General features: G+C 48.8%; 4 protein-coding genes and 3 non-coding genes across 13 annotated transcripts in view; 3 read left to right on the top strand and 4 right to left on the bottom strand.

The window, feature by feature from the left end:
- Positions 1-239: 239 nt before the first annotated feature.
- zbtb8a (zinc finger and BTB domain containing 8A) lies at positions 240-9,257 on the top strand. The gene is made up of 5 exons (XM_064323967.1): positions 240-646; positions 4,251-4,610; positions 5,693-6,189; positions 6,688-6,857; positions 7,295-9,257. Exons 1-5 carry the CDS (start codon positions 582-584, stop codon positions 7,643-7,645), a joined length of 1,443 nt encoding a protein of 480 aa, XP_064180037.1. The 5' UTR covers positions 240-581; the 3' UTR covers positions 7,646-9,257.
- Positions 9,258-11,471: 2,214 nt separating this feature from the next.
- Positions 11,472-11,543, bottom strand: trnad-guc (transfer RNA aspartic acid (anticodon GUC)). Its single transcript has one exon. It is a non-coding gene; the product is annotated as a tRNA-Asp (tRNA).
- A 3,689-nt stretch (positions 11,544-15,232) lies between these two features.
- trnad-guc (transfer RNA aspartic acid (anticodon GUC)) lies at positions 15,233-15,304 on the bottom strand. The gene has a single exon. It is a non-coding gene; the product is annotated as a tRNA-Asp (tRNA).
- A 1,326-nt stretch (positions 15,305-16,630) lies between these two features.
- trnad-guc (transfer RNA aspartic acid (anticodon GUC)) lies at positions 16,631-16,702 on the bottom strand. Its single transcript has one exon. It is a non-coding gene; the product is annotated as a tRNA-Asp (tRNA).
- Positions 16,703-17,709: 1,007 nt separating this feature from the next.
- hmgcl (3-hydroxy-3-methylglutaryl-CoA lyase) lies at positions 17,710-24,938 on the top strand. Its single transcript, XM_064312006.1, has 9 exons — positions 17,710-17,867; positions 19,684-19,767; positions 20,333-20,440; positions 20,896-20,991; positions 21,313-21,461; positions 22,308-22,371; positions 22,542-22,730; positions 22,867-22,995; positions 23,617-24,938. Exons 1-9 carry the CDS (start codon positions 17,721-17,723, stop codon positions 23,716-23,718), a joined length of 1,068 nt encoding a protein of 355 aa, XP_064168076.1. The 5' UTR covers positions 17,710-17,720; the 3' UTR covers positions 23,719-24,938.
- A 254-nt stretch (positions 24,939-25,192) lies between these two features.
- Positions 25,193-36,086, top strand: gale (UDP-galactose-4-epimerase). Of its 3 annotated transcripts, none has more exons than XM_064311462.1 (11): positions 25,193-25,346; positions 28,235-28,364; positions 28,668-28,783; positions 29,172-29,285; positions 30,071-30,247; positions 30,689-30,802; positions 32,124-32,190; positions 32,860-32,945; positions 33,774-33,851; positions 34,306-34,420; positions 34,898-36,086. In XM_064311462.1, exons 1-11 carry the CDS (start codon positions 25,260-25,262, stop codon positions 34,960-34,962), a joined length of 1,149 nt encoding a protein of 382 aa, XP_064167532.1. In that variant the 5' UTR covers positions 25,193-25,259; the 3' UTR covers positions 34,963-36,086. The 3 variants fall into 3 exon arrangements, with proteins under 3 accessions (XP_064167532.1, XP_064167526.1, XP_064167519.1); XM_064311456.1 differs by having other exon boundaries at positions 25,274-25,436; positions 28,671-28,783; XM_064311449.1 differs by having other exon boundaries at positions 25,275-25,436.
- Positions 36,087-40,352: 4,266 nt separating this feature from the next.
- Positions 40,353-69,649, bottom strand: part of LOC135241066 (disks large-associated protein 3-like) — a 69,340-nt gene continuing 40,043 nt past the window's right edge. For 2 of the 5 annotated variants that reach the window (XM_064311183.1, XM_064311174.1), the window contains exons 3-12: positions 59,562-60,613; positions 57,917-58,197; positions 56,688-56,766; positions 55,899-56,097; positions 50,971-51,491; positions 50,135-50,226; positions 49,022-49,614; positions 45,615-45,706; positions 45,175-45,315; positions 42,905-44,755 (exon numbers count right to left, since the gene is read on the bottom strand). In XM_064311183.1, coding sequence (XP_064167253.1) covers positions 44,486-44,755; positions 45,175-45,315; positions 45,615-45,706; positions 49,022-49,614; positions 50,135-50,226; positions 50,971-51,491; positions 55,899-56,097; positions 56,688-56,766; positions 57,917-58,197; positions 59,562-60,542 — 3,249 coding nt within the window. In that variant the 5' untranslated portion in view covers positions 60,543-60,613 and the 3' untranslated portion in view covers positions 42,905-44,485. Of the gene's footprint in view, positions 41,093-42,904; positions 44,756-45,037; positions 45,316-45,614; positions 45,707-49,021; positions 49,615-50,134; positions 50,227-50,970; positions 51,492-55,898; positions 56,098-56,687; positions 56,767-57,916; positions 58,198-59,561; positions 60,614-69,649 lie in introns of those variants that run through there. The other 3 variants (XR_010325880.1, XM_064311208.1, XM_064311191.1) reach the window with 3 other exon arrangements.

A 69,649-nucleotide genomic window follows, 5' to 3' on the forward strand; every position in this document is an offset into this window, starting at 1 on the left:
AATATTTTATATATGGTATAACATTTCACCGGTCCACTCCACTGATAACGGTTGTGGTCAGTTATATCAATTAAAAACACAGGCTGATGCTTTAAAAAAAATTTTTTACCACTTTTTAAACTGCACACACTGGACCAATAGTATGCACTGAGAGTCACGGAGTCGTAAGTCTCCCTTATATATTGCAGCACGCTGACATTTTTACAGAAGTCGCGCGCACAGGTTTGGAGAATCGTTTAAAATCGCAATTTAGAGAGCAACCTGGCATCTGCTACACAACGGTACAAATCGCCTAGACTACGGCACTTTTGGGCGTTGGTGTTCCCTCGCGGGCGTTCGGGCGGGTACCACGGGACAGGTTCGCTTGTTGTAAAAAGGGACACTGGGACTTTAAGTGGTTCCCCGGCCCTCGGGCGCTCAGCTAAACACCCACGTCAGCACAGCTCCTTTTGTCCAATAACCGGGTTTCGGTCTTTAGGGCTGAGCAGGAACTAAACGAATGTGTACCCTGCGCGAGAGAGCAGGAGAGAGGCAGCCAGCTAACGTTGGACCAACTACATTTTTTTTTTTTTTTTCAAAAAATGGAAATGGTCACTGAAATTAGGACTAAGGGATCCTCGCGGACACCCGGAGAACCAGGGCAACAGTAAGTATCGATAGGTAGGCTGTTACTGGCAGGGTCAGGGGGGTGGCGCGGAGGCTGGGTGTAACGTTAGGGCGTCAGCGGGTCCTGCGAATAAGGAACGCCTGCGAAGTGCGTGTCTCTCTCCGCAACACACGAATCCCCTCTCCCGCTGACCGTGGTGCTCCCGAACGGACGGAGGGGGTGAGGGGGGTTAGTCGTCATATGGCGAACAAAACCGGGTGTGCGCGAGATCTTTGCCCACAAACTCTTTGGACCGGGCAGATGTTTCGTGATCCTTTTGAAAAAAGGAAGAAAGTAATTTTTATCCCTCTCTATACGGTGGTACTGTGGCAAGATATCTTTCTATTGTTGGTACACAAGTGGGCGTCATTCCCGACACATTGGGGCTTCGTAGCGCGAGGACCGAAATTAATGCCCGCTTCTCATGTATTTTAACAGCGCACACCTTGCCGTAATGTAATGCTAAAATGCAGGCTTACATGCCTATCTGTGTGCCCGGGAGCGGCAGGATCTCGTTTTATTTCCTGCGATGGGCAATCTTTCGCTTGGCACCAAACGGGCGTCGATACCCCGGGCGCTTCTACGCCGTCACGTTGGTTTAAATTTGGAATTATTTTCTGTAAATCAGGCAATAGCACAATAATACTCAGAATAATACTCCTTTTTGGCAAAGCACATGTCGATTTTTACATAATAAGCACGACCAGATAATCATGTATAAACGCAATTTGTATTTAATTTTTTTTTTCTCAATGAACGTTTCGTTTGCTGTTTAAGGATGTGGGCAGTTTTAATTCTAGTGTGCTGTAGGTCTCTTCAGAACCGTTGTCTTGGGTCGCTGTCGTCGCCCAGTTGGATTTTCGGCACAGCGCGGACGGAGCCTCGAGCGCTCGCGGTTGGAGTCCCTTGTTGCCCGATGCGGAGAGTCGGGTGTAGCTTCCCTCGCCGAAAGCGCGCCGTTGATTGACAGCATTTTCCACCACTCACAGTGCGGAGAGTGCGCTGGGCGGAGTCCCAGAGGAGTACTCCGTGTGTTGTACAAAACAAAAGGCTCTCGAGCACGTAGCTGAGACAAAAGATAAGGGTGTTTAGGCAGTGGCGTCACTAGAGTTGGTGACACCTGGTGCGGTCGACCGTTGGTGTCACCCGATGTTGTCGACCGGCGGGGGTGGGGGTGCTGTGGGATGTTGTCGACCGGGGTTATGCATTCAAACGACAAAGCACATTAATGTTAAACATTAATACCGCTAATTAAATCAACCGGCAGTAAACTGCATCGGAGAAATTAGCTGTTTCAGCCCGTCGCTACACAAAACACTGTATAAAAAAATGTATTGCCAGTCATTTCGGTGTCACCCCCCTCTGATGCTGTCACCCGGTGCGGTCCGCACCCCCCGCACGCCCCTAGTGACGCCTCTGTGTTGAGGTGCGCTCCTAACGGGACAGTCGGGCGGCGCTCGCTTGCCTACATTCACTTATCAATCTAAACAAAAAAGAAATAATGCAATAATTGAGGTCTTATAATATGTAGGTATAATAGATGCTTGTGGAATAACTGTGTCAAACATACAAAGTGGAGCAAAACATTTTTTTGTTCGTTTTGCCATTCCAATGCCTTGAGGCCAAGAACACAGCATATGGTACCAATCAATTATTACTCACAGAGTCCGTTCCCGCTTCTCTTTGTTATTACTCACAGAGTCCGTTCCTGCTTCTCTTGGTTTTTTCCCTACTAAACAACCAAAGATGCGCGCGCATGGAAAGGCTGATCGGAGAGCAACTGAGAGCAGGAGCGCGGGAGAGATGTGCCAATAATAACGCTTTCAACATCCCGAGCGCTGCTTGTGGCTGCTCCACTTTCCGTCTGATTGACAGATGGAAAGAGCCGGTCCTGCATTCACAGCGCAGGCTCCCCGAGGCAGGCGGGCATCGCGCTGCTGCTAGCACAGAGGCGCACATGCTCTGTGAGGTCATCATGTGTGGCAGGGTCTGTGCTAAATTAAACTGCCTTTGGGCAATGCTGTCCAACTGTGCACTCCCTGTGCTTCTGGGCTCCCTGTGCTTTATGGCTCCCTGTGCTTCTGAACTCCCTGTTCTTTAGGGCTCCCTGTGCTTCTGAACTCCCTGTGCTTCTGGGCTCCCTGTGCTTTATGGCTCCCTGTGCTTCTGGGCTCCCTGTGCTTTATGGCCTCCTGTGCTTCTGAACTCCCTGTTCTTTAGGGCTCCCTGTGCTTCTGGGCTCCCTGTGCTTTAGGGCTCCCTGTGCTTCTGAACACCCTGTGCTTCTGCACTTCCTGTGCTTCTGGGCTCCCTGTGCCTTAGGGCTCCCTGTGCTTCTGAACTCCCTGTTCTTTAGGGCTCCCTGTGCTTCTGGGCTCCCTGTGCTTTAGGGCTCCCTGTGCTTCTGAACACCCTGTGCTTCTGCACTTCCTGTGCTTCTGGGCTCCCTGTGCCTTAGGGCTCCCTGTGCTTCTGGGCTCCCTGTGCTTCTGAACTCCCTGTTCTTTAGGGCTCCCTGTGCTTCTGGGCTCCCTGTGCTTCTGAACTCCCTGTGCTTCTGGGCTCCCTGTGCTTCTGAACTCCCTGTGCTTCTGGGCTCCCTGTGCTTCTGAACTCCCTGTGCTTCTGGGCTCCCTGTGCTTCTGGGCTCCCTGTGCTTCTGAACTCCCTGTGCTTCTGGGCTCCCTGTGCTTCTGAACTCCCTGTGCTTTAGGGCTCCCTGTGCTTCTGAACTCCCTGTGCTTTAGGGCTCCCTGTGCTTCTGAACTCCCTGTGCTTCTGGGCTCCCTGTGCTTCTGGGCTCTAACGCAGATCATGGGCTCTGCGCAGCTTTAGATTCATATTCTCAGAGCCGCACCTCTGATGACTGAACACAGACGTGTGACGGTGCTATTTATAAATCCCCTTTCTGCTGAGAAATGCTAGCAGAACTGAGGACCCCAGTGCAAGCTGACATTATATTATCTCAGTGTTATTCTTATGTACGGGGGGGGGGGGGGGGGGGGGGGGGGGCACTGGACAATGACAATGATGGATGGATAGATGGATGGATGGGTGTTTCTGTGGGTATCTTCAGATAGAGATTAAAGTTGTCCCGCAGAAGGATTTATTTCCTGTGGTTGCTGTCTGAATCACCACTGAGCAGAAATGTATTAATCTTTTTTTAGTTGAATATCACAATTATCCTGCAAGGGATATATAACTGAGACAACAACTAGTTATCATCACACTAGAGTGGAACTGCAGCCACTTTATCCAGTGTGTGGTGTATGTGTGGAGTATGTATGACCTATGTGTAGTGTGTGTGTATAACCTATGTGTGGTGTGTGTTTATCCTGTGTGTGGTGTATGTGTGGTGTGTGTTTATCCTGTGTGTGGTGTATGTGTGGTGTGTGTGTAACTTGTGTATGTTGTTGTGTAAGTCGCTCTGGATAAGGGCATCTGCTAAATGCCTGTAATGTATGTATGTGTGGTGTGTGTTTAACCTGTGTGTGGTGTGTGTTTAACCAGTGTGTGGTGTGTGTGTAACCTATGTGTATGTACGGCATCCGTGCTGATGCGGTGTGTGTAACACGCTCTCTTGTCGTTGCCGTGGTTTCCGCAGACAGGCGGCGGGGCTGAGCAGCGCGGAGATGTCCGTCAGCCACCAGCGCCGCCTCCTCCAGCAGCTGGACGAGCAGCGGCAGCAGGAACTCTTCTGCGATTGCGACGTGCTGGTGGAGGGACGGCTTTTTCGGGCGCACCGCAACGTGCTGTCCGGCAGCAGCGGCTACTTCCGCATGCTCCTGCAGCAGGGCGCGCGCGGCTGCGCCCGGCCCGCCAGCGCCTCCTTCGACGTCTTCAGCCCCGACGTCTTCGCCGTCATCCTGGACTTCGTCTACTCCGGCCGGCTGGGCCTCACCAGCGACAACGTCATCGAGGTCATGTCAGCCGCCAGCTACCTGCAGATGAACGACGTCATCAGGTGAGCCCGCGAGCCTGGGCGTCGCCCCATTACCCCCTGATGGGGCCTGCTGGCTGGGTCTGGTCCCATTAGCCCCTGATGGGGCCTGCTGGCTGGGTCTGGTCCCATTAGTCCCTGATGGGGCCTGCTGGCTGGGCCTGGTCCCATTAGCCCCTGATGGGGCCTGCTGGCTGGGTCTGGTCCCATTACCCCCCTGATGGGGCCTGCTGGCTGGGCCTGGTCCCATTACCCCCCTGATGGGGCCTGCTGGCTGGGCCTGGTCCCATTAGGCCCTGATGGGGCCTGCTGGCTGGGTATGGTCCCATTACCCCCCTGATGGGGCCTGCTGGCTGGGCCTGGTCCCGTGACCCCCTGATGGGGCCTGCTGGCTGGGTATGGTCCCATTACCCCCCTGATGGGGCCTGCTGGCTGGGTCTGGTCCCATTAGCCCCTGATGGGGCCTGCTGGCTGGGCCTGGTCCCGTGACCCCCTGATGGGACCTGCTGTCTGGGTCTGATCCCATACCCCCTGATGGGGCCTGCTGTCTGGGCCTGATCCCATACCCCCTGATGGGACCTGCTGTCTGGGTCTGATCCCATTACCCCCTGATGGGACCTGCTGTCTGGGTCTGGTCCCATTAGCCCCTGATGATCGATCTCAGATCAGACCCTTAAGACCAGGAGCTCTGCTGCCAGGGCCACTTTTGGGGTTCACATTAAGCTGGGCTCCCCAGCCCTGGTCCCGTAGGCCCCGGGGTCTGCTGGGTTAGGTTGTCTTTCAGGGCTTAATTGATCGTTGAAAGCGGTTCTGATTCTGATCACCGTTAGCTCAGCTCAGCTGGTTTCTGCGTCTGAACTGGCTGTGGAATTGGAGGTGAAAGCAGAACCGTCTGTATGTTCTCCTACGCCCTGTTTTTGGTCTGTTTTTCCCCTGCTGTGAAACACTTTGGGCTGCTGCTCCTCGTATGAAAGCTACAAAGTTTATTATTCATTACTGGAGAGCCGGGGTGCTAAGGCGACCTGGTAAGATGTGAAATGAATAATGATTTATAACCATGATGTAATAATTTGTTCTTCTCCTTATTTATTTATTACTGTTATCAGCTTCTGCAAGGGCTTCATCAAGTCATCCCTGGACATCAGCGCCAAGGAGGATGATGACGCTGACCGCCAGCTGGTGGTGCTTGGCAACGACGGTGGAGGGAGTGAGCATGATGCAAATGCAAGTCCCGTCCACCCCACCTCCCAACACAAGGACCCCGGCAGCCCCCCGGGCTCCCCCCAGGACTCTCCCTGGCCAGCCTACTGTGACAGCCCCGAGGTGAAGTACTACCCAGAGCCCAAGCCTCCCTCCCCGAAACGCAGCACCCCCCCTGTGCGGGGCGGGCGCAGGGCCCAGCAGCGCCCCCCGGAGGCCGAGGGGGGGTACCAGCTGGCGCCCGTCAGCACGGAGGCGGAGGGCACGGAAGAGAAGAGATCACGGCGCCGGCCGACGCAGGGTCTCCGCGACTCAGGGGAGCCCTCACTCAACATGCAGAAAGCTGACGAGCTCTACGCCACCCTGCCCACCATCGTAGGGGTGGTGGGCTTCTTCAACAAAGGTGAGGGGGCAGGGGAAGTGAGGGGGCAGTACAGGGATCCCACTCTGCATACGAGTCCCACACTGCACATGAATCCCCCACTGCATACAAATCCCACACTGCATATGAATCCCACTCTGCACATGAATCCCCCACTGCACATGAATCCCACAAATCTGATGGGGTTCCTCTCTTCTGCCCTCTGTCCTGTGTGCCCCACCCCCTCCCATATCCCACACCCACTAATATTTCCACTCCCCATCTCCATATGTGCCACCCCTTATGTGTGCCCCCTCCCTTTGTGCCACACCCCTTCCCCCTGTCTGCCCCTCCCCTCTCATGTGTGCCCGCCCCTTGCTCCTGTGTGCCCCGCCCCTCCCTCCTGTGTGCTCCGCCCCTTCCTCCTGTGTGCCCCGCCCCTCCCTCATGTGTGCTCCGCCCCTCCCTCCTGTGTGCCCCGCCCCTTCCTCCTGTGTGCCCGCCCTTCCTTGTTGCCCCGCCCCTTCCTCCTGTGAGCAGACTCCAGCCCCTCCATGCGCTTTAAGTGCCCGTTCTGCACGCACACGGTGAAGAGGAAGGCTGATCTGAAGAGACACCTGCGCTGCCACACGGGCGAGCGGCCGTACCCCTGCGAAGCCTGCAGCAAGCGCTTCACCCGCCTGGAGCACCTGCGCAGCCACTTCGAAACGGTGAGTTGCGCATGCGCTGCGACTGCGACTGCGCAGCCTCTAACAACTGTGACTGCGCAGCCGCTGCGAAACGGTGAGTCGCGCATGCGCTGCGACTGCGACTGCGCAGCCTCTAACAACTGTGACTGCGCAGCCGCTGCGAAGCGGTGAGTCGCTGCGATCGCCATGGATCGACTTGGCGACTGCGCAGCCTCTAACAACTGTGACTGCGCAGCCGCTGCGAAACGGTGAGTCGCGCATGCGCTACGACTGCGTCTGCGCAGCCTCTAACAACTGTGACTGCGCAGCCGCTGCGAAACGGTGAGTCGCGCATGCGCTACGACTGCGTCTGCGCAGCCTCTAACCACTGCCACTGCGCAACGTCTAACCACTGCGACTGCGCGACCACTTCGAAGCAGTGCCATGCAGTACACTCTAACACCCCCCCCCCCCCACAGATCCACCAGGCGCGGAAGCTGGTGTGCAGGAAGTGCAAGCGTCACGTGACAGAGGAGACGGGGCGGGTGGTGAGCGAGGGCACGCGGCGGTACCGCCTCTGCAGCGACTGCCTCCAGGGGAGCGGCTGCGAGGGCGTGGTCCTGGATGGCCCCGACGCCGCCGACAGCCAAACGGGGCTCTTCCTGGCCGTGGATGCTGAGGACGACGGGGGCGACAGGGAGTGGCTCCTAGCCGACGATGACGACGATGACCTGGCCGAGGACTCCGGCGCTGACCTCATCATCCAGGAAGTGGACGACAGCGAGGAGGAGCTGGACCTGCAGGATGAAAACAAACCCGTCTTCACCTAGAACACCACCCTCTCCTGGTGTGGAGGAGGAATGATGTCAAACATCGCTGTACATCATATAGAACTTATTACCGGCGACGACTCATCAGTTTGCTGAGCAACAGACACATTTCCAGCATTCAGTGAGCAAAACCTCCTGAGCAATGACTCAATTATCAGCTCATGAGAAAATTTCATCTTCTATTTTACTCATTTTTTTTACATCATTTGTCTCGTTTATGTTTGGACAAAACGTAAAACAAACGTGAACACAAACACACTTCAGGAGGGTTTGTTCAAATTCCCAGGCAAGAAAAAGAAGGTCAGTAGACCTCCAAACACCGTGATTTGAGGCCATGATACCTTTACCTCTCTGTCGTAGTTTCCTGTGCAGCTGAGCAGACGCCATCTTACGGATGTTCCTGTAATTCGCTTCACATAAAGAAGTCAAGTATAAAAACAAACAGACCTTCATTAAATGATAAACTGGCTTGGAGACATGAACACATAAAATCTTCCCTCAGTGTCCGTAACAGAAATCCTCTAAACCTCAGACTGGTTCTTCCCAAACCGGGCAAGCTAATGGTCTTGCAAGCTTAGCAGCTTCACTCACCCCATCCAGTCATGATGGCATTGAATTTGGCCTCCGCTTTTCTTCTTCTGTTGTGTTCTCTTTAGGTGAGAGAAGCCAAGTTCGTTCCTTAGTGTGGGCACTGCGTCTGGTTGCTGAGTAACCCTGGAGCATTTGTCTCTCAAACTGACACAGAGGAGGTGGGAGTGTGGGAGATGTGCGTAACCCTGCTCCCAACAAAGGGTTAATTCACTGCTTCTTTCTGCCTGATGTGTTTATAAACACTTCAACCCGCCATCCAGAATGCGGCTCGGAATTAACTGGTTTAAATTTTGATTTGGGTTTATTGTTTTCAAAATGTTTAAACATAATCAAACACATATATGCAGGCATTTCATGATGTTGTGTTCTGTAAATAAAAAGAATATATTCGTTTGTTAATTTGGAACCACTTTTATAATCGATTAGATGCATGCTGGCACTGTTTTGCTGTTGGTTTTAATCAGCAAAATAATCTGCTATTGATCTGTAGGGGGACAGGATGGAACATGCCCGTCCGGACTTTGAGCCGGATGGTGATGCGATGAAGACTGTCGCGCCATAGGGCAAGATAAATGAGGTGAAAAGGGAACTCGAGAATGCACCTAAAAACACACCTGGATTTGTGGTGTCTGACACTCAAGCAGAAGCCATTGGAGCCCACTGTGGCTTGGTCCCCTCTCTGCCTGTGCTATGCTCCGCAAAGCAGGAATTATTTATTTTTATTTACATCATTAAGCTTTTTAAATTATTAATACTTGGCCAAATGCAAGGCTGGGATTTAGCCACTGGTGCCCTGAACCCTATACACACGGCTGTAACCTTGCAGTCTGGCCGTTCAAGTGTTCAGTGGGCAAGTGTTTGGGTGGTGCCCTGTTTTTATGAATGACCAATTTTATATTTTAAATATTTGTAAATATTGTTATTGTTCATGTATTACAATTATTGTGGCTGACATGCTTTATTTATGACTTTTTTTTACTTATAATTTTTCTATACAATAAAGATATTTTTATACACATTACCTGATGTGGTACCTATGTGTGATGTTTAGGGTTAGAACTGTGAGATGTGTTGAGTACAGAGGGGGTGTGTGCGTGTGTGCGTGGTGTGTGTGTGTGTACATGTATGTACTTATGCAGTACTTTATAAGAAGCAAAAACATTTAACATATAGGCCTGTACAATCTGCAACAAAAAGCAGAAGCATTTTAAATCAATACAGTGTACGGGGGACTGTATATAAAGAGCTGCAGTTCCTACACAGATCACCCCATATGGGTGTAAAGGCCCTCAAATTAGACCCGACAGTCTGCACTACACAGTACACTTTTGCATTTAACTCCTGGGTCGTATAAAAGGGGAGAGGCCCAAAGTACTTCCCGTCAGCTAAATGAAAGAGGACTAAATAGGTGCTGAACAGCCGGGACAGTCAAAGTATGGAAACTCCTTACCCAGACAACTTCACGGGGACTAGTCGGAAATAAGGAATTCTGGAGCACACAGAGCACAGATCAAAAAAACTGTAATGTACCAGGGGAAACTAGACGGACGTTTCGATGTCCAGTACGTCTTCCTCAGAGTCAAATAGCAAATACAAGGACTGTACGGGCATGTGAATTTTTTAATAGTGGGCGTATTAAAAGTGAAGAAGTGTGTTCGTAGTGTTATGAAATTGTCAGAATAGGGGACGTTATATTGGTTTTAAGGGTTGAGTGTGTTTTCAGAATAGTGGGGATATGGCGTTATGTGAAGAGTTTGCATGTTCTTAGGAAATAGATAGTGGGACGTTATGTGAAGAGTTGGTGTGTTTAGAATAGTTGGGGAGAAAGCGTTATGCAATGTGTAGAAGAGCTATGTGAAATTGGTGTGTTTTGGAATAGTGGGGACGTTATGTGAAGAGTTGGGGTGTTTAGAATAGGTTATGTGAAGAGTTGTGTGTTTGATAGTGGGGCGTATGTGAGAGTTGGTGTTTGGGATATGGGACGTATGTAAGTTGGTGTGTTTTAGAATAGTGGGGACGTTATGTGAAGAGTTGGTGTGTTTTAGAATAGCGGAATTATTTAGATTGGGTGTTAGATAGTGGCGTTATGAGGGTGTGTTTTGATAGTGGGTATGAAGAGTTGTTGTGTTTAGAATAGTGGGATGTTATGAAGATTGGTGGTTTGGAAATGGGGACGTTATGTGAAGATTGTGTGTTTTAGAATGTGACATTATTAGGAGATATGCATTATGGGGAATCGTTATGTGAAGAGTTGGTGTGTTTGATATTGGATTAGTAAAGTTGTGGTTTTAGAATAGTGCATAGTTTGTTAGATAGTGGAGTTATTGAAGAATTGGTGTGTTTTAGAATATGGAGTTATGTGAGAGTTGGTGTTTTGGAATAGTGGGACATTATGTTGTAATGGATCCTTTAATTATTATGGCTGTAGTTTGTATCCCATAGAGGCATGTTTTCTTTTGTCGCCATCAGCATTAGGCTACGACTATGAGATTAATAAAAATATTTTTATAACCCTTGCACAAATAAAGTCACTCAAGGTGTTCCCAGTTGATTTGTGTCTCTCCTGCATAGTGGTTAAAGTGGCTTTCTCTACACACACCGCAATGAGCAACACTGGATTATGACGTGCTTCTCCACGTAGTAGTTGTGGTGTGACATCACAATGGAAAATGATGTAATGCCGGATTCCATTGCCACAGTGACAATGTTTCACAACATTCCCAGAAAGTTGCATGGCAACATTGCAACAATGTTTTCAGTAAATCCAAATGTGAAAGAGCTTGTGAGGGATTCAGCAGTGTTGTTAAAATGCAGCCATACCTTGAATCTATTATGTACAAAATATGCCATTTCCTAATTGTCTAAAAAGACTATAAGAGTAAGAAAGGTCAGTGTTAACCCAGTGACTGCATTAATGAGTGTCTGCACAAACTGTCTCACGGTTTCCTCTCGTAGTATGTGCACATTCATACTTAATCAATTGAGCTGAACACAGCTAAAAGAAAGACAGTAAGACTCTGTCTTAGTGACCTTGGCAGTGGTTTTCTCCAGTAACACTTATTTGGCCCTTTCCTGGCTCTGTCATCAGTGGTAGTAGCCACAATTCCCACTGTAGGGAATTGCAGTTTTGTATAATATTGATAGTGATTCATACACTGCTGGATTTGAGTTTAATTTTCTTGTCAAGGACCTTCAAGTTATTTCACAATGGGTGGAGATAAAAAGAAAAGAAGGCCTCCCCGTCGGGGAATCGAACCCCGGTCTTCCGCGTGACAGGCGGAGATACTGTCCACTATACTAACGAGGAACAACCATACTCCTTTCATCTCAGGCAGCATTAAGATAGGTATACTCCAGTATACTCTCTCAGTCATTACTTATTCTGATTTAGATTTACGTACATTCTGTGATTCCCAGCTACATTTTTCAATCTGCAGCAGGGATGGAAAACAGGCAGAAATTGGACAGTGCTGCTTACAGGCTGAAGCTGTAATGTTTGGGTCTGAAATAGACAGACAGCAGATGAGACGAGACAGAGGAAATAAGGCAGTGAGAAATGTCAAAAATATCCTCAGTTGCACTCCGGAACTTACACTGAAAATGTACACTAAAAAACACACGAAATCACACTAAAACAATACACACTGAATAAACAAATCACACACTGAAATCGTACACTAAAACAAATCACACACTGGAATCGTACACTAAAACAAATCACACACTGAAAACATACACTAAAACAAATCACACACTGGAAACGTACACTAAAACAAATCACACACTGGAAATGTACGCTAAAACAAATCACACACTGAGAACATACACTAAAACAAATCACACAATGAAAGCGTACACCAAAACAAATCACACACCGAAAGAAAAGAAGGATGTGTAGTGGATATATCCCTCCGCGATAACAATGGGTGAAGAGAATAAAAGAAAAGAAGGCCTCCCCGTCGGGGAATCGGACCCGTGGATAGTTAAGCTTAACTTCCCTTAACTTTTCCCGTTCATTCTCAACGGTAGTTCTTAACACTACGGATGTAATATGTTTTCGGCCGCACGTTGATTTCGCGGCGCTGTTCCGTCCCGGATGAAGGAACGACATTTCCGTCTCTGCCCTTAACTTTCCCCATTCATACTCAAAGGTAGTTCTTAACGTTGCGGGTGTAATATACTTTTGGCCACACGCTGCCGTGGCGCTGTTCCGTCCTGAATGAATGAATGACGCCGTATAAACAAAATAAATTCAAATATTAAATACACGCGAGGCGTTTTGCGGTTATTTTGTGGTACCTACGATTCGGTAAGTCTTAATAATTTTATTACAAACAGGTTCCTATTTTATATTGATGTCATCGAGGTATTCTGTCTTTATTTCAGCTGAAAGATCAGTAGTTTCATTTTTCCGATTTGACTTCATTATTGGTTTTCACGTCCCGTTTGTTGGCTTGTCCGTACATAACAACACTTCTAAGTGAGAGTATTGCAGGTAAATGGGACATGTGTATATGTGCACGTGTGTGTCTCAATACATCAGCTATTATTAACATGGCCCTGCATTCATATTAGGGTTTAGTTTACAATATGTTTCATTTCCCCCTCACTATATTATTGCTGGTATCATCATCGTTATTGGTATTGCAGCCCTTTACATGTGCCTTGTGTAACACGTCACGGTCTAGACATACATCTTTTAAATTATTATTACTTATTACACTATTGCTGTCAAGGCAATAAGTAATGCCATCTCTAATTGTTCATTGTCAGTACTGTCATCTTAACAAACGCTTTCCTATCTATATGTTTCTATACTCACCATCATTATTATTATTATTATTATTAGTCAGTTTAACTATTCAATATAGAACAGGACACAGTACACATATTGCTGCCTCCGCCTTCAGACAATACAGAATGTGTGTAATGCAATTCATATTAACTACCCCTCCCACCCTATCCCCTGGATTGACAGCACACAAAAAAGGGAGATCAGTGGAAAATCATTATAATAACAATAATAATTTTCATGTTGAGAATTTGATAATACTGGGTGATAGAGCTACACAAGGTTGTGTATCAAAATGGCAAAACATAAGGTCAAGGGCATAAAGAACCTACCATTTATATAGCATCATGATGTACAGTTCACATGAAAATATAAACCCTCCCCAAATTTTACTGTCCAGGTCTCTGTTTTAGAGTTAATGTTATTTCATTATAGCAAGAATTCTTTGGTCATCAATTCTTTGGTCATCAAAGCTTAAGGTTTGGCCTATGTCTCTGACTGTTTTTTCATATATCCCAGCCTCATAATGGCTTCCTTCCATTGGCATACCTTATAATTGTACTGAAGAAGCAATTGAACACACCTGACTAATCAGAAACACATGTGAAACCATTTGTCCTGAACATTATGGCACCCTGAAAATATGTACGTACATCCCCAATTCTAAAAAAGTTGAGACGGTTAATGAAATGCAAATAAAACAGAAAGCAGTAATTTTTAAATTTGCTTTGACTTGAAAAATATTGCCCAAATTTAATAAGCGTTATTAAAAGAAATGGTGATGTTACACAGTGGTAAACACTCGACTGTCCCAACTTTTTTGGAGCGTGTTGCAGTCAACAGATTTGAAATGAGTGTATATTTTCAAAAAACAATTAGATTCACAAGGTAAAACGTCAAATAATGTGCTGTTTTAGTGTTTTAAATATAGTACAGGGTGAATAAAATGTACAATATTTAACATTATCACTCCTTTTTGTTTTTATTAGCATTTTCCATACTGTCTCGGCTTTTTTGGAATTGGGGTTGTATGTATGTATAGAGAGTGCTGTCATTTCTACAGGGTGAAATCAAAATGTATTAAAATAACCTTTCATAAGAGCTGAGAGCTGATAGCTGCACTTTAACCACATGTGAATTGTTTGATTACAAATCTAAAATTATGAAGTACAGAACCAAGTAAAGAAAATACGGCTTTGTCCCTAACGTTATGGAGCTCACTGTATATAAAAATATAATTTCTGCTTCAGAAGTGGCCCATGAAGTACTTGGCAAAAGCAGACCAATGCCAGTACTTCTCTTAACACCCAAGCTCCGAGGAGCTTCAGGAGACCCAGCAGCCGCGGCAGCATGCGACTGCAGGGAGTCCGACTGCATGTGTGCCAGTTGTCACCTTGCAGCCTTGGTAAATCCACCTGCTCCAGTCCCAGCCCCAATCCCATTTCATGCTTGTGCATATCAACCCTGCTAATACTGTTGTGAACGAAAATACAAATATAGCTTTACATTTATACTTGGCTGTTGTTGTGTTTATATGTTTATTAAGAATTGTAATATGTAATGTTGTAATCCTATTTGTACTGTTGCAATAATTGATCTGATGTAAATACTTTGATAACTTTATATGTATTGATTTGGCAGAAAAGATTTCCTGATCCTCTCCATAATAAAATGGATAAAATAAAATTATATCTGCAGCAGGGATGGAAAACAGGCAGAAATTGGACAGTGCTGCTTACAGGCTGAAGCTGTAATGTTTGGGTCTGAAATAGACAGACAGCAGATGAGACGAGACAGAGGAAATAAGGCAGTGAGAAATGTCAAAAATATCCTTAGTTGCACTCCGGAACTTACACTGAAAATGTACACTAAAACAAATCACACACTGGAAATAGTACACTAAAACAAATCACACACTGAAATCGTACACTAAAACAAATCACACACTGAAAACGTACATTAAAACAAATCACACACTGGAAATGTACGCTAAAACAAATCACACACTGGAAATGTACACTAAAACAAATCACACACTGGAAATGTACACTAAAACAAATCACACACTGAGAACATGCACTAAAACAAATCACACAATGAAAGTGTACACCAAAACAAATCACACACCGAAAGAAAAGAAGGATGTGTAGTGGATATATCCCTCCGCGATAACAATGGGTGAAGAGAATAAAAGAAAAGAAGGTCTCCCCGTCGGGGAATCGAACCCCGGTCTTCCGCGTGACAGGCGGAGATACTGTCCACTATACTAACGAGGAACAACCATACTCCATTTACCTTGGGCAGCTTTAAGATAGGTATACTCCAGTATACTCTCTACGTCGTCACTTATTCTGATTTAGATTTAAGCACATTCTGTGATTCCCAGCCCCATTTATATCTGCAGCAGGGGCTGGAAAACAGGCAGAAATTGGACAATGCTGCATACAGGCTGAAGCTGTAATGTTTGGGTCTGAAACAGGCAGACAGCAGATGAGACAAGACAGAGGAATAAGGCAGTGAGAAATGTCCTCAGTCACACACCGAAACTTACACTGAAAACGTACACTAAAACAAATCACACACTGGAAATGTACACTAAAACAAATCACACACTGGAAATGTACACTAAAACAAATCACACACTGAAATCGTACACTAAAACAAATCACACAATGAAAGCGTACACCAAAACAAATTGCACACTGAGAACATACACTAAAACAAATCATCAAATCACACACTGAAAACGTAGACTAAAACAAATCACAACTGAGAACATACACTAAAACAAATCACACACTGGAAACGTACAATAAAACAAATCACACACTGAAAACGTACATTAAAACAAATCATCAAATCACACACTGAAAACATAGACTAAAGCAAATCACAACTGAGAACATACACTAAAACAAATCACACACTGGAAACGTACAATAAAACAAATCACACACTGAAAACGTACACTAAAACAAATCATCAAATCACACTCTGAGAACATACACTAAAACAAATCACACACTGGAAACGTACAATAAAACAAATCACACAATGAAAGCGTACACTAAAACAAATCACACTCTGAGAACATACACTAAAACAAATCACACACTGGAAAAAATATCAAAAACTTCAGAAAATTATGTGTCCCATTAAGTTGCTTGAAAGAGCTGCTTGAGATGGAGAGAGTAGGTGTTCATGGGGAATGATGAGTGTCAGTTATTTCAGTGAAGAAATGCACCTTTAAGACCTATTTGTATTAAAGCATGCACTTGAAAATATTCCCTAATATCGAGAAGTTGAGTATAGGCTATTGTTAATTTTTTTGTTTCACTTATGAGTTAGGCTACAGCAGGCTAATATGTAGGGCCTCACATTGTTTGGGAGGAGTTGAGTGGGGAGGTGGGGAGGTGGGGAGGTGAGCCACTCTCAACCACGCACATACAATCCTGATGTTTTTTCAATACGGATATTATGCCTGATTTTAAATGTGTGCTATTATAGTTATTGACAATACTTTGAATATATATTTGGTGGATGTGTAGTGGATATATCCCTCCGCGATAACAATGGGTGAAGAGAATAAAAGAAAAGAAGGTCTCCCCGTCGGGGAATCGAACCCCGGTCTTCCGCGTGACAGGCGGAGATACTGTCCACTATACTAACGAGGACGAACGCGGGGAGTATAGATTACGTCACTGTTTTCAAACATCTCTAGGAAACATCCATTCTGGATTTCGTTGCCGCGTTTTCCAACTGTGCGCACAACCCTGGAAACCGGACACAGTGGGGAAGTTTTCGCCAAACGAACATTTTCTTTTCGATATGTTATTGCCTTGCAGGATAAATATTCATCTGGCATGATGGTTTCAGGAGAATGGGAGCAATTTGTACGCAGGTAAGTGTACCGGCGAGTTGGCCAGATACAATAGATGGGCTGTAGCCGGTCTGTATGATGGCTACGTTCAGCCATTTAGCTCGATTGACTCGAATAATTAGTTTGCTGTTCGCTTGCCGTCTTCAGCTAGCAAGCGTTAGTTAGTTCACCCTCTAACATCCTAATATTCTAATATTAATAGTTCTCTATCTGTAACGTTATTTCATAAATGACATTAGTCTATCACTCTTACTTTATAGGTAGCAGGCACATAGCAAAATATAGTTGATAGGAAGACGACAGCGATGGATCTATAGCTATAATTATGTAATAATTATAATATGTAGTCTGACTGTCAAGTCAGAATTGGTATGAAGACGTCGCCGGCCAACTAGCTAGTCCATTTTTTAATGGTGGACAGGATGGAGTAAAAAAATTGGTCTGTATAAACATTTAAGGGCGCATCGTGGATCCAGCTAGCTGTCAAATTATGTAACATTATTATATTCTACAGAAATCTCTCCTGTTCAATGTGTAGCCTACTCAAAGTTGCTCATTTTAGTGGGAGCGGGGCTGTTGAAGCTTACCGAACTACGCTGAGTTAGGGTTAGGGTAACATTATCCACTCATTTTAAAAGTTAACTGTTATTACGGTACATTGTGTACACTCCGATCGCCACCCATCATATTTTTCAAGAATCACCCTAAAATACTCCAAATACCGAAAGGATTACCCAGTGATGTTTGACTGCACGTTTAGGCAGGCGTACTTTGATTGGTTAGTTCAACCTTTCAACGAAGACGCATGAAGCATGACGCACGACGCACAGCGTTTTTATCACGGAGTACTTCTGAACATGGCGACGTTAGTGATGCGATTGCATAGGGGTGTTTTCTTGGCTTCGGCCTTTAGTCCTCGAAACATCGCCTGGAGATCATCATCCTCGGCAGCGAGAGCTGTGAGTTAGCCAGTGTGTTAGCGGTGCTTTTAAAATTGGCCTGCGTCTCTATCTGCGTGTTAGGGACGCGTGGTTTTTGGAAGGACATTACAAGCTAGCTGGCTAGCTGCAGTCCAGCTAACTTCCTGCTGATTTATGTATCTGGATGCTACCTTGCTTGGAACAAGCCTGCATAGACTAACCTGATTTGGTTTGAAATACCCATTAGTCTTTATAGGTGGAAAACGGACTGCGGCTCTATATTTTGAAACATAATGACATAGACATGTAAAACTGTATTGTGAAATAACGCGTCTGTTTCACAGTGAGCTCTGTATTACCATTGTTTGCACGCAGTGGGTTAGTTTAGAGATCTTAAAAAGATGAGTTAAGTTTAAAGGGAAGAGAGGTGACGCTGATTGGAATGTGGTTAGTAATTTGTAAACAGTATCCATGGGAACCGCAGTGTGGGTGTCTTTTAAGGACATATTTAGGTGTATTTGGGCAAAAAATGGGGGTAGGGAATTTTATGTCTTCTGTTAATATGTAACCTGATGAAAAGGAAATAAACCTGTAGCGCCCCTGTCGGGGAATCAAACCCTATCCCAGCCTGACAGGCGGGGATACTCACCACTATACTAACGAGGACGAGCTTGAATAATATAGGCCTAGATGACCTCATTGTTTTGAAACTCCACGCAGGGTGTAGATAACTCAATTTAAGACACAGTAGGCCATTCTGTTGGTCTTTTGTGTCAACGGAATCACTTACTGTGATTATATTTTTGAAAATACACTCCAGAATGTGCCACTATATTTGTGGGATGATGCCGCGTTTAATCTGACTGTATTTCACGCCTTTTTGCTGAACTGCTAATCTGTTTTCTTTACCCATGCTGACATGTGACTGAGATTACATGCTAAGACCTGTGTCTGCACTGAGAACGTCATTCTAGACGCATGTAGGAAGATAAATCTCACGACAAAGATCGGCGACGAGCCGGATTTGGACTGTACTTACTAACTGCAGCCCGGAGGTGCGGTGCCCGTTAGAGAGTGTGGAGGTTGGACAGAATAATGGGAACACCTCACAGCGTACGGATATCGAGTATCTAATACGGTGTGAGGCAGCCCTTTGCCTTCAGCACAGCTTCAGTCCTCCTTGGAATTCTGGAGTTGGGAATTCTGACCTGTGTTGCGGGATACCGGACCGTTCTTCGGGAAGGACCGCCTCCGGTTCTTTGCGGGATGAAGGAGTTTGAAATCTACTTTGCATTCTGTGCTCCAGGACATTCCATGAAGGTTAAACGATGTTTCGATCTGGTGATTGTGGGGGCCGTGGAAGGCGTTTGACTTCGCCCTGTTGTTCTGGAAGAGGCTCTTCAGTTTGTTTGGCAGTGTGTATGGTGGTGTTTTCTTATCTTGGAAGAAGGGGACGTGTGAGAACAGTGTTTACATTGTAAGGTGCACCGGGCATTGCAAAAGGGCTTGATACTGCTCGGCTGTTATACGACCATGCGGTGCAATCATCGGACCCAGTGCTACTGCTGCCCTTGTAACTGTCATTTAGTTAGTCCCTTTTCATATGGTGTTTCTGTCATTTCCTGACAGCTGCATGTGTGTGTGTGAGTGATTGTGCTTGTGCGTTTGTGTTTCTACGTGTATGTGGGTCTTTGGTGTGTGTGTGTGTGTTTTGGTGTGTGTGTGTGTGTGTGTGAGTGATTGTGCTTGTGCGTTTGTGTTTCTGCGTGTATGTGTGTGTGTGTGTGTGTGAGTGAGAGAGTGAGTTTCTGCATGGGTGTCGAGGTCTCGATGCTCATGTTGGTGTCTTTGGCAGGTGGGCGTGTCCTCAGTGAAGCCTCTACCTGATAGGGTGAAAATCGTGGAGGTGGGGCCGAGGGATGGCCTGCAGAATGAGAAGGTGAGGAAAGACGTAAGAAGTGGAACTGGATTTAGGATGTTGAGGATCTGAACTCCATTTTATTCACCTCCTTTCTCACTCTGCATTCCCAATTGAATCTGTTACACAGTACTGTAGCCGTAAGGTTAACTGCTTCAAAATGGGCACTAGGGCTGCTTCCTAATTGAACAATCATGGTGAGTTAAAGGTGATATTTACGCATGAAGCTTTATTTGATTGAAAGAGAGCCCTTGTGGAGATTTATCTGATGCCCACAGAGTTTAAATCTAACTTGTACTATTCTATCTGTTTGTTTGATTTTATGTCTCACTATATAATATTGTATGTATTGTATGTATTTTATGTTCGGACCCCAGGAAGATTAGCTGCACACTGTGTGTTGCTAATGGGGATCCTAAATAAATAAATAAATAAATGAATGAATGCCCTGTTTTAGCTTAGCATAGAGCTTAAATCCCTGTCCTGTTTTAGCTTAGCATAGATCTTAATTCCCTGCCCTGTTTAGCTTAGCATGTTTATTTCATTAAGGTGCGGTTGTCATGGCCGCTGCTGTTGCCTCTTTCAGACCATCGTCCCGGCGGAAGTAAAGATACGGCTGATCGACATGCTTTCAGAAGCGGGACTTCCTGTCATCGAGGCAACGAGCTTTGTCTCTCCAAAGTGGGTACCTCAGGTGAGAACCCCCACCCCAGGATTTAATCAGCAATCCCACACTATAATCCCACACTGTAATCCCACACTGTAATCCCACACTATAATCCCACACTGTAATCCCACACTGTAATCCCACACTGTAATCCCACACTATAATCCCACACTGTAATCCCACACTGTAATCCCACACTGTAATCCCACACTGTAATCCCACACCGTAATCCCACACCGTAATCCCACACTATAATCCCACACTGTAATCCCACACTGTAATCCCACACTAATCCCACACTGTAATCCCACACTGTAATCCCCACTAATCCCACACTGTAATCCCAGACTAGGAAAATGTGAAACCTGATTATTTAAAAAAAGGTGTTGGAGCATAATGAAGGTTTCTGCGTGAATGAGCTCTGGCTCATTTTCATGCGGCTCTGCAGGTAAGGCTGTGGTTGTCTTTCTGTTGATTGACAGATGGCAGACCAGGTGGAGGTGATGCAGGGCATACACAGACGGCCGGGAGTGATCTACCCTGTCCTCACGCCAAACCTGCAGGGCTTCCAGGCCGCGGTGAGTGACCCCACGCGTGCGTCTGTGAATGTGCGTCTGAGAGTGTGGGTCTGTGTGTGTGAGTCTGTGAGTGCGGGTTTGTGAGTATGGGTCTGAGTGTGGGTGTGTGAGTGTATGTCTCTGTGTGTGAGTCTGTGTGTGTGCGTCTGTGAGCGTGTCTCTTCTGTAGCTGTGCAGAGCACTCAGCCCTGGTCAGTGAGTCTGCAGCAGCTGCACATTAAGTGGTACTCCTTTGCGCAGACTGTGCAGCTGAGCTCTTTCTCCCCGCCCCTCCCCTCCTCTCTCTCTCTCCCCTCCCCTCCCCTCCCTTCCCCTCCCCAGGTGAAGGCCGGTGCAGGTGAGGTGGCCATATTCGGCGCCGCCTCAGAGCTCTTCAGTAAGAAGAACATTAACTGCTCCGTGGAGGAGAGCCTGCAGCGCTTTGAGGAGGTCACCAGGGCGGCGAGAGAGGCCGGTGTACCCGTGCGAGGGTGAGGGGAAGGGGCTGGCTCATCTGGGGGGTGGGAGGGGCTGGCTCAGTCTGGGGGTGGAGGGGCTAGCTCAGTCTGGGGGTGGGAGGGCTAGCTCAGTCTGGGGTGGGAGGGGCTGGCTCAGTCTGGGGGTGGGAGGGGCTAGCTCAGTCTGGGGGTGGGAGGGCTGGCTCAGTCTGGGGGTGGGAGGGGCTGGCTCAGTGTGGGGGGTGGGAGGGGCTGCTTAGTCTGGGGGATGGGAGGGGCTGGCTCAGTCTGGGTGGGTGGGAGGGCTAGCTCAGTCTGGGGGTGGGAGGGGCTAGCTCAGTCTGGGTGGGTGGGAGGGGCTAGCTCAGTCTGGGGGGTGGTGAGGGGCTAGCTCAGTCTGGGGGGTGGGAGGGGCTGGCTCAGTCTGGGGGTGGGAGGGGCTAGCTCATTGAAGGTGGGAGGGCTAGCTCAGTCTGGGGGTGGGATGGGCTGGCTCAGTCTGGGGGTGGGAGGGGCTAGCTGTGAGGATGTGGGAGGGGCTAGCTCAGTCTGGGGGGTGGGAGGGGCTAGCTGTGAGGATGTGGGAGGGGCTGGCTCAGTCTGGGGGATGGGAGGGGCTAGCTGTGAGGATGTGGGAGGGGCTAGCTCAGTCTGGGGGAGTGGGAGGGGCTGGCTCAGTCTGGGGGAGTGGGAGGGGCTTTTGTCACTTGATTTGTCACTTCTGGGGCATATAACCACAATTTGAATCCAGTTGGCCGGACCTTTAAAAATATACCCCTCCTGTTTTATTCCTGAGGAAGCATGTTTGTTAGCATGTTTAGTAGCATATTTTTTAGCATATTCCTGAGCATATTTGGTGTGTTGACTTCCTTCTCACAGGTATGTTTCCTGTGTGCTGGGGTGCCCTTATGAAGGACAGGTATCTCCGGAAAAGGTGGCTCAGGTGTGTTTCTCTGTAAATAAAATAAAACAGTCAAATGGCGGACGTGCAGCTTGCTTTGCAGGTGGCACTGAGGTGTAAAACCCTTTAAAAAGGGGCTGTTAAAATTGCATTATATCGGAAATACACACAAGCAAAAACGTGTTAGAAGTGCTGCCCACTGCTGCCCCCAGGTGGCGAAGCGGCTGTACTCCATGGGTTGCTATGAGATCTCCCTTGGCGACACCATCGGCGTGGGAACCCCGGGGAGCATGTGCCGGATGCTGGAGGCGGTGAGCCGGGAGGTGCCGGTCCACGCCCTGGCTGTGCACTGCCACGACACCTACGGACAGGCGCTCGCCAACATCCTGGTCGCCCTGCAGGTGGGTAACCACGGCAACCGCCTCCGCAGCTCTGCTGCACTGGGAGTACTGTGTGTGTGTGTGTGTGTATATTAAAAATGTACTCTGTTGATGATGGGTGTGTGTGTGTGTGTATTAAAGCTGTGCTCTGTTGCAGATGGGGGTGTGTGTGGTGGACTCCTCCGTCGCTGGGTTGGGGGGGTGTCCGTACGCTCAGGGGGCATCGGGGAACGTGGCCACAGAGGATGTGGTGTACATGCTACAGCTGGCACCTGGGGCACTACACGTGCCGCAGACTACCGCTGCACGCTACACGCTGCACACTACACGCTGCACACTACACGCTGCACGCTACACGCTGCACACTACACGCTGCACATGACTACACGCTGCACACTACACGCTGCACGCTACACGCTACACACTACCCGCTACACGCTACACACTATACGCTGCACGCTACACGCTACGCTGCACGCTACACGCTGCACGCTACTAGCTGCACACTACACGCTCACCTACCTCTCCACCTTCCTGCCCTACTGCATACACGCACCCCACCTCCCTCCCTCTCTGCACCATCCTCCTCCCATCTTTCTCTCTCTCTCTACACCAACCACTCCCTTTTCTTCTCTCTTCTGTCCTACCCTTGTCTCACTCTCCATCTTTCTCTCTTTCACCGTCTCTCACCTTCTCTCTCTCCTCCACCACCCTATCTGCCCCCTCCCTCTCTCTCTCTCCCTCTATGCCATGTCTACAGCAGCAGTAATTCATTTTTTACTAACTGACTGTTACCATTTCATTATCCCTGCCTTCTCTTTCTCCCCCCTCTCCCCCCCCTCCCCCTCTCCCCCCTCTCCCCACCCCCCCCCTCTCTCTCTCTCTCTCTCCCCCCTCTCTCTCTCAGGGGGTAGACCTGGCTAAGCTGATGGACGCTGGAGCGTTTATCTGTCAGACACTGAACCGGAGGACCAGCTCTAAGGTGGCCCAAGCATCCTGCAAACTCTGAGCAGCCAGCAGGGGACGCTGTTTCCTGGCCCTTAGGCCTTTTTACACTCCACATTGCACTTGGGGCATGCAGCTGAAGATATTATTGTATTTCCTATCAAGATACTGTGACCCCCTAGAGATTTGGTTATGGCTGGTGTCATATTTATTTACAACTGAGCATTAATCAGAAGTCATGCAGGTCTGGATTGTGTTTTGACTGATTGTGACTGAATCCCTAACCATTCTGAATCATTAAGAGCATATTGCGGCAGATTTAGAGACCGAGTGAAAGACTCTGCAACTGCAGATGAATATTCACCAGTCAGGACCTGGCCTTGAATGTTCAGTGTTAAAACAGCAGAAATGGTGTGAAATGAAGTGTGTGTGTTGTCCTGGAAGTGGAGTTGGAACACCCCAATGGAAACGGTGCCTTAGATTCATCATCTCTTACACTGGGTTTGAACTCTGACCTCTTGCACAGGTAATTTTTATAATAATTAAAAGGGTTTGTGGTCTCTCTCAGTCATATGTGTGAGTGTGGCGGTGCTGCCACTGTGATTATGGGGCATTCTTAATAATTCTTAATTTTTCTTCAAATCTCAAGTTTTTGTCCATCTTGCAAGATGAAAGAATCATGCATAAGACGTTGTAATTAAAGAAGAAACCAGCGTCATCCCGTATTTTTAATAGACATAAGAAAGGTATTTCATGTATTACATACTTTATAATGTATGTATGTTTAAACTGATCTATGGAGAGTTCTTCTGGATCTGCGGAGGCATTGTCGCCCCTGCGCTGCTGTATTAAGTTTGTCCGCTCAAACAGTGTGGCCCGGTACAACCACTAGGCTATGGCGAGGTTAAATACGACGTTTAAAAAGATACATGTTTTTTTTTTTTTTTTTTAACAGTAATTATGTTGAAATGCGCTTCTGTCAGGGTGTTTTTTGCTTGATGCAAATGGGTCTAAATTGTGAACTCTAAGTTGTTAGTGGGCGAAGCACGAACCCTTCTGCGTAATTCCTGCTTTGTCTCGTGCCTTGTAGAATTGATGAATAAAGATATGTCTGTACCATGGGGAAGGAGTTATACCGCAGTTTGGTGGTTGGAATTAAACTTTTGTTTCCGTTTATATTCAGTTTTGATTTCCTTAATGTCTGACATTTAAAAAAATCTTTTGTGCGTGTCCTTGAATTGAGACGATCTTTTTCTTTGTATTTATTAAACGATTATTCAAATACGTGCTTGGTTGTGCGGAGATGTGTTTATTGTAGACCTATCTGACGCCAAGTCAATTAACGTGACCTTGCAATGAAAAATAATAATTGTCGTTAGAGTTTTGTAAATTCTGTCCAGTTTCTAGGAAAACGACATGGATAAATTACAACGGATTAAAACGGCAATCGGGGACACTTTTCACTCTTAAATTAATCGAAATTAATCTGGGTAAAGAAAAAGTTTAACAGTTAAGACTTGTGTACAACGCGGTTACAATGGGAGTGTCCCGTGATTTTTGACGTAACGACCGACAGTTGTCCAATCATTGTGCCACTTCCTGGTCATGAAAATCACGCCCCCCTCCACGTTTCATCCGACCAGGAAGCCGGGGAGTCCTGCTGAAGGGACGGTAGTCGAAGCCGACAGTCTTGTAAGAATTTATTTCTCCTTACGCGAAGCACACGACACAGACCTTTCCACTGAGGAGAGACGACGACAATCTTCCTGCACGGGAAATAAAGTAGGGTTCCCTTTTTACCCACTGATCGAACGACAGACAGCTAGGTAACATTAGCTGCTCCAGTTCGCTAGAATGAATTAGATCATTGTAAGATTTTGATAGCTAAATACCTGTGTAGCGCATCGCAGTACTGTATGTAGATAGCTTGTAACCCATAGACTGTTTAACTGCAAAAATGCAAACTAAAACGAAGCTGTTAGACTAGAGATATTTACCAGGCACAGACACTACGCGTGAGTGGCTCAATATAATTTCTGAGTGACAGAGGCTTAGGTTAACGTCATTTGATTCGTCGATTCATTCATTCACGGATTCGTTCATTGATATTACTCTATTTTAACTGGCTAATAGTTTGCTCATTTTTTAAAATTTACTTTTTCATTTTTAGCGGAACCTAAAGTTGAAATTGACTGTACACGGGAGCTATGTGGTATATGGTGTGATTTACGATGGTCAGATAAAAACACAATAATTAAGAGCCAACACTATGAAGGCTTTCATTTAATGAATGTCTCCAAATAGCCTAATACATTTGCGTCTTTGGCTTACTTGGTTATTGTGATCTGATGTTATAAACGTTCATTAATTCTTTTGAATAATGACGACAATTGCACGCTCAATCCCTAGGGGGCGGTGATCTGCTGTAGTCCACTCTATATCTCGTCTCGTGATTCATTTCTGACGATGTATAGTAGAAAACCACCAGTGATGCGCGGTTACGGTTTATGACACGTAAGCATGTCACATGAGCGCGAAGGGACGTCATACCTTTTAAAACTGCTAAGCAAGCAGCCTACGAAGCTCAGCTTCAAACTTTTCCGAACACTCCGAACACTGTATGTAGCTCACCTTAAAGTGGGCCAGGATTCGGAATTCAAAAGTTATTTGAGACTATAGCTTATACTTTTTTATTTATAAATTTCTTTTTCGGGATCAGTGGTTTCGTTTGTATTCTGGTAGTACAGGTGTGGGTGGTGATGAGGTGGCGCGTGTGGACAAAAGGGGGCGGAGGTGTGGGCGTCAGTTATGTTGGCAGGTATTTTTCATTTCCTCAAACTGGCCTGGCCACTTCCTCATAGGTGGCAGGAAGTCTACCTGCTTGAAGCAGAGCTCATTATTGTGGGTGTGGCCCATCAGCGTCTGTCCAGTGAGCTGCCAGTGAGATGGATGAGTGACAGTGTTTTCATCTGGCTAAGAGTAACACATTCTGGTGAAAGTGTCCCCCATGGACATGGGGGGGGGGGGGTGTAAGTTTATGTTACGTGTTGAACTTTGTCCTCGGATATCAAACTGTGAGCGGCTTGTGTTTGACAGGATAGTCTGTGTTTGACTTTCCCCTTCTCTTTGGCCTCTACACACACGCGCACACACTCATACGCACAGAGACCCACATGCACGGACTGCTCTGTGGACAATTAAATCTAAGATTTTTCTAGACTGCAGGGGGGTGTTGAGGGAGTTGAAGTGCGTGGCAATATAGACCCACTCTGTCTGTGTTCAGTCTCCCGTTCTGCCTCTCTCTCCCTCTCTCCCTCTCTCCCTCTCCCCCTCTCTTGCTTCACCCTCTTCCTCTCTCCCTCCCTCCCTTCCCCCCTCTCTGTTTCTGTCTTTCTCTAATATAGAGAGTGGGACCCAGTGTAGTTTGATATTTAGGTTTGTGCTGAGTAAACGCTGGTTTCTTCCCATCTGCCACAGGGAGTTTTTCCTTGCCACCGTTGCCTTAGGCTTGCTCCTGTGGGGGTTTAGGCCAGGGTTGTCTGTGAAGTGTATTGTGACAACTGCTGTAAAATACGCTGTACAAATAAAATTTGATGATTGATTGGTGTGCATGCTGTTAAATGTTAGATAAGTGGTCCCCTAGTGAAGCCCCCCTCCATCCGGTCAACACTAGAACAGAGTTTTACGGGTTCCTTTCAGACGCAAACACTAGACCCAGCGGTGAGTGCTGCTCTTGGGCTGGTCTGTGCTGCTCTTGGGCTGGTCTGTGCTGCAGAGTCCCCCGCTCAGTACTGACTGACTGAACGTGTCCCTGAAGAGGTTCCCTTCATAATGCAGCGTGCTAGGCTACATCTCATAAGCATTTATGCTGCCCCCTATTGGTTGATTCTTTCACACTGACACCCCTGGACCTCAGTGTGGGGGACTGTGCTGTGGTGTGTTGGTGATGTAGTGTGTGATGGCGATGTAGTATGTAGGTGATGTAGTGTGATGGTGATGTAGCATGTAGGTGATGTAGTGTGTTGGTGATGTAGTGTGTTGGTGATGTAGTGTATTGGTGATGTATTGTGTAGGTGATGCAGTGTGTTGGTGATGTATTGTGATGGTGATGTAATTTGTTGATGTATTGGTGATGCAGTGTGTTGGTGGTGTGGTATGATGGTGATGTAGTGTGTTGGTGATGTAGTGTGTAGGTGATGTAGTGTGTAGGTGATGTAGTGTGTTGGTGATGTAGTGTGTAGGAGATGCAGTGTGTTGGTGATGTAGTATGATGTTGATGTAGTGTGTAGGTGATGTATTGTATTGGTGATGTAGTGTGTTGGTGATGTATTGTGATGGTGATGTAATTTGTTGATGTATTGGTGATGCAGTGTGTTGGTGATGTGGTATGATGGTGATGTGGTATGATGGTGATGTAGTTTGTTGGTGATGTAGTGTGTAGGAGATGTAGTATGATGGTGATGTAGTGTGTAGGTGATGTATTGTATTGGTGATGTAGTGTGTAGGAGATGCAGTGTGTTGGTGATGTAGTATGATGGTGATGTAGTGTGTAGGTGATGTAGTGTGTTCCTCTCCCGCAGGTGTGTGGAATGGCGCAGAAGGTTCTGGTAACGGGCGGGGCGGGGTACATTGGCAGTCACTGTGTGGTGGAGCTGATTGAGGCGGGGTACTACCCCGTCGTCGTGGACAACTTCAGCAACGCAGTCCGAGGTGAGAACACTTCTATACTGCTTATTTATTTAGTTGTCCATCATTTTTTGTATATTTGTATTTATTGCAAATGAGGTGTGTGTGTGCATGCATATCTGTGTATGCATGTGTGCACGTGTGTGCGTTGTTGTGATGTATGTGTGTATGTGCGTGTGGTTGTGTGTGCATGTGCGTGCATTTGGATGTGTGTGTGTGCGCGCATGCGTGTTAGTTGTGACGGTTTGGGATTGGGGAGTATGGGGGGTGTAGTTTTTGGGGCACCGTGCTGGTGGCAGTTGTAGTCTCTAGTTTCTCTCTCTTAAGGAGAAGGGAATTTTCCGGAGAGTCTGAGGAGGATAGAGAAGTTTCTGGGCACCAGCATCGAATTCCAAGAGCTGGACCTGCTGGACAAACCCGGCCTGGAGAAGCTCTTCCAGAAGGTCAGAGGTCAACATCACAACGTCTGTCTCCATATCCCAGTGTGGGTGTGTCCCAAGACTTTTAAATTCCTCACCTCCTTTCCTCCAGTCTCCCACTACCACTTGTCTCCTACCTGGAAGTATACGCAGGAAAGGAGAGAAGGAAGGAGGCGTGAAGAGAACTGGGACAGCTTCGCTGGTCTCCTCCGATATTGGGACACTGGAGGGAGGGAGGGAGGGAGGACACAAAGATCCATTTCCGGGGCACGGGGGAGACGAGGTGGTAGTGGAGGAAAGGAAGATGCATTTTTTGAGTATTGGGACACACCATGTTCATCTGTCCTTTGCAACTGTTCACCTCACAAACAATGTCACCCCTGACTGTCTGTCTGTCCGTCTGTCTGTGCAGCACAAGTTCTCTGCAGTGATGCACTTTGCGGGTCTGAAGGCAGTCGGGGAGTCTGTGGAACACCCCCTGCGGTACTACCGGGTCAACCTGACCGCGACCTTGAACCTGCTGGAGGTCAGTGAGAACGCACGCCTGCACTGGTGAATGAGCTCCACGCTGGTCCATGCCTTAATCCCATGTTGCTTGTGCATTTTCTGGGGCTGCTGTTTATATCAGTGTTCCTCAGCCCTGGTCCTGGAGACCCACTGTGTGTGTGCTGGTTTGTGTCATAGCCAATCTCTTAATCAGTTAAGGTTGTTTAAAAATAGTACTACCATAATTGTGCAGTTAAACTCATTTTAATACAATGGACTTGTTGCCCTTGGCTAGTAACAAGTTTAAACTGATTTCACCTGTCAGTTTTGTAACTGAATTGATTAAAAGTGAACCTCTTTCAACTGGAACTGTTTGCCATTTAGTACATACAGCGCAGTAAACAAAAATTGGTATGACTGATTGAAATTATTCATTTTTAAGGGCATAATGACAATTTCTGGCATACTGCTGATTTAAGTCGGTAGTGTCATGTAAAAATGTCAAATTACGAACAATTTGTGTCTGATTAAGACCAATTAGCAGCTCACTGCAACAGAGAGCTTGTTACTACGGTTGGAACCAGAGTACACTGTGGGTGCCCAGGACCAGGGTTGAGGAACACTGCTTTATATGTTTGTGTGGACTTACGTAGCTTACGCAACTTATGCAGCTAAACGCATTAGCATGTGTCTGAGATATTGAACATGGAAATATAACTATGTCTGTGATATCCGAGTTGGCTGTTGATGTGTCTGTGTGTGTGTGTGTGTGTGTGCGTGTGTGTGTGTGTGTGCGCGCGTGTGTGTGTCCGTCCTGTCTCCCAGGTGATGCAGGGTCACGGGGTTCACAGTATCGTGTTCAGCAGCTCCGCCACGGTTTACGGGGACCCCCAGCGGCTGCCCATCGATGAGGAGCACCCGGCCGGGGGGTGCACCAACCCGTACGGCAAAACCAAGTTCTTCATCGAGGAGATAATCCAGGACCAGTGTCACGCAGAGAAGGTAGCCAATCACTGCTGCTCACAACACACAGCTCCTCCCACAACACACAGCTCCTCCCACAACACATGGCCCCTCCCACAACACAGAGCCCCTCCCACAACACACTGCTCCTCCCACAACACACGGCCCCGCCCACAACACACGGCTCCTCCCACAACACAGAGCCCCTCCCACAACACACAGCCCTGCCCACAACACAGAGCCCCTCCCACAACACACGGCTCCTCCCACAACACAGAGCCCCTCCCACAACACACAGCCCGCCCCCAACACACAGCCCTGCCCACAACACACAGCCTCTCCCACAACACTCAGTTCAACCCATAAATATGTACTCTGGTTTGCAGTGGTTTTTTGGACTAACCTGTGCATGTATGGGTGTGTGTGTGTGTGTATGTGTCTGTGTGCATGCGTGTGCGTGTATGCGCATGTTAATAACAGGACTGGAGCGCTGTGCTTCTGCGATACTTTAATCCCATTGGTGCTCACGCTTCAGGAGAAATCGGGGAAGACCCCCAGGGGATCCCCAACAATCTGATGCCTTATGTTGCCCAGGTAACAGCTGACAGTTTTTTTTGGGGGGGGATTGGGTTGGTTTTTGCTGTTTTATTCATGTTTATTCCACTGAGTTGACTTGACTGTGTTTTGTACTTTCATAGGTAACTTTCTCATGAGTCAATACAGACAGTCTGTAGAGAAAACAGTCTGTTTTGGAAGGTTAAAGATGTAATGATGTTCTGGAAGGTTAAAGATGAGAGTGTTCTGGAAGGTTAAAGATGAGACTGTTCTGGAAGGTTAAAGATGAAATGTTCTGGAAGGTTAAAGATGAGACGTTGTTCTGGAAGGTTAAAGACGAAACGTTGTTCTGGAAGGTTAAAGACGAAACGTTGTTCTGGAAGGTTAAAAATGAAACGTTGTTCTGGAAGGTTAAAGATGAAACGTTGTTCTGGAAGGTTAAAGATGAAACGTTCTGGAAGGTTAAAGATGAAACAGTGTTCTGGAAGGTTAAAGATGAAACAGTGTTCTGGAAGGTTAAAGATGAGACTGCTCTGGAAGGTTAAAGATGAAACAGTGTTCAGGAAGGTTAAAGGTGAGACTGTTCTGGAAGGTTAAAGATGAGACTGTTCTGGAAGGTTAAAGATGAAACGTTGTTCTGGAAGGTTAAAGATGAAACAGTGTTCTGGAAGGTTAAAGATGAAACAGTGTTCTGGAAGGTTAAGGATGAGACAGTGTTCTGGAAGGTTAAAGATGAGACAGTGTTCTGGAAGGTTAAGGATGAGACTGTTCTGGAAGGTTAAAGATGAGACAGTGTTCTGGAAGGTTAAGGATGAGACAGTGTTCTGGAAGGTTAAAGATGTGACAGTGTTCTGGAAGGTTAAAGATGAGACAGTGTTCTGGAAGGTTAAAGATGAGACAGTGTTCTGGAAGGTTAAGGATGAGACAGTGTTCTGGAAGGTTAAAGATGAGACAGTGTTCTGGAAGGTTAAAGATGAGACAGTGTTCTGGAAGGTTAAAGATGAGACTGTTCTGGAAGGTTAAAGATGAGACAGTGTTCTGGAAGGTTAAAGATGAGACTGTTCTGGAAGGTTAAAGATGAGACTGTTCTGGAAGGTTAAGGATGAGACTGTTCTGGAAGGTTAAAGATGAGACAGTGTTCTGGAAGGTTAAAGATGAGACTGTTCTGGAAGGTTAAAGATGAGACAGTGTTCTGGAAGGTTAAAGATGAGACTGTTCTGGAAGGTTAAAGATGAGACTGTTCTGGAAGGTTAAGGATGAGACAGTGTTCTGGAAGGTTAAGGATGAGACTGTTCTGGAAGGTTAAGGATGAAACAGTGTTCTGATGGGTCACTGCACTCTTGCTCTTTGACCCTGTCAGGTGGCTGTTGGGAGGAGAGACCAGCTCAACGTGTTCGGGAACGATTACAACACTCCTGATGGAACAGGTATGAGCGCGCACGAGTGTGTGTGTGTGCGCGCGCGTGTCTGTGTGTGTGTGTGTGTGAGTGTGTGAGTGTGTGTGTGTGAGTGTGCGAGTGTATGTGCGTGCGTGTCTGTGTGTGCTTGTGCGCGCGTGTGTGTGTGTGCATTTGTGTGAGTGTGCGGTGTGTGAGTGTATGTGCGTGCGTGTCTGTGTGTGTGTGTGTGCTTGTGCGCGCGCGTGTGTGTGTGTGCGCGTGTGTGTGAATATGTGGTGTGTTTGAGCGTGTGTGCGCGTGAGTGTGTATGTCATATATGTATATATGCAGTGTGTGTGTATATATATATATATATATATATATACACACACACACACTGCAGTCCTTGCGTATTTGGACAGATGAGAGGAGGATGAGCTGTAGTTCCAGCCGGGTTGGCTGGGTATGGGTGTTAAATCACAGCGGTCACTCTGCACTTCAGCCTGATGACGTGTTTGAGGAGTTAGTTTCCTCTTCCTGTGTTCCAGTGGCACCAGCCTCAGAGACAGATCATCATCCCCTGCTCCTAACCTGCTCTCCCTCTCTCTCTACCCTCTCTCTCTCTACTCTCCTCTCTCCCCCTCTTTCTCTCTCTCCCCACTTCTCTCTTTCTCTCTCCCCTCCCCCCTCCCTTTCCCCCCTCTTTCTCTCTCTCAGGAGTGAGGGATTATATCCATGTGGTGGACTTGGCTAAGGGACACATCGCCGCTCTCAGGAAGCTGAAGGACTGCTGTGGTTGTAAGGTAGACCTCCCTCTTCATCTCTCCATCCCTCCTCTTCATCTCTCTATCTCTCCTCTTTATCTATCCATCCCTCCTCTTTATCTATCATCCCTCATCTTCATCTCTCCATCTCTCCTCTTCATCTATCCATCTCTCCTCTTCATCTGTCCATCCCTCCTCTTTAACTAGCATCCCTCCTCTATCCCTCCTATTTTCTGTCATCCCTCCTCTATTCCTCCTCTTCATCTATCAATCCCTCCTAGTTATCTATATATATTAATTCCTCTCTCCTCTGTCTTCTTTTCTGTATGTTGGTGTTTACTCCCTTTATTCTCTCTCCCTCTGCCTCCCTCCTTCCCTCCCTCCCTCTCTCACACACTGTCCCAAACCCTGTCCTGTTTCTCCCTGATCATGTCTGACCACCACTAGGGGGTGTTGTTGGCCTGCCTCTGCTATTATTACCGTCCCTTTGGCTTATATTGTCTCAGACTCAAATGAAATCATTCTACATTCATAAGCATTTTCACACCAGTAAAATTAAATATATATTTCACCAATATACACAACACAGTTCTCCTTTCATATGGTCATATTTTTCGCCTGGTGAAATGTTTTGTTAAATACTCTTCGGGATCTGAGTGTTTTCAAACTTTGCTTACTATGTGTAATTATGCCCAACTGTAGTTTGGCCCTCATTGCTGTGTTTGGTCTCTCTCTCTCCCCTTCTCAATCTATCTCTCTCCCTCTCTTTCAATCTCTCTCTCTCCCATTCAATCTATCTCTCTCCCTCTCTCTCTCCCCCCCTCTCCCTCTCTCTCCATCTCCCCGTCTCTCGCCCTCTCTCTGTAGGTGTATAACCTGGGCACAGGTACCGGTTACTCAGTGCTGCAGATGGTGAAGGCCATGGAGAAAGCCTCAGGGAGGGAGGTGAGTTAACAGCGCCCCCTGGCTGTGTGGAGGACTCGAGGGCTCAGACGGTTACACACCGCATTGCTGTTGCAGTGTGTCTGGATAAGGACACGCAGTAGGTCAGGGATCTCAAACTCAGATCCTGCAGGGCTGTGGTGTTAGGGTTTTAGTGTGTTAGGCAGTTTCTCATGTCCTTCTGCGCTTAAGTGCGCCAAAGAATCTGCATAGGTCTGCAAGGCCTAATCTGGCTGCAGATTGAAAGGAAATCACAGAAACGAGCAGACACAGCGCCCCCTCTAGGATTGGAGTTAAACCTGCAGACACTGCGGCCCCTCCAGGACTGGAGTTAAACCTGCAGACACTGCGGCCCCTCCAGGACTGGAGTTAAACCCGCAGACACTGCGGCCCTCCAGGACCTGTTTCCCCCTGGCCGATCTGTGTCCTCATGCTGGGGCGGGGGTGTTTTGCACAGATCCGGTACAGGATCGCCCCGAGGAGAGGGGGGGACATCGCCTCCTGCTACGCTGACCCCCGCCTGGCTGAGAAGGAGCTGGGGTGGAAGGCCAACTTCGGACTGGAGAGGATGTGTGAGTACACCATGTGATCAACCTGGGTCATGTGACCTGCGCACTGTGTGTGTGTGTGTGCACGTGTCTGTGTGTGCGTCTGTGTGCATGTGTACACGTGTCTGTGTGTGCGTGTGTGTGTGTGTTCATGTGCGTGTGTGTGTATATGTGTGCATGCATGTGTGTGAGTGTGTGTGTGTGTGTGTGCGTGTATGTGTGTGTGAGTGTGTGTGAGTGTGTGTGAGTGTGAGTGTGTGAGTGTGTGAGTGTGTGTGTGTGAGTGTGTGTTTGTGTATATGTGAGTGTGTGTGTATGTGTGAGTGTGAGTGTGAGTGCGAGTGCGAGTGCGAGTGCGAGTGCGAGTGCGAGTGCGAGTGCGAGTGCGAGTGCGAGTGCGAGTGCGAGTGCGAGTGTTTTCTTGGTATGCACTGCCCTACCAGTATTTGAATCTATTCAGCAGACCTGGTAAAAACGGCTTTTTGGTTTTTATTCCCGCAGGTGAGGACCTGTGGCGTTGGCAATCCCAGAATCCCACAGGGTTCAGCAATGGCCCGGCGTCCTGAAGATGCAGCCGCCTACCTCGCTGGTCACTGATCACATGACCAGCCAGGCGAACACGAAGTCGGGCCAAAACCAATCCTGAAAAAATTCTTATTCTTTTAATAGAAAATATGGGTTCATTCCAGGGGGGAAGGGCGTGTGTGTGTGCATCTGTGTGTGTGAGTGTGTGAGTGTGTGCCTGAGCGTGTGCATGTGCACATGTGTGTATGTGTGTGTATGTGTGTTTACATCCACACACACATCTGCATATTTAAGTAGGAAGGAAATTTGAAGATAAAAATGATTTATCTTGGGTCTTGTTTTTAATTTTCTTTCCTTCTAGCTAAATTTGAAAATCAATTGTTTTCCATCTCTCTCTCTCCCTATTTTTCTTTGTGCCCTTCATTACCTTCCTATCGTACACTGATGACACTTTTGTTTTTTATACCGTGGCTTGAATTAAATATTCAGTTCTGATCCTTTTTTTAAATTTTATTTCTGATCTTTTTATTTTCTCCATTTGCACCACCAAGTGCCTAATGTAAATCATTCTGCCTAAAGTTTAGAGTTCTGTTTTTCCATAAACAAGGCAACATTAACACAGGAACAGAAGATGACTCAACGCGCGCTGCCTGACTCTACCTCTCAGGTGTTCAGGTGGTCTGGCAGCGGGCTTTTGGCTCGGCAGCCTGTGAATTGTGTGAGGAATCCTTGCGGACTGAACTCATAGGATAATACCAAACTAAAATAGACACCCTCTCATTTCATCACCACCTGCCATCGCTCAAGATCCAAAAGATAAAAACCTGTGCCCGGTGAAATGAAGTCTGCAGCCAGCTGCTCGCTAGTTACCAACACTCTACTCACGAAGCAGATATGTACATTGTTTTAGTTTTGTACTTGATTAAAAGTTTAACGTATACTTTTATTTTAAATGTTGTGCGTGTATGTGATCGTAGTCGTGGTTTGAGAGATATAAAACGCATTTCTGAGGATGTGTGGCACTTCAGGCCAGGCAGCCGTTGGCTGTTTCGCCACCCTTACAGTGCCGTGTGAATGTGCTGCAGATCTGGTTCCTATCTCGCCTCTAGGCTCAAATCCCTTGTAAAGAATCTGAGGACCTTTGATTAAAGTCTGTTTACTAAGAGCAGCGTGTGGTTTATTTACTGGAAACGTGTGATGCTGAAAACAGAGTGGAGGAGCTGAGCGGAGGAGAGGTCTGAGATTATTCTGTTTCTAGAATAACGGACATTTTGTGCTCCAGTGCTGAGACAAGCCGCTTATCTGTTTAAACTCGCTGTGGCGCACATGAATGGAGTCTTCAGGTTAGGTCCTGAAATAGAACCTGGGTTGTAAAAACCTTTTTAAAAAAAAAAAAAAAAAAAAAGCTTTTCCAGAATAGGCACACGGGTAAAGCAAAGTCTAAACCTCACAGCTTATGAATGCTTGTAAGTCTCAAAAATAGAGGACTTTGTGATTACTAATAAATGAATGGGAATGTTCTCTTTCAGGGCTAATGAACACAAAGCTGACCCCCCTGGTTTCATCTTTACATTGAGACATGCATTTGAAGACAGACGTGTCGAGAGACGAGAGATGTGTGTCCGTTTGTGCGGAAGTTTAGTTGTCATCGGAGAGAGATTGGGTAGTTTGGCGGAATTTTAGTATCATCGGAGAGTTTAGATGTGGGTCTGTTTGTGTGGAAGTTTAGTTTGATTCATCGGAGAGGAGAGATGTGGGTCTGTTTGTGCGGAAGTTTAGTTTGATTCATCGGAGAGGATAGATGTGGGTCTGTTTGTGTGGAAGTTTAGTTTGATTCATCGGAGAGGAGAGATGTGGGTCTGTTTGTGCGGAAGTTTAGTTTGATTCATCGGAGAGGATAGATGTGGGTCTGTTTGTGTGGAAGTTTAGTTTGATTCATCGGAGTTAGAGTGAGTAGTGATCATCGGAGGTTTAATGTGGTCTGTTGTGTGGAAGTAGTTGATTCATGGAAGAGACTAAGGGGTCTGTTTGTGCGGAAGTTTAGTTTGATTCATCGGAGAGGAGAGATGTGGGTCTGTTTGTGCGGAAGTTTAGTTTGATTCATCGGAGAGGAGAGATGTGGGTCTGTTTGTGCGGAAGTTTAGTTTGATTCATCGGAGTGGATAGATGTGGGTCCGTTTGTCTGTCTCTTCAAATCTGAGAAGACGAGCATGAATCACCAACGCGGCCACTAAGGCGCCTGACGAATTAGACAGAGGTGCCGTCACCATGGAAACAAAATGCCGACGTGTTAAGCTATTTTAACTTCACCTTTTTAAAAAATGTATTTTTTTATGAAATGCTATTCATAAGGAACATTGTCTGTCTATTCACTTTAACGTCTCTTGGACCTGCTGTCAGGGTAAAATGCTATTTTACCCCAGTTATACGTATATGTGATAAATAGCTTCAATAACACAAGCAAACGGCACCATCAGCATAGCATTGTTAAAATTCTCATTTTTAACTCAGTCTGCAGGAATTTCACAAGAAATGTAGCTCCTCTCCCCTTCAGCTATCATTCGATCAGAGTTTTTAAATTATGCATTTTCAGAACCCCCTGCAAAACAGTGCCCTTTCAGGGAGGACCGAGTTATATCTGTTTTACATAAAGACAACACGAAAATGAAAAGACTCAATCTTCAACATTTTACCTGCTTACTACAACATCTACTGGTCCTCCTCGGGTATCGAATGGAAGTATGAATGCAACTACAGCAATGGAAGGACACAAATATGAAAGTAGCGCAGTTTTGAGCGTGTAAAAGATTCCGCGGTCCTGTTGCTCAGGTGTGGACTACCGTGCACTGCCGTCATTACGCTGCTTTGACGAAATGGTTACAGAAATATCGGGTTGCCAGATTTAGAGTCCGGTAACGTGCGCAGCTGGGAGCGTAATTGCGAGGACACCCAGGGGCGGCCGGATTGGGGGGCGGGTCGCCCGGATTGGGGGGCGGGTCGCCTCGGAGCCGATGCCGGATCAGGGAGTCATTAAAGTCATTACGGACCAGCGGTAGAGCTCGAGACGACGGACTAATGATTTGAAAAACCGGACGTCTGGAACCCCGCTTGTTCAGCACATATCTGGTGGTGCATTTTTTTCCATCATAGAGTTTTGAATTTACAACACAGCTGGGGGATGGGGAGTTTTTCTGCTCTGTCTTTGGAACAGGCAGGTCAGAACAGTGTTTCTGTACCTGCTCTTGCTGGGAGTCAGAGTAGCGCTAGAGCTGAAACAGAATCTGTGAATAGAGAACTTTCTGAAGACCATTCGCTCGCCTGCTTCTGTTTCACAGGCTGCGGCAGAATCCCATCTGTTTCCCGCACTGCGTTTGCTTCTGAATGCCCTCGTGTCCACCCTGTTATATATAGTATGTGTGTTTTACAGAGTGCATTCGGTTCACTGTCTTTCACATAAGTGCATCAGTGAAAACGCCAAAACACCAGAATAAATTAAAGGTAAAGTGCACCTTGAGGTACACAGGTACATTGGACACAGGCACCCTGAACAGCCTGACAGTAGAAGTAAGAAGACCGGCCTGAAACGAGAGGCAATGGAGTCGGGTGGTTAGATGGAAGGCGCCTGCTTCAGCTCTCTAAGGTAAAGGAATGACTGTGCACACTAAGGTGAGCAGTCCAAGGAGGAGATGGAGAGGAAGAGAGGAAGAGGCGAGAGAGGAGGAAGAGAGAGGGAGAGAATAGAGAGGGGAGATAGAGAGGGAAGAGAGAGAGGAGGAGAGAGAGAGAGGGAAAGAGAGAGAGAGAGAGACAGAGGGAAAGAGAGAGAGAGAGGGAGAGAGAGAAAGGGAGAGACAGAGGGAAAGAGAGAGAGAGAGGGAAAAAGAGAGAGAAAGGGAGAGACAGAGAGAGAGGGAAAGACAGAGAGAGAGAGAGAGGGAAAGAGACAGAGAGAAAGGGAGAGACAGAGAGAGAGGGAAAGAGAGACAGAGAGAGAGGGAAAGAGACAGAGAGAAAGGGAGAGACAGAGAGAGAGGGAGAGGGAAAGGGAGAGAGATTCATGCAGCAGACTGTCAGTGGGCAGACAGATGGTGTAAGTTTGGAGCGCATAGAAATGGAGGAAGGTGGGGGAACTGAAAGTCATGCAGGCAGATCAGTGTGAGTGTGTGTGTGAGTGTGTGTATGTGTACGTGAGTGAGTGTGTGTGTGTGAATGTGTGTGCCATTTTTGTTAGATTTACAACAGTATGATTGTAACAAGTGAAATCCTGCTGAATATTATCATTATATCTCTGAATATTGGAGTTCTGTTATCACAGAATAATCCTCACTGAAAGTTCCTGTGACTGATGTCTGAATGCAGTGACTGTTGTACGTGTACGGCGCTTATAAAGGTCACATCTCAGTCATTTAATTGAATCTCTTACCCTGACGTCCCGATACAGCTATCACATTTCATTCTGCTGCTTGAGTTTTTGATGATATCTCTTCTTGCAGGCTGACCCTGTGCCCAGGTACTGCGTTCCAAAATTGTTTTATGACAGTAGATCATATTGCCGTTGAACTGCCACTCTTTTTTTCCAAGTCATCTAGTCATTTTTTTTTTCCAACTACCTACAACATTTTGAGGTCAAACTGCTGGAAATATTGGGGGAACAGTTTTCCAGTATCACAATAAATCACACCTCAATATATTGGATCCCCATATATGGGAAAAATGCATTTTTGTTGCATAAGGGAGCTATGTCACCAGGTTATGACAGCTGTGCTGAAGGCTTCTAATAGTCATCATCCTCACTCTCTCCCTCTCTTTAGCCATCCTAAATCCTTGGGGTGTCAAATCTTGTAGTGCCGTCTGTTGGTCAGAAGACACACACACACACTCACACACACACACACACACACACAGACTTACTTGCCCTTCATTTATATTTCTTGGTTTGTAAAATACAGGATCTTCGAAAATGAATACTTAATAATTTTTCATATTCAATGGTGGCACCTCACAGTGGCAGTTTTGAAGATGCTGTGGTCCTGTGCTCTAGTAGGATGTGGATGTGGTGAGGTTGGGGGGGGGGGGGGGGTTTACTAGGTGTAGCTGGCAGACAGAGAGACCAGGGGGCGGGGGGGGGGGGGTGGGTGGTGGTTCATTCTGAGTCTAACAGACAGTTCTCTGAGACGGGACACTCAAACCAGCTGAGTAGGCATTCCAGCTGACCTTCTTCACCTTCGCCTTCCTCAGAAAACACAGCGTTTAGAAAGAGAAACCCGTGTGAAAATTGAAATATACTGAAAATAATGAAATATTATAACAGGACTGCCCAAGACTGTTCCTGGACATCTACCATCCTGTAGGTTTCACTGCTATCCGTACTAGGCACACCTCATTCCACAGCTGGAGATCTGTTAGACAGCTAGACACACATACAAATTCATTTGGGTTCTTCGCTAAAAATAGCTTTATAATAATAATAATAATAATAATAATAATAATAAATAGAAAACATTTACAACGTCAACAGTCTTACATTCAGTGCTGAATACAGTCATTCACAGTGAAGCATCTCTCAGTGAACTTCTCAACAACCAAAACAGGACAGACTTTAAAAGCAGGAGCATCCGGCATGTTCTAAACAAATCCACGGGGACGGGGCGTGGGCGTGGGGCGACTCCATCTTCAGTCTCCCTCGCTCCTCGCTAGTCCGGGATTCTGAGCAGTGGCCTGTCGTCGTCAAACAGGAAGGAAATCGACGGAATTAAAATGGCGGACGCCCTGCGATTGGACGCCCTGCGATTGGACGACCTGCGATTGGACGACCCTGATGTAAATAGCTTTATGCGGGATGCTCACAGAGCGTAAGAGTCTGAGTAGCAGGTGCAGAGAGAGAGAGAGAGAGAGAGAGAGATGCTCCTGTGTAGTGCTGAGTATAAAATGTCCTCTGCGTCTCCACCAGGGGGCAGAGGGGGCTTCCTGTGTTTCCCGTGGCTGCAAACCAGCCAACGGCTGTCTGTCCAGCTCGTTCATGGCTCCTCATTGGCTCAGAGTAGAGATATCCTGTGCACATGGGCGGGGCAACTGGGCGTGGAGTGGGTGTGGCCTGTCCTTTCAGCCACGCCCCACTCTGCAGAGATCAGATCTGACAGACAGAGGGATTCTACAGTCCAAACTCACAGCCTGGAAAGGGAATAATTTCATCAGGAGTAATCACTGGGAAAAAAAACAAAAACAACCAATAATAATAGTAATAATGCTACTAGTGCTACCACTACTGATAATAATGGTTATAGTGTCAGATATAATCATAAGAGTAATGCTATGTTCGTTCACAACACAGATATTTACATTATGATGCCGGGGTGATTAAATAAATCTGTAAGTTTCCAGTGAGAGAGTACTCCGTGCGTTACACTCGTTCCCCCTCCAACCCCAGCCCCCCCACCCCACCCCCCCCCCCCCCCCCCCCACAACCCAAAAACTACAGCGGTCTGTGGAGCCCTGAATTTACACCCGTCACATTTTCTGTTCGATATACTTTACGGTTTGACTTTGCCCTTTCAAAGTGCACTTTAAAATACAGGCTTCCTGGTGTGGGTATTCTGTGGATGGCAGGTGGTGAGAGTGGTCATGCTCAAAAACACATTTATACCCCTTCCGCAGACCCACACACAAATTACACGGCAGTTTTCCCATCTGACTGTGAGGTCATATTTTAATGAGCCGTGGTCACAGGGAACGCCTCCTCTCTCTAAATGGGCTGGGTGGATGTCTCGCAGGATGTCTTCCATTTTCCCTGGAAAAGCCCCCTAACTGCCCCCCCCCCACTTTCTCTCCTATATGGTATTAATGAGAAGACACCCTGTTTCACCACCTCAACAGCTCCTCAGAATCTCAGAGGAAGAGAGAGAGAGAGAGAGAGAGAGAGAGAGAGAGAGAGAGCAAGAGAGAGGGAGAGAGAGAGAGAGAGGGGGAGAGAGAGAGAGAGAGAGAGAGAGAGACATCAGGGAAGTATAGAATCAGAATCTGACAGTTTTTCAGTTTTACACGGTGAACCTGGAGCCATATCACACCCTCTAACAATCTGACAGCCCCACTCTGCTCACTGGACCGCTTACATCATCTATATAAATAGATTACATATTCCGTTCTATTCTAAAAATACAGATGCCCGTATAAAATATCCATATAAATATACGTACGTTTAATGCAGATTGAAATATTTCCTCTTTGTGTGATTGTGTATATACAGTGTAAGGCTCTGCACATTTCTGTCAGAAGGCCAGAGGTGAAGAGCCCAGGAATCAGAGAGTAAAAGTCCCCTTATGTGCAACCGGAAGGTGACAGGTTCCATTCCCAGGTAGGACACTGCTGTTGTACCCTTGAGCGAGGTACTGAACCTGCATTTCTTCAGTATACATCCAGCTATATAAAAGGATGCAATGTAAATGCTGTGTAAAAAGTTGTGTAAGTCACTCTGGATAAGAGTGTCTGCTAAATGCCTGTAATGTATTGTAATGTAAGTCCAGCCAGCTGATTCCACAAATTAGCTCTACCTCCCGGCTGAAGAATTGTGCTAATTAGACAATCCAGGTGGCTGGAACAAAATCCTGGGGAGGACTTTTTACTGTCTGAATCTGAGTTTTCCACCCCTGGATCTGTCCTAAGAGGACAGGATCCAGCACCAAACTTTCGCTGCAGCGCTGCAGTGACACGCTTTATCCACAGGGGGCAGTAGAGACAGAAGGGACTTTAAGCATCGAAGGCTGTGGGAATGACTACAGTAAATCAGGGGGCCTACTATAGGGGGAAAACACTACTTTCACACAGTAGATCAGGGGGCCTACTATAGGGGGAAAACACCACTTTCACACAGTAGATCAGGGGGCCTACTACAGGGGGAAAACACCATTTCGAACAAAATCTAGGGGGCCTACTACAGGGGGAAAACACCAACTTTCACACAGTAGTATCAGGGGCTATATAGGGGAAAACACCACTTTCACTCAGTAGGTCAGGGGGCCTACTATAGGGGGAAAACACCAGTTTCACACAGTAAATCAGGGGGCCTACTATAGGGGGAAAACACCACTTTCACAAAGTAAATCAGGGGGCCTACTACAGGGGGAAAACACCACTTTCACAAAGTAGATCAGGGGGCCTACTATAGGGGGAAAACACCACTTTCACACAGTATATCAGCAGGCCTACTATAGGGGGAAAACACCACTTTCACACAGTATATCAGCAGGCCTACTATAGGGGGAAAACACCACTTTCACACAGTAAATCAGGGGGCCTACTATAGGGGGAAAACACCACTTTCACTCAGTAGGTCAGGGGGCCTACTATAGGGGGAAAACACCACTTTCACACAGTAAATCAGGGGGCCTACTATATGGGGAAAACTCTCACACAGTGGAGAGTGAGCCATGGCATCACCGTAGCCATCCAATCAGCCGTCAATTCTTAAAGTCCGATTAAAAGTCCCTGTTATGGCACGTGTTGGTGCAGTAAGATAAGGGTGATCTAGTCAATACATACATACACCACTCGTCCCTTACTGATGTGAAATTACTTTAAGGAAACATGTTGGCTCCTGGACAATCTCTTCGCACACATTACTGGTTTATAAAACATTATCAGCTTTTTTTTAGTGAAAAAAAAGAGAGGAAACTGGCAGCAGCGACCAGAAGAGGGAAAGGGATTTCGAGAGGAGAACTCTGAAACTCTTCCAGGCAGACCAGGATGAAAAAGCGATGGCTGGCATCGCTCCCCTGCATTTTTCATAAAAGAGAAACTTGTGAAACCGAACGGTGAGAAGAACTGTGAGAAAAGAGCCTGGTGTTTGTGCAGCTTGCTGTCAGAGGGAGAGGGGGAGGGGCCTGTTTTTGTCTTGTTTCTGGACTGTGAAACTGTCAGACTAAAACAGATTCATTGTTTTCAATAAGCTACAAGCCTGCTTCCAAAAACTATACGTCCTCTCCCCTCCCCACAAGGCCTTAGCCTCTTTCCCCCAGGGTCTTGTGAGTGTGTCCGCCTTGTGTGCTACATTAAAAACCATGTCGCCCCCTGCTGGTTGCTGCTGGAAGGGCAGCATGGCAGTGATGATGTCACAAAGAGAGCTTGTCCACTGTTCAAGACTAACGAGGAGTGTGGGGCTACTGGGCGGCTCTGTGAGTTGAGGCCCCACGCTGTGGTGCATGGATGAGCCCCTGTGGTCTCTGATCGAGCCCGGAGCGTGGCAGTGAGGACTGCAGCCGGTAGCTCTGCAGGGGGCGGTGTGTAATTGGTGATTGTGTCGAGTGTGGGTGGCTTCAGGGCGACCCACGCTCTGAGTGGTCTTCCTGTGACTGTACCCACCCTGACGGCTCTGTGATGTCACAGCAGGGTTCTGTGACGTCACAGTGAGTGCGAGAGTGCAGAATGCCCAGGTAACCTGCCAGCTTCGCAGAGCACCCACAGAGCTCTGCCTCCAGCTGAAATAAAGGCGCTACTCTGTAGTGTGTGTGCGTGAGCGTGTGTGTGTGAGAGTCTGTGTGTGTGAGTGTGAGTGTGAGTGTGTGTTACAGGTCAGAAGCGTGTTTGTGCTTCAGGGATGTAGATCTCCACTCCATCGGCACTCTCTGTCGCGGAGTTTTGGCGGAAAGAGTGGGCGGAGTTCTTGGCCTGCAGCAGCCGGCTGTGTGGGTCCTGGTGCTCCACCAGGGCGGCAGTCTTCTCCGGGAGGGGAGGGGGCTCACAGGACACGCCCCCCCTGGGGTCGACCCCGCCCCGGGCGCGACCGCCACCCACACCCCCGCTGGGTTTCTTTGGTAACGGGGGCGGGAGGCTCTTATCCTCCTGTTGATTGGTGGAATGGGGGGGAGTGGGGTGGGGGTGATGTAGGAACACCCCAGATAAAGAGGAAAATAAAAGGTGTGCAAATAAAGGATGAAAACAGTGATTAAGCGTAAAATAAGTGTGGATGAATAAATAAATAAGAAGGAACAGATGAGAAAGTATGTGTGTGTGGGTGAGACAGAGAGAGAGAGAGAGGGAGAGGGAGTGTTAGTTTATTTTCTTTTAGTGCGGTGTCCTTGTTCCTGTGATCGTGTAAGTGTCAGTGTGTCTGCATGACTCAACAAGGCACGGCGGCCATTCTGGCTCAGCTCAAGTTGGCGACATCACTGCTCTGATTCCCAGCCGTCACGCTGCGGTGGAGCAGGGCCATCGGCGGCCATTGCGGCTCTGAGCGAGGGTCCGGATGGGGCTCCGCTCACCTTCAGGTGGAGCCGCCAGCCCGAGTCTTTCAGCCGCTGCAGCTCCTGGAATTTGAGCCGCACCTCCTCCACCGCAAGCTGCAGCAGCTCCCACAGCTCCGCCAGGTCCTGGGGGCTGGGCTGGGGGTGCGCCGTAGGGTCCTGCAGGGGCGCAGGGTGATGACAACATTACAGGGGCGCAGGGTGATGACAACATTACAGGGGTCCAGGGTGATGACATTGTTACAGGGGTGCAAGGTGATGACATCCTTACAGGGGTACAGGGTAATGACATCATTACAGGAGTGCAAGGTGATGACACTTTACAAGGGTGCAGTATGATGACATCACTGCAGGGGTGCATGGTGATGACGTATGTGTGCTGAATGTGTATAAATGTTGTGCCCGATGGCAGCGCACGGCCTCACAGGGTCAAAGGTCAAAGGTGAGGGAGGACTCACCAGGCTGTGCTGGCAGAGCCGGAAGAACTGCTGGACTTTCTGAGCCATGAGGGTCTGGGCACTGCCCACGGCACTGCGGATTCCTGCCAACACTGGCACAGGAGAGAGAGCAGCACAGTCAGACTGCACAGCTGAGTAACACAGTCAGACTGCACAGGGAGAGAGAGCAGCACAGTGAGACTGCACAGTGCAGTAACACAGTCAGACAGCAGGGAGAGAGAGTAACACAGTCAGACTGCACAGGGAGAGAGAGCAGCACAGTCAGACTGCACAGTGCAGTAACACAGTCAGACTGCACAGCACAATAACACAGTCAGACTGCAGGGGGAGAGAGAGCAGCACAGTGAGACTGCACAGTGCAGTAACACAGTCAGACAGCAGGGAGAGAGAGTAACACAGTCAGACTGCACAGGGAGAGAGAGCAGCACAGTGAGACTGCACAGTGCAGTAACACAGTCAGACAGCAGGAGAGAGATAACAGTCAGACTGCACAGGGAGAGAGAGCAGCACAGTGAGACTGCACAGTGCAGTAACACAGTCAGACTGCACAGCACAATAACACAGTCAGACTGCAGGGGGAGAGAGCAGCACAGTCAGACTGCACAGCGCAGTAACACAGTCAGACTGCACAGGGAGAGAGAGCAGCACAGTGAGACTGCACAGTGCAGTAACACAGTCAGACTGCACAGCACAATAACACAGTCAGACTGCAGGGGGAGAGAGCAGCACAGTCAGACTGCACAGTGCAGTAACACAGTCAGACTGCACAGCACAATAACACAGTCAGACTGCAGGGGGAGAGAGCAGCACAGTCAGACTGCACAGCGCAGTAACACAGTCAGACTGCACAGCTCAGTAACACAGTCAGACTGCAGAGAAGGAGAGCAGCATAGTCAGACTGCACAGAGAGAGAGCAGCATAGTCAGACAGGAGAGACTGAGCGGCACAGTCACAGGAGAGACTGAGAGGCAGGTGATGCAGAAGGACAGGTGAAACAGGTGGATAGGTCAGGCATCACGTAGGTAAAGGTGGTAAAAGTTGAGGATCTCAGGTCAAAATGGCTTCCTCTCTGGATCCTGATGACATGTTAGCAGTGCCCCAAAATGTCAGGACCCGAAACCCCGCCCCCACTCTACCCCCGCCCAGCCCCGCCTCCTCCCCTCAGCTCTGCCCTCTCTTATAGGGATTGTTATTGGCTGATAATACTGCAATCAGCCATTGGCCGATAGTTCAAAACCAATCGATGGTCAGCTCTGACTATGTCTTGTCAATCAAAAGGAAAAAAATTCCATTGTTTATTTGTAATTCAAGAGGTGGTTTTCATTTGCCTGTCAGATACAAAATAATTGCGCTTTGTTTTCCATATTCAGTGTTTCTGCTATAATTGTACAGACCTGTGGGCTGCCAGGCAACAAAATGCTTTTAAAAAAAATAATACCTGAAAATATCAGAAGATATCTTTTCATTTGGACGTAACTAATCATTTGGCTTTTGGAGCCTCTGTGGGGCGCTGTTCTGAAACATGAGCCTCCTCAGTGCTGTTGCCTGGGAAACTAGATGTCACTGCAGTGTTGCGTCAATGAGCTGATGACTTGTTCTTATACAGGTCATTGTGTTCTATGCTGCTGTCAGTCCTGCTGAACTGTGGTCAGTCCTGTTACTTTACTTATCCCTGCTGAGCGAAGTGAGAGCAAGTTTCTGATTTTTAATATTTTCTTGTGGAACCGCAGTCTCACTGCATGTCTCTTGTTTGCACTGACAACCTTGCCGCATTGTGTCAGTCATTGTGTTGAACATTGTCATAAATTTTTTTCCCCTTGCAGTGAAGAAACCCTGACATATTTACATTCTGGACAGATGTGACTGCAAGCAAATCTATCACTGTTAGCCCTCGCAGCACTTTCGACACAAGGAAGGTTTGATCTAAATGCAGTGGCAGCATATAGCCTTTTATCCAAAATGGTATTTCTCCATATAATTGTGGTGCCGTGGTCAGACATTTCTTTTACAACAATGTGAACATCCAAACTCCAAAGCGGCAGACGAACAACCAAGTATTAAATGTTTTTCTTCTATGTTCATGATGTGCTAACATTTTGTAAAGGTAAGAGGATGTTAGCATTAATGCACAAGGTGCATAAAGCCTTGATAAACCTGCAAAGTACTGCCAGGTGTGTCCCTATGTATTCCTCAAATAGCAATGCTTCAGACCCAGCAACGCCCTGGCACTAAACCCTAACCCTAACCCTAACCCTAACCCAAACCCAAACCCAAACCCAAACCCTAACCCTAACCCAAACCCAAACCCAAACCCTAACCCTAACCCTAACCCTAACCCTAACCCTAACCCAAACCCTAACCCTAACCCTAACCCTAAACCTAACCCTAACCCTGGCACTTAAATTTAATCTAATGTAAATTAATTTGATGTAGTATATGTTTGCTGAATGTTCTAAAAAATATTCTCTGTCACAAGTTTGTAACATTGTTAAAGATGCTCTGTATGCAGTTGTGGATTCTTAGTTATATTGTGGCAGAGGTTACTCGGCTTATTTTTATGCAATGAACAGTGTATTAAGTTATCATTTTCTTGTGATCATTTTATGCCTTGATAGACAGAGCACACAGAAATCTGAAAGCAAATATAAATGGCAGACTGCCTGCTGCACCATCCGACGAGGTGAATCCGCCACCCTGTGTACCACGTCTGTGGAGTTTTTCAGTGTGTACCACCAGAAAAGGAATATCGGGGAAAACCTGATATTTCAGGAATGCACTCTCAGTTGGAGGAATGCTTTTTAAGTTGGATGAATGTGAACAAATGTTATAAAAAATAAATGTTTAACTTTGTTGCATGTCTTAAAAAAGTTGTGTAATCAATATTGTGTTCATAAGAATGGGAAGATTTTAAATTGCTGTTCATAAAACCAACGGAAGCAGAACCACAAAACAATCGATATCAATATCGGCCGATGTTTCCCCCAAACAATTGATATCAGTATCGGCCGATATTTCCCCCAAACAATCGATATCTGTATCAGCCGATATTTCCCCCAAACAATCGATATCTGTATCGGCCGATATTTTCCCCAAACAATCGATATCTGTATCGGCCGATATTTTCCCCAAACAATCGATATCTGTATCGGCCAATATTTCCCCCAAACAATCGGAATCGGTATCGCTGAGAAATTTTCATATCAGTGCATCCCTACTCTCTTACCCTCTTCTCTTTCCCCTTCCCTCCTTCTTCCTATCTCCTCCACTCAACTCCTCCCTCTCTCTCTCACACCCCAAGCTTTCTCCCCTCCATCCTTTCATTCCTTTCTCCTCTCCATCCCCCATCTCTTTCCTTCTCTCCCTCTCCTCTATAATCCCTCTATCCCCTCACCCCTCTCTCTGCTCACCCTCCTCCGGCAGGTCGTTCTCCTCCGCCTCCCTCTGGAAGCGCTGGCACCATCCCTCCATCCTCTCTACCTCCGCGTGCAGGAGGCGCAGGAAGAACTCCCCGTCGCGGGGACAGGGGGAGGCGCGGGCAGAGCTGGGCCGACTCCGACGGCCCTCCCCTCGGCCCGGCTCAGGGGCGTGGCCGGAGGGCGTGGCACGGCCGTGGGCGTGGCCAGAGGGCGTGGCACGACCGTGGGCGTGGCCAGAGGGAGTGGTGCGACCGTGGCTGGGGGTGTGGCCAGAGGGTGTGGAACGGCCGTGGCTGGGGGTGTGGCCAGAGGGAGTGGCACGGCCATGGCTGGGGGTGTGGCCAGAGGGAGTGGTGCGACCGTGGCTAGAGGTGGGGCGGGGGTCGTTGGCATGGTGATAGTTGTCATGGTAAACCCACTGGCCCTGAGTGTGGACAGTGCGGGTCTCCTCCGGCTCGGAGGCGTGGCGCTGAAAGGAGGAGGCGGAGAACTGTGAGGCCACGCCCCTCCCCTGGAGCTCCTCCCTTTCTAAGTCTGCCTGCATCCCTGACATCACACTGCAGGACCGTCTGAAACGGCCACGCCTGTGCAGAGAGAGAGAGAGAGAGAGAGAGAGGGAGAGACAAAGGGAAGAGAGAGAGAGTGAGAGAGGGATGGTTGAAGGGGAGAGAGAGAGGGAGGGATGGAGGTGAGAGAGAGAGAGGGAGGGATGTAAGGGAGAGAGAGAAGGATGGAGAGAGAGAGCCTGTCAGTCAGGGAACCTGAGCAGAGCAGTCAGACAGCACTTTGCTGAGACAGTAGTCCAGCACACACATTTATTAATCAACAGGTCCAAAAAGAACCTGATGGCTCAAAGTTTCTTCAGTAATCCTGACCCAGAAAGGCTGGAAAACATACACGCACACACACACACACGCGAGCGCACACACACGCACACACACGCACACTCGCACAAATTCACCAAACCAAACTGATCAAACATAAAATATTAGTCTTGGGAGAGAGACAGTGGGAGAGGCAGAGAGAGACAGAGTGACAAAGGAGGGAAGAGGAAGGGAGAGGAGAGAGAGAGGATGGGGAAGAGAGAGGAGTTTTTGGGGGTACCTCTTGTCTTCTGCCTGCACCCCGATGGCCTGCATTGCCCGCAGTGCTTTACTCTCTGGGTCTGAGTCTGAGACTGCCTCTGAGCTATCCACCTGTACAGGTAAAGCAGAGATTATCCACCTGCACAGGTAAAGCAGAGATTATCCACCTGCACAGGTAAAGCAGAGATTATCCACCTGTACAGGTAAAGCAGAGATTATCCACCTGCACAGGTAAAGCAGAGAGATTATCCACCTGCACAGGTAAAGCAGAGATTATCCACCTGTACAGGTAAATCAGAGATTATCCACCTGCACAGGTAAAGCAGAGATTATCCACCTGTACAGGTAAATCAGAGATTATCCACCTGCACAGGTAAAGCAGAGATTATCCACCTGTACAGGTAAAGCAGAGATTATCCACCTGTACAGGTAAAGCAGAGATTATCCATCTGTACAGGTAAACCAGACAGATTATCCACCTGCACAGGTAAACCGGAGAGATTTGTCCACCTGTACAGGTAAATCAGAGATTATCCACCTGCACAGGTAAAGCAGAGATTATCCACCTGTACAGGTAAAGCAGAGATTATCCACCTGTACAGGTAAAGCAGAGATTATCCATCTGTACAGGTAAACCAGACAGATTATCCACCTGCACAGGTAAACCGGAGAGATTTGTCCACCTGTACAGCTAAACCGGAGAGATTATCCACCTGTACAAAACACAGCAGGTAAGCTAGAGAAACAGCCCAGTTGTACAACAGATGGTTTATACTGTAGCACCTGCAAGGCCACCTGCACCTCCTTCATTTTTATGGTAGTGTAATGCTCCTGGCCCCTCCCCCAGGGACTCACCGGCATGGCCATGGGGGGTCTCCACTGGCGCCCGTGCCCGTCCTGCAGCCGCTCGTCCTGCATTCTCACGCCCTTCCCGTTATGAGGAAGGGAGACGGACTTCCCCAGCGTCCCCACTCGGCCCCCTGCCCCGCCCCTGCCCCCGGCCACGCCCTCCAGCAGGTTCTCTGCCGAGCTGCTGTGCTTCGGCCTCATGGGCCCCGCCCCCGCCACGCCCCGGGGCCCATCCAGGCTCTCCACGGAGTTGCTGTGCTGGTAACTGCCCCGCCCCCGGGCCGTGCCAGGCCCCGCCTCCGGCCCTGCCCCCGGGTAGTACCCGCCCCGGGAGGAACGCCCCCCGCCCCCCTCCACCCCGTCCAGGGAGCCGCTGTGCTGCCGGAGCCGACGCAGGCCCGGCTGGCCTGTGCTCTGGAAGTACGCCTCCTGCGTGGACTCTGTGCTGCTCTGCGCCGCCAGGGACCGCTGCCCCCGCAGCATCCGCGGGGGGAGGGGGGGGGGCAACTTCCTCCTGTTAGGGAACACTGAGAGAGGGAGAGAGAGAGAGAGAGTGTGAGAGAGGGGGAGGGGAGGGAAGGGGAGGGGGCAACTTTCTCTTGTTAGGGAACACTGAGAGAGAGAGAGAGAGAGAGAGAGAGGGAGAAAGAGAGTGAGTGTGAGCGAGAGGGAGAGAGAGAGACAGTGCATGTGTGAGAGAGAGAGAAATATAGAGAGAAGGGTAGAGTGAGTGAGAGAGAGAGGTCATACAAGGAGAGAAGTTCTCCTGATAAAGTTTTAATATATTTTTTTACAGTGCTCTGAGATGTGTAACACAGCCGCAGGGTTGCAGCTTGAGTCCCAGACAGAAGGAAATGATGAGGAGGCAAGCGGCTGAGATGCTGGATCCATGCGTAGCCCTGAGCTGATACTGCGATACCGCCATTAACCACAGCACAATACCACCATTACCCACAGCACAATACCGCCATTACCCACAGCACAATACCGCCATTACCCACAGCACAATACCGCCATTACCCACAGCACAATACCACCATTACCCACAGCACAATCCCACCATTACCCCCAGCACAATACCGCCATTACCTACAGCACAATACCACCATTACCCACAGCACAATACAGCCATTACTCACAGCACAATACCACCATTACCCACAGCACAATACCGCCATTACCCATAGCACAATACCACCATTACCCACAGCACAATACCGCGATACCGCCATGACCCACAGCACAATACCGCCATACCCCGCCATTACCCACAGCACAATACCGCCATTACCCACAGCACAATACCACCATTACCCACAGCACAATACCACCATTACCCACAGCACAATACCACCATTACCCACACACAACACCATACCACACACAATACCACCATTACCCACAGCACAATACCACCATTACCCACAGCACAATACCACCATTACCCACAGCACAATACCACCATTACCCACAGCACAATACCACCATTACCCACAGCACAATACCGCCATTACCCACAGCACAATACCCCATTACCCACAGCACAATACCGACGCATACCCACAGCACAATACCACCATTACCCACAGCACAATACCCCATTACCCACAGCACAATACCGCCATTACCCACAGCACAATACCCCATTACCCACAGCACAATACCACCATTACCCACAGCACAATACCCCATACCCACAGCACAATCCGCCATTACCCACAGCCATACCGCCATTACCCACAGCACAATACCACCATACCCACAGCACAAAACCGTACGCATACCCACACACAATACCGCACCCATGACCCACAGCACAATACCGCCATGACCCACAGCACAATACCACCATTACCCACAGCACAATACCACCATTACCCACAGCACAATACCACCATTACCCACAGCACAATACCGCGATACCGCCATTACCCACAGCACAATACCGTGATACTGCCGTACCCCACAGCACAATACCGTGATACCACCATTACCCACAGCACAATACCGCCATTACCCACAGCACAATACCGCGATACCGCCATTACCCACAGCACAATACCACCATTACCCACAGCACAATACCACCATTACCCACAGCACAATACCACCATTACCCACAGCACAATACCACCATTACCCACAGCACAATACCGCCATTACCCACAGCACAATACCGCGATACCGCCATGACCCACAGCACAATACCGCCATTACCCACAGCACAATACCACCATTACCCACAGCACAATACCACCATTACCCACAGCACAATACCACCATTACCCACAGCACAATACCACCATTACCCACAGCACAATACCACCATTACCCACAGCACAATACCACCATTACCCACAGCACAATACCACCATTACCCACAGCACAATACCACCATTACCCACAGCACAATACCGCCATTACCCACAGCACAATACCGCCATTACCCACAGCACAATACCACCATTACCCACAGCACAATACCGCGATACCGCCATGACCCACAGCACAATACCGCGATACCGCCATGACCCACAGCACAATACCGCCATTACCCACAGCACAATACCACCATTACCCACAGCACAATACCACCATTACCCACAGCACAATACCACCATTACCCACAGCACAATACCCGACGATACCCCAGCACATACCCACACCGCTACACATACAGTCGTACACCCCAAATACACACCCACAGCACAATACCGTGATACCACCATTACCCACAGCACAATACCGCGATACCACCATTACCCACAGCACAATACCGCGATACCGCCACAACCCTCAGCACAAGGGCTCCAGTGCAACCTGCCTCTGCTGGAGAATTACTGTCAGAAACGGCCCCTGGCAGTGCAGCATAACCAACACGTTTGTTTACAAACATCAGCTCTGCCCACTCGTTAAACTCATCCCCTCCATGCTAAATGCACACATGCCAGATCCCTGTGAGTCAAGCAGCTTGCCTTTTCCCTTGCCTTAGAAGGTAAATGCAAGCAATAAAAATCACATTTGTTTAAAATAAGGCAGTTTAAAATTCAGTGTTGCTGTGGAGGATGCACAGCTTTGTGCATCTGAGTAGATGCATTGCACTTCTTGATCAGTGTAAACAACCTGCTTCACAGAGTGTGTATTATCAGATCTCTGTCGCTGCCTGACAGAAAAGGTCTACAGCAAAGACTCCTGCCCGTCGATGGGTCCCAGGGCACATTTAGGCAATCTTTCTCTTCCTGGGCGCTGGCCCTTTGAAACCAGAATGACAGACGCTGACTTCATTGACATTTTTAAAAGACGTTGCAGTCCCTGCCTCTAAAGACTGACATTCAGTGCGGGCGTTCTGGGGACACTGAAGGACCAGGGGAAGGAGAAATATCTGATTTGTGCTGAATGCAATAATATTGTGAAAAGTTATTAAAAAAAAAAAAAAGTAACAGAAAGAAAAGGTAAGTTGACCTCTGGGAAGAGAGTCCCACAGCTTTCTCCTCCCAGCTGGAGTTAAAGCTGAATCTCACACGCCTCACGCACCTGCAGCTTAAAGCGCGTGTGCCCCTCACACACTGGCTTAAAGAGCGCTCGGAGGGGACGCTCACCTCAGCGAACGAGCAGGGAGGGAAGGCCGGCCCCTCTGCGCCATTAAAAAACTATTTAAAAAAATTAAAGCTCCCCATTGAGCAGTAGAGACGGTCGTGGAGAATAACCCCACAGAGCGTCCTTAGCTAAACGGGCCGAGCATCCACAGAATTCGGCAGAAATGCGCTCGCATCGAGCACACAGCCGCGCAACAGGAAACAGTGCCTGAACTCCAGCTGCTAGCTGTGCTGAGGTTGACTGTGGTGATCACCTCTAACACAATCAATCAATCAAACTTTATTTATAAAGGACATTTCCGACGGCGGGTGCAACTCAATGTGCTGCAAAAAAAATCTAAACGGACACGTCACCAGCCAGGCCGTGCACACACACGTATACAGGTACACACACGAGGACAGAGTGACACTGTGATGTGTGTGTGTGTGTGTGAGAGAGAAAGAATGGGTGTATGAACTGTATGTACTGTATGAGTGATAGTGTGTGTGAATTTGTGTGTGTGTGAGTGTCTGTGTGTGTGCATGTGTGTGTGTATGTATGTGTGCGAGTGATAGAGTATGTGAATAACAGTGTGTATGTGTGTGTGAGTGTGTGTGTGTGTGTGTGTGTGTGCGAGTGATAGAGACTATGTGAACAAGCGTGAGTGTATGTGTGTGTGTGTCTGTGTGTGTGCATGTGTGTGTGTATGTATGTGTGCGAGTGATAGAGAGTATGTGAATAACAGTGTGTATGTGTGTGTGTGAGTGTGTGTGTGTGTATGTATGTGTGTGAGTGATACAGAGTATGTGAATAAGCATGCATGTGTGTGTGTAAGTGTGTGCGTGTGTATGTGTGTGAGAGTGTGTGTGCGTGTGTGTATGTGTGTGAGTGATACAGAGTATGTGAATAAGCATGCATGTGTGTGTGTATGTGTGTGAGTGATACAGAGTATGTGAATAAGCATGAGTGTGTGTGGGCATACTGACAGATGTCAGGGACACGTATACATCTGTCTGTCTGGGTGACTCATGAACTGTCTGAGGGATCCGTCGCTATGCCAACAGTCACCAATGACACCCGCCTTCCCAATGGCCAGCTGGACAGCAGTGAGCACTGTCGCCGTGGCGATGCCCCAGAGCATCTGCTCACCAACGATCTCCCTGCTGACACTGAACGCTAGAACCATCTCCCCTAAAGATGGGCACTGGGACCCCTCCAACACTGACACCCTTCCCACACTGAGATCCCTCCCACATTGTGACCCCTCTCACACTGAGACCCCCCCCCACATTGACACCCCTCCCACACTGACACCCCTCTCACACTGAGACCCCCAGTGAGGTGTTGCAGTGACTCACCGGCCGCACCCTTGGCCCCTCCCTGGGGGCCGGACAGGGAGAAGACGGGCAGGCAGTCGTCGTCCTGGGAGACGCCGGCCTGGATGGCGCGGACGTAGCTTTGGCTGCGGGCCCGGAAGCTTCCGGGCAGGTCCAGGGCGTCGACCGCCTGAGACTCCCCGAAATCCCCAAACACCGACTCACACATGGACTCCCCCAGCTGCAGAAACATGGCCGCACAGAGTGACCTCTGACCTCTGACCTCTGACCCGCAGCACGGCACAGTACTGATGATACACAAACCTGGCCCTCAGACCCTGGTTTTCTTTTCTCCCCGGTAACTATCAGAGCAGTCTGATTGGCTGGACTCAAAAGCAGCACTTCCTGGTCCTGAAGGACTGTGATTGGAGGATCAGGGCTACACACCAGGAACAGGCCTCAGAATGCAGCTCAGTTCAGATTGTGTACACATCCTTGCTGTTTGGGGCTTCTGGCATGGTTTTTGCTTTATCTGCTACTCCGTAAAGCATCGTTGTGACAGTTTTATGTAAAACATGCTATACAGATAAAATCGATTCGATTTTATTTGAAATTTTACAGTATTCTGGAAACATACCCAGCATATTTTTACGTTTTAACAAAAATGGTTTGGAGCAAAGAAACATGCTAAGACTGCAATTGGGCTAACTGAGATCATACCTGACTGGGGAAACGGTTTGTGCCAGCTCAGAGTACACAGCTCAGCCAGCCAAAGCTGAATAATCAGAACAGCGTAATTAAAATTCTCCATGACTGACGGGGCCGCCTCACCTGCAGGTGCACACAGCTGTGGTTTCGGGGCATGGTGCGGCTGTTGGCGTAGGTGCTGGCACACTGCTTACACGAGTACCTGCAGCGAGAAAACAGCCAATCAGATCTCCCCTTTCTGCTTACACGAGTACCTGCAGTGAGAAAACAGCCAATCAAATCTCCCCTTTCTGCTTACACGAGTACCTGCAGCGAGAAAACAGCCAATCAAATCTCCCCTTTCTGCTTACACGAGTACCTGCAGTGAGAAAACAGCCAATCAAATCTCCCCTTTCTGCTTACACGAGTACCTGCAGTGAGAAAACAGCCAATCAAATCTCCCCTTTCTGCTTACACGAGTACCTGCAGTGAGAAAACAGCCAATCAGATCTCCCCTTTCTGCTTACACGAGTACCTGCAGTAAAAAACAGCCAATCAAATCTCCCCTTTCTGCTTACACGAGTACCTGCAGTGAGAAAACAGCCAATCAAATCTCCCCTTTCTGCTTACACGAGTACCTGCAGCGAGAAAACAGCCAATCAAATCTCCCCTTTCTGCTTACACGAGTACCTGCAGTGAGAAAACAGCCAATCAAATCTCCCCTTTCTGCTTACAAGAGTACCTGCAGTAAGAAAACAGCCAATAAAATCTCCCCTTTCTGCTTACACGAGTACCTGCAGTGAGAAAACAGCCAATCAAATCTCCCCTTTCTGCTTACAAGAGTACCTGCAGTGAGAAAACAGCCAATCAGATCTCCCCTTTTGCTTACACGAGTATCTGCAGTAAGAAAACAGCCAATCAAATCTCCCCTTTCTGCTTACAAGAGTACCTGCAGTCATAAAACATCCAATCAAATCTCCCCTTTCTGCTTACAAGAGTACCTGCAGTAAGAAAACAGCCAATAAAATCTCCCCTTTCTGCTTACAAGAGTACCTGCAGTCAGATACAGAGAAATGCTGAAATAGAACAGCCAATCAAATCTCCCCTTTCTGCTTACAAGAGTACCTGCAGTCATAAAACAGCCAATCAAATCTCTCCTTTCTGCTTACACGAGTACCTGCAGTCAGATACAGAGAAATGCTGAAATAGAACAGCCAATCAAATCTCCCCTTTCTGCTTACAAGAGTACCTGCAGTCATAAAACAGCCAATAAAATCTCTCCTTTCTGCTTACAAGAGTACCTGCAGTCAGATACAGAGAAATGCATAAATAAGTTTGGGGCAGGGGGCGGGGTGATGGGGTTCAGGTCTCACTTGGGGGGCCGCTGGTCCATGCTCACGGAGCGACGCAGGGCCTCCCTCTGGGTCAGCAGGGCGTTTCGGGGCGTGGCGGTGTTCCGGGGCGTGGCAGTGTTCCGGGGCGTGGCCGGGTTCCTGGGCGTGGCCGTGGGGCTGGCGTCAGACTCCACGCTGTCGTCGTCGCCCATGGCGCGGATGTAGCTGCCGCTCCGCATCCTCCGGCACGGAATCTCCGCCCCGCCCTCAGAGGCCCCGCCCCCAACCTGAAAGGCCCCGCTGCAGTCCTCCGAGGGGACCTGCCCACACACAGGGGGTCAAAGGTCAAACAGCCCACGATGCTGCAGGCCCCGCTGTGCGTTTACAATTCCCCAACTAAACAAGCATAATCAATACTTTCCAGTGAATGTGTTACACATGCAAATAACAGCAAGAAATCAATTACTGTGTCCTGTGCCCGCAGATACAAACTGAGTGTGTGTGTGTGTGTGTGTGTGAGTATGAGTATGATTGTGTGTGTGTGCGTCCATGTTTATGTGTGTGTGTGCGTGTGTGTGTGTGTGTGTGTGTGTGAGTATGATTGTGTGTGTGTGTGTGTGTCCATGTGTATGTGTGTGAGTGTGCGTGTGTGTGAGTAGGAGTGTGTGTGTGTGTGTCCATGTTTATGTGTGTGTGTTTGGCAGGGATACCTGCAGGTAGTGTATGTATTCGCGTGTTTGGAGGGGTACCTGCAGGTAGTGTGTGTATTCGAGGGGAGGGGTACCTGCAGGTAGTGTGTGCATTCGAGAGGAGGGGTACCTGCAGGTAGTGTGTGTATTCGGGTGTTTGGAGGGGTACCTGCAGGTAGTGTGTGTATTCGAGGGGAGGGGTACCTGCAGGTAGTGTGTGTATTCGAGGGGAGGGGTACCTGCAGGTAGTGTGTGTATTCGAGGGGAGGGGTACCTGCAGGTAGTGTGTGTATTCGGGTGTTTGGAGGGGTACCTGCAGGTAGTGTGTGTATTCGAGGGGAGGGGTACCTGCAGGTAGTGTGTGTATTCGAGGGGAGGGGTACCTGCAGGTAGTGTGTGTATTCGAGGGGAGGGGTACCTGCAGGTAGTGTGTGTATTCGGGTGTTTGGAGGGGTCCTGCAGTAGTGTGTGTATCGAGGGGAGGGTACTGCAGGTAGTGTTATTCGGTGTTGGAGGGGTACCTGCAGGTAGTGTGTGTATTCGGGTGAGGGGTACCTGCAGGTAGTGTGTGTATTCGAGGGGAGGGTACCTGCAGGTAGTGTGTGTATTCGGGGGAGGGGTACCTGCAGGTAGTGTGTGTATTCGAGGGGAGGGGTACCTGCAGGTAGTGTGTGTATTCGAGGGGGTACTGCAGGTAGTGGGTACTGCAGGGTATGTGTGGTGTATTCGGGTGTTTGGAGGGGTACCTGCAGGTAGTGTGTATTCGGGTGTTTGGAGGGGTACCTGCAGGTAGTGTGTGTATTCGAGGGGGGGTACCTGCAGGTAGTGTGTGTATTCGAGGGAGGAGGTACCTGCAGGTAGTGCGTGTATTCGAGGGGAGGGGTACCTGCAGGTAGTGTGTGTATTCGGGTGTTTGGAGGGGTACCTGCAGGTAGTGTGTGTATTCGAGGGGAGGGGTACCTGCAGGTAGTGTGTGTATTCGAGGGGAGGGGTACCTGCAGGTAGTGCAGCCCGTGCTCCTTCCCTTTGGGCTCCAGTGGTACGAGGGCCTTGTTGTGGGCGGGGCCGGGGTAGGCCTCGCGTGCCTGGCTGGCCGCCATGGCGGCCCAGGCGTTCATCTTCAGGGCGTGTGCCGGGTCCCCGGCCACGCCCACGGAGGAGCAGCTCAGACAGTCCCCCGGGGGCCCTGGGCCCCTCATGCTCCTCAGCGTCAGGTCCTGGATCGCCCCCTCCAGGCTGGGCTGGCCTGGCGGTGCCCTGCGGCGCCCCCTGCTGCCCAGGGGGTATCCGCTGTCGCTGTCCAGGTTGTCGTCGGAGCTCCACCAGCCGGCGTTGCGGCTGCGGTGGCGGGAATCGCGGCTCTTGCTGCGGTCGTGGCTCTTGCTGCGCCGGGCGGAGCGGGGGGCGCGCTGGGCGGGGCTGCGGTGGGCGTGGCCACCCCCGGCTCCGCCCCCGGCCCCGGCCCTCTCGCGGGGGGCGTTCCCGTTGCTGTGCTCCCGTTTGGCGGGAGCCTCCAGCGAGTGGGATTTGGTGAAGAGGCGCTGGACGGAGTGCACCAGGTGGCGGATCCGGCTGGGGCTCTCGGGCCGTTCCCTCTGCTGCCCCCCGCTGGCCGCGCGCTGGTACTGCAGCGTGTGGTACCCCTCCAGCTGCCGCTCGTACTGCTCCAGCTCCCCGGGAGAGGCCCGCTGGGACTTCCTGGGGGCGTGGCCGTAGTGGGCGGGGCCAGGGGGCCCATCGTAGAGCTGCTGCTGACCCGGGTGCGAGCGGGGGAAGGTGCCGCCCCCGTAGGAGGGCACGCGGCGGTGGGCCAGGTCGGGGGGCGCCCCGGGGGGGAAGTACGCGTGGTTGCTGTGACCCGCGTAGTCCTGGGGGCCGGGCATGTAGTCGCGCAAGGCGTCAAAGTCCTCCGGCCCGCAGTGGCACGGCCCCGGGGCATGCTGGGATTGGCTCCGGGTCACATGGTACCCCTTCATGGCCGGGGCATTGCGGGCCACGCGGGCCGACAGGGGGCGCTGGGACCGGGACAGGGCTCCGCCGGAGTCAGCTGGAAACGAAAGGACGAGAACAAGGCTGAGACACGCACACAAGGCTGAGACACGCACACAAGGCTGAGACACGCTCAACGCTGAGACACGCACACAAGGCTGAGACACGCACACAAGGCTGAGACACGCACACAAGGCTGAGACACGCACACAAGCCTGAGACACGCACACAAGCCTGAGACACGCACACAAGCCTGAGACACACACACAAGGCTGAGACACGCACACAAGGCTGAGACACACACACAAGGCTGAGACACGCACACAAGGCTGAGACACGCACACAAGGTGAGACACGCACACAAGGCTGAGACACGCACACAAGGCTGAGACACGCACACGAAGGCTGAGACACACACACAGGCTGAGACACGCACACAAGGCTGAGACACGCACACAAGGCTGAGACACGCACACAAGCCTGAGACACGCACACAAGCCTGAGACACGCACACAAGCTGAGACACCACTCAAGGCTGAGACACGCACCACAAGGCTGAGACACGCACACAAGGCTGAGACACACACACAAGGCTGAGACACGCACACAAGGCTGAGACACGCACACAAGCTGAGACACGCACACAAGGCTGAGACACACACACAAGGATGAGACACGCACACAAGGCTGAGACACACACACAAGGCTGAGACACACACACAAGGCTGAGACACACACAAGGCTGAGACACACACACAAGGCTGAGACACACACACAAGCTGAGACACACACACAACAACCAAGTGAGACACCACACAAGGCTGAGACACCACACAAGGCTGAGACACACACACAAGGCTGAGACACGCACACAAGGCTGAGACACACACACCAAGGCTGAGACAACCACACAAGGCTGAGACACGCACACAAGGCTGAGACACGCACACAAGGCTGAGAAACACACGGCACACAAGGCTGAGACACACACACAAGGCTGAGACACGCACACAAGGCTGAGACACACACACAACACAAAGGCTGAGACACGCACACAAGGCTGAGACACCCACACAAGGCTGAGACACGCACACAAGGCTGACACCCACAAACTAGCACGACACAAGGCTGAGACACGCACACAAGGCTAGACACGCACACAAGGCTGAGACACCACACAAGGCTGAGACACCACACAGGCTGAGACACGCACACAAGACTGAGACACACACACAAGGCTGAGACACGCACAAGGCTGAGACACGCACACAAGGCTGAGACACACACACAAGGCTGAGACACGCACAAGGCTGAGACACGCACACAAGGCTGAGACACACACACAAGGCTGAGACACGCACACAAGGCTGAGACACACACACAAGGCTGAGACACACACACAAGGCTGAGACACGCACACAAGGCTGAGACACACACACAAGGCTGAGACACGCACACAAGACTAAGACACACACACAAGACTGAGACACGCACACAAGGCTGAGACACACACACAAGGCTGAGACACGCACACAAGGCTGAGACACGCACACAAGACTAAGACACACACACAAGGCTAAGACACACACACAAGGCTGAGACACACACACAAGGCTGAGACACGCACACAAGGCTGAGACACGCACACAAGGCTGAGACACGCACACAAGGCTGAGACACACACACAAGGCTGAGACACGCACACAAGGCTGAGACACGCACACAAGGCTGAGACACGCACACAAGGCTGAGACACACACACAAGGCTGAGACACGCACACAAGGCTAAGACACTCACACAAGGCTGAGACACACACACAAGGCTGAGACACACACACAAGGCTGAGACACACACACAAGGCTGAGACACGCACACAAGACTGAGACACACACACAAGGCTAAGACACGCACACACAAGGCTAAGAGACTACACAATGAGGGGGAATGGCCTCTCAGACAGGGCTGAATCACCCTGAAGGGTTTACTTTTAAATCACTGATGAGCTTGGTAAACTTCACCTGCTTCTAGCATAGCAACTTTCCAAAGAAATTACGAATTTGCGTTAAAAAATCACATTACAACTTGATTGATTATTAAGCATATTTGTACATTACTGGCTTCCAACACAAATATAGTTCCGACAAACAGTTGTTTTTAGTATCCTGGCAACCATTAATGTTAGTCACAGACAGGTGAGCATGTTCTGTCTGCGGCTCCATAGTGTGCAGATGGACCTAATCAGGAATCAAACAGTACCATTCTAAAATGGGGTCGGGCAAATCCTGCAATCTGATTGGTTAATAGCCATGGTATGATAACTGTATTTTATGGCTATGGCATCTAATGCTTGTTTATAGTTCTGTTTAAATTATCACTCTGTGTCTAAGCAGTCATTCGAGTCAAGATAAGAAAATCATATGACCATCATCAGTCACAAAATGGAAGCATCTGAAACTATCGTATGCGTGTCGTTAGGTGAGAGAGATCATGTCCATAAGGGGAGAGTTCTGTTGCCGGCCAAAACTCTGGGGCCAGAGAAGGTGGAGCAGCACCCACACCAGGCCGAGCATTGCGCCTCTTCCACCTAGTCAAAAGAGTCGACCTACGCAACGGTATCCCCCCTGATGTGGGACAGTTCTTCAGTGGTTCCATAATCAATGGGGATGTACACATAAACATCAATAAGGCATAAACTCTCCTTAGCTCACTGACGCTAGCTTGATAGCTAACTAGTCTGGCAAGCAGCCAGGAACGACTTTCTTGTGAATTATTCTTGTAATTAAATTATTAAAACAGTTTTCTTTAGATTGTGTCTATAATATCTATCCATCCATCCGTCCGTTATCTACACCCGCTTATCCTGAGCAGGGTGGCTGGAGGCTATCCCAGCGTGCATGGGGCGAGAGGCAGGAATACACCCTGGACAGGCCGCCAGTCTATCGCAGGGCACACACACCATTCACTCACATTCATACCCATGAGCAATTTAGAGTCTCCAATTAGCTTACCCACATGTCTTTGGACTGTGGGAGGAAACCCACGTGGACACGGGGAGAACATGCAAACTCCACACAGAAAGGCCCCAAGCCGAGATTGCCGAGAGTGCTACCCACTGCACCACCGTGCTGCCCACCCCACACCCAAAAAAAACGAAACAAAAAAAGCCTCAAATAACAATGCAGACCGATTTCATTCTTTTTTTTTTTTTTTTACTTAAAACTGACTGGGAAGGCATGGAAAGACAGGCAATGCATTTTTATTCTTAATTTATATTTTGTTCAGAATTATTTAATTAGCCCAGCAGCTAACCTGATCCAACATATTTTCACGAACTCATGAGCAGCAGATCCAGACGGTATAGTGAAAACGTGTTACAGGGGTTTGACGTAGAAATGAATCAGCATTGCTCAGAATAATTGGTTGGAAAAAAAGCCAGCGAACACGCAGATAGCTGGTCACACCTGTGGTGAGAAGTAAGTGCTTCTCACCATTACACACATGCTGGATTCCTTACAGACACATTCGTGTGCATGATACTGTCAGGAGAAAATGTCACTCTGTTTTATAACCCAAATATAACTCCCACACCACAGCTATCGGACGCCTTGAAGATATCATGTTCCAAACCGGTTGAGATCACTCAGCCAGCCCAGTGCATTATGGGTACTAGAGCACATCCCAGGATTGATGAACTCCAAGCCGAATCACGCCCAGGTTTTACACTTCACAGGTGCAGACTCAGGTGGGCCGGGCTCAAAACCGACAGCAAAAGGAAACCTATCACACATTCATCCACAGAGCACCGAGCGCACTAAGAGACTCAGCATTACAGCATTGCAGTGTTACAGAGTGACACTCAACTAGCTGGGGGTAAGTGCTACACTGTTACAATGTTGCAGCATTACATTGCTACAGTGTTGCAGTGTTACATTGCTATAGTGTTACATTATTACAGCGTTACATTGTTGCATTGTTACAGTGTTCTAATGTTACAGCGTTACACTGTTGCACTGTTACTTTGTTACAGTGTTATAATGTTACACTGTTACACTGTTGCAGTGTTACATTGTTGCACAGAGGCTAACACCTGACACTGACACATCACAGGAAGTGGATGCTGTGCCTAATCTCCTCCTACAGGAGAACCACGGCGAGGCGCATATTTAAAGCAGCCATGGAAGCTTGGTAAGGGTCGGGCCGGGGATTACGAGCACCGCTCCAGTGAGGGTGTGGGACCGTCCCGTAAGCACGGGGACATTTAATCAAACCGACCCCATCTGCTCATCCCATTAAAACAAAGAGGCGCAACGAGGACCATCTTCAGCAGCAGCTCTGATTTAATCAACCGCTCTCGCTTATTTCACCCCGTATTTATGACGAATTAACGAGCCGCAGCCCCGGCCTGCTCACGCACCCCGATGAAGCCCCGGCCTGCTCACGCACCCTGATGAAGCCCCGGCCTGCTCACGCACCCTGATGAAGCCCCGGCCTGCTCACGCACCCTGATGAAGCCCCGGCCTGCTCACGCACCCTGATGAAGCCCCGGCCTGCTCACGCACCCTGATCATGCTCACGCACCCTGATCCTGCTCACGCACCCTGATGAAGCCCCGGCCTGCTCACGCACCCTGATGAAGCCCCGGCCTGCTCACGCACCCTGATGAAGCCCCGGCCTGCTCACGCACCCTGATCCTGCTCACGCACCCTGATGAAGCCCCAGCCTGCTCACGCACCCCGATGAAGCCCCGGCCTGCTCACGCACCCTGATCCTGCTCACGCACCCTGATCCTGCTCACGCACCCTGATCCTGCTCACGCACCCTGATGAAGCCCCGGCCTGCTCACGCACCCTGATGAAGCCCCAGCCTGCTCACGCACCCCGATGAAGCCCCGGCCTGCTCACGCACCCTGATCCTGCTCACGCACCCTGATCCTGCTCACGCACCCTGATGAAGCTCCAGCCTGCTCACGCACCCTGATCCTGCTCACGCACCCTGATGAAGCTCCAGCCTGCTCACGCACCCTGATCCTGCTCACGCACCCTGATGAAGCCCCGGCCTGCTCACGCACCCTGATGAAGCCCCGGCCTGCTCACGCACCCTGATGAAGCCCCGGCCTGCTCACGCACCCTGATGAAGCCCGGCCTGCTCACGCACCCTGATGAAGCCCCGGCCTGCTCACGCACCCTGGTGAAGCCCCGGCCTGCTCACGCACCCTGGTGAAGCCCCGGCCTGCTCACGCACCCTGATGAAGCCCCGGCCTGCTCACGCACCCTGATGAAGCCCCGGCCTGCTCACGCACCCTGATGAAGCCCCGGCCTGCTCACGCACCCCGATGAAGCCCCGGCCTGCTCACGCACCCTGATGAAGCCCCGGCCTGCTCACGCACCCCGATGAAGCCCCAGCCTGCTCACGCACCCTGATGAAGCCCCGGCCTGCTCACGCACCCTGATGAAGCCCCGGCCTGCTCACGCACCCCGATGAAGCCCCGGCCTGCTCACGCACCCTGATGAAGCGCTCCGCTCCAGGCCGATTCTGCAGTCAGCCAGCACTGCTGAACACGGCTGCTGGATTAAAACTGACACAGCATTTAAAAATATTTTTTTTGGAACGAAAGAGCAGCATGAATACCAGCCTTCCAGAACTCTAATTCCCCATCTCCGCTGCGTCATAATGTCATAAAAAGCATCACATGTGTTATTTCACTCAGTATGTGGGTCTTGTTGTGAGCAGTAAAGGGGGATCCTCATGTTAACCTTCATAGCTCAGCAGATACTGGTGAGAGCTTAATAAACCTGAAGTAAAGCACACTCCACACCTGTGAACCTGTCTCTCTCTCCTCCAATAAACCTGAATTAAAGCACACTCCACACCTGTGAACCTGTCTCTCTCTCCTCCAATAAACCTGAATTAAAGCACATTCCACACCTGTGAACCTGTCTCTCTCTCCTCCAATAAACCTGAAGTAAAGCACACTCCACACCTGTGAACCTGTCTCTCTCTCCTCCAATAAACCTGAATTAAAGCACATTCCACACCTGTGAACCTGTCTCTCTCTCCTCCAATAAACCTGAAGTAAAGCACACTCCACACCTGTGAACCTGTATCTCTCTCCTCCAATAAACCTGAATTAAAGCACATTCCACACCTGTGAACCTGTCTCTCTCTCCTCCAATAAACCTGAAGTAAAGCACACTCCACACCTGTGAACCTGTCTCTCTCTCCTCCAATAAACCTGAATTAAAGCACACTCTACACCTGTGAACCTGTCTCTCTCTTCTCCAATAAACCTGAATTAAAGCGCACTCCACACCTGTGAACCTGTCTCTCTCTCCTCCAATAAACCTGAAGTAAAGCACACTCCACACCTGTGAACCTGTCTCTCTCTCCTCCAATAAACCTGAATTAAAGCAAACTCCACACCTGTGAACCTGTCTCTCTCTCCTCCAATAAACCTGAATTAAAGCAAACTCCACACCTGTGAACCTGTCTCTCTCTCCTCCAATAAACCTGAAGTAAAGCACACTCCACACCTGTGAACCTGTCTCTCTCTTCTCCAATAAACCTGAAGTAAAGCACACCCTACACCTGTGAACCTGTCTCTCTCTCCTCCAATAAACCTGAAGTAAAGCACACTCTACACCTGTGAACCTGTCTCTCTCTCCTCCAATAAACCTGAATTAAAGCACACTCTACACCTGTGAACCTGTCTCTCTCTCCTCCAATAAACCTGAATTAAAGCGCATTCCACACCTGTGAACCTGTCTCTCTCTCCTCCAATAAACCTGAATTAAAGCGCACTCCACACCTGTGAACCTGTCTCTCTCTCCTCCAATAAACCTGAAGTAAAGCACACTCTACACTTGTGAACCTGTCTCTCTCTCCTCCAATAACCCTGAATTAAAGCGCAATCCACACCTGTGAACCTGTCTCTCTCTCCTCCAATAACCCTGAATTAAAGCACACTCCACACCTGTGAACCTGTCTCTCTCTCCTCCAATAAACCTGAATTAAAGCACATTCCACACCTGTGAACCTGTCTCTCTCTCCTCCAATAAACCTGAATTAAAGCACACTCCACACCTGTGAACCTGTCTCTCTCTCCTCCAATAAACCTGAAGTAAAGCACACTCCACACCTGTGAACCTGTCTCTCTCTGTCCTCCAATGAACCTGATCTAAAGCAGACTCTACACCTGTGAACCTGTCTCTCTCTCCTCCAATAAACCTGAATTAAAGTGCAATCCAGACCTGTGAACCTGTCTCTCTCTCCTCCAATAAACCTGAATTAAAGCGCAATCCAGACCTGTGAACCTGTCTCTCTCTCCTCCAATAAACCTGAATTAAAGCACACTCCACACCTGTGAACCTGTCTCTCTCTCCTCCAATGAACCTGAATTAAAGCAAACTCCACACCTGTGAACCTGTCTCTCTCTCCTAACCTCCACTGTCCGCTCTATCAGACAAGTTTGCTGTTGTGATGCCTTATCATTTTTTTCTTCTTGAAGTAGGAGGGAAAATGAGAAAGTAAAAGAGAAAGAAATTGCAAAAAGAAGGAGGAAGGGGATAAATAGAGAGAGAGAGAGAGACAAACAAGATGTGCATGCGATCAATGCTGTGCGTTAGTGTTTAAGGTACCATCTGTCATTCTGATCTTGTTAGATTACTCTGAGCTCTCCTTTATTCAATAAGGGAAGTCGGCACTGAGAGTTAACCTGATAAAGCTCCATTACACACAAACCACGCGCACTACAGAACAGTACAACATGTCAAGCTTCAGTAACTCTACCTGCACCCTGGATCTACACAAGGACTGGATCTACTTCAGTAACTCCACCTGCACCCTGGATCTACACAAGAACTGGATCTACTTCACTAACTCTCCCTGCACCATGGATCATGTCAACCTTCAGTAACTCTACCTGCACTATAGATCTTGCCAAGTTCAGTGACTCTACCTGCACCATGGATCTACACACCCAGCATGGACAGAGCAGTCACAGATGTGACACGGCTGCATCATTGCACTGATGCCACAACTAAGAGAACATGTCTGTGCGCTTCAGTGTTTACGCTCTGTGCCTTGTGCTTCTGACGCGCCAGCGAAGGTTTGCAGCACACCTGGACATCCCAGGTAAAGTCAACGGAATTTCAGGTACACGGGATTATGACATTGTACACCTACTGTGTCATCTTCACAATAATCATGCAGACAAGCGCATGCTTTCCTGCGAAAGATGTTATGTCAAACCATTGTTTCTGCTCACTTTTCAGAACACTATACGTGTAGCTTGAGCATGCCTCTGTTGACCACCAGGGGTCACTGTTGAGCAATAAAACCCTGTCATCTCAGCTGACTGAATCCATCTCTTCTTGGGCCAATTGTGTGTCACGATGTGGGGTTGCTGTCCAGACTCAGTACTGGTATCATTAGGATTCAATCCAGACCATGGGGTCCATCCACACACTGGAACAGAGCCTTAACAGATACCAGACCATGGGGCCCATCCACACACTGGAACAGAGCCTTAACAGATACCAGATCATGGAGCCCACCCACACACTGGAACAGAGCCTTAACAGTATAGGCCACAAAGTAGGTTCAACTAACCCTTGATGAAATATTTAAATATACGTGTTTTAAAAATCACCTGTGAAACACATAGTGCTGAACTTGGCAATGTTATTTTTATTCATAACTTTGCGCCTCTCTCTCTCTTTCTCTCGCCCTTCTGCTGAACACAGTGGAGGAAGGAAATAATAAACGCAGACGTGTGTTAGCAGAAGGAGAGCCACCAGAGGGTCGTTCTGAGCGATGGGATATTTATGAGGTGCGCTGATTGACCTGCGGCACGGCCGTGCGCTCTCCAGGCAGGGCCCCAGGATCGGGCGCTCCGGTGAGGAAGACGAACGCAGGGTGGAAGAGCAAGCTCCTGTCTGTGGGGTAATTATGGGGCTGAGTTACAGAGATCACGCTGTGCAGTTCATTAATGGGGATGAAACTGCGCAGGGGATATCCTCTTACTCACTCAGGCCGGAGCCCAACACCTTCAGAAATAACTGCGCCTCCACTTAAACTGTGTGTGTGTGAGTGTGT

Source organism: Anguilla rostrata, chromosome 1 (assembly GCF_018555375.3).
Source record: "Anguilla rostrata isolate EN2019 chromosome 1, ASM1855537v3, whole genome shotgun sequence".
NCBI lineage: Eukaryota > Metazoa > Chordata > Actinopteri > Anguilliformes > Anguillidae > Anguilla > Anguilla rostrata.

What these genes read in the sequence shown, in the direction of transcription:
- zbtb8a (XM_064323967.1), top strand. Translation starts at nt 582, where the DNA reads ATGGAAATGGTCACTGAAATTAGGACTAAGGGATCCTCGCGGACACCC. An exon ending in CAGATGAACGACGTCATCAG is followed by an intron (nt 4,611 to 5,692) that starts GTGAGCCCGCGA and finishes TACTGTTATCAG; the next exon opens with CTTCTGCAAGGGCTTCATCA. An exon ending in TGCGCAGCCACTTCGAAACG is followed by an intron (nt 6,858 to 7,294) that starts GTGAGTTGCGCA and finishes CCCCCCCCACAG; the next exon opens with ATCCACCAGGCGCGGAAGCT.
- hmgcl (XM_064312006.1), top strand. Translation starts at nt 17,721, where the DNA reads ATGACGCACGACGCACAGCGTTTTTATCACGGAGTACTTCTGAACATG. An exon ending in GCCGGTGTACCCGTGCGAGG is followed by an intron (nt 21,462 to 22,307) that starts GTGAGGGGAAGG and finishes TCCTTCTCACAG; the next exon opens with GTATGTTTCCTGTGTGCTGG. An exon ending in ACATCCTGGTCGCCCTGCAG is followed by an intron (nt 22,731 to 22,866) that starts GTGGGTAACCAC and finishes GCTCTGTTGCAG; the next exon opens with ATGGGGGTGTGTGTGGTGGA.
- gale (XM_064311462.1), top strand. Translation starts at nt 25,260, where the DNA reads ATGAAAATCACGCCCCCCTCCACGTTTCATCCGACCAGGAAGCCGGGG. An exon ending in CTTCAGCAACGCAGTCCGAG is followed by an intron (nt 28,365 to 28,667) that starts GTGAGAACACTT and finishes CTCTCTCTTAAG; the next exon opens with GAGAAGGGAATTTTCCGGAG. An exon ending in TGATGCCTTATGTTGCCCAG is followed by an intron (nt 30,803 to 32,123) that starts GTAACAGCTGAC and finishes TGACCCTGTCAG; the next exon opens with GTGGCTGTTGGGAGGAGAGA.